Source organism: Nicotiana sylvestris, chromosome 6 (assembly GCF_000393655.2).
Source record: "Nicotiana sylvestris chromosome 6, ASM39365v2, whole genome shotgun sequence".
NCBI lineage: Eukaryota > Viridiplantae > Streptophyta > Magnoliopsida > Solanales > Solanaceae > Nicotiana > Nicotiana sylvestris.
Window position 1 is genome coordinate 126483592 of NC_091062.1, and position 72089 is coordinate 126555680.

The 72089-nt window shown below is 37.5% G+C and overlaps 4 protein-coding genes across 4 annotated transcripts; 2 read left to right on the top strand and 2 right to left on the bottom strand.

Moving 5' to 3' along the window:
* The first annotated feature begins 19467 nt into the window (after window positions 1-19467).
* On the top strand, window positions 19468-20007 carry LOC138871235 (secreted RxLR effector protein 161-like). The gene has a single exon (XM_070149107.1). It carries the CDS (start codon window positions 19468-19470, stop codon window positions 20005-20007), a length of 540 nt encoding a protein of 179 aa, XP_070005208.1.
* Window positions 20008-21789: 1782 nt separating this feature from the next.
* Window positions 21790-24446, bottom strand: LOC104226905 (CEN-like protein 2). Its single transcript, XM_009779001.2, has 4 exons — window positions 24186-24446; window positions 23698-23759; window positions 22532-22572; window positions 21790-22229 (listed from the first exon to the last, which is right to left on the bottom strand). Exons 1-4 carry the CDS (start codon window positions 24387-24389, stop codon window positions 22009-22011), a joined length of 528 nt encoding a protein of 175 aa, XP_009777303.1. The 5' UTR covers window positions 24390-24446; the 3' UTR covers window positions 21790-22008.
* Window positions 24447-29524: 5078 nt separating this feature from the next.
* On the bottom strand, window positions 29525-30320 carry LOC104226906 (uncharacterized). The gene is made up of 2 exons (XM_070149108.1): window positions 30304-30320; window positions 29525-29939 (listed from the first exon to the last, which is right to left on the bottom strand). The coding sequence occupies exons 1-2, from the start codon at window positions 30318-30320 to the stop codon at window positions 29525-29527; spliced, it is 432 nt and encodes a 143-aa protein (XP_070005209.1).
* Window positions 30321-35672: 5352 nt separating this feature from the next.
* Window positions 35673-37416, top strand: LOC138871237 (uncharacterized). Its single transcript, XM_070149109.1, has 5 exons — window positions 35673-35855; window positions 35898-36028; window positions 36149-36317; window positions 36481-36606; window positions 36727-37416. The coding sequence occupies exons 1-5, from the start codon at window positions 35673-35675 to the stop codon at window positions 37414-37416; spliced, it is 1299 nt and encodes a 432-aa protein (XP_070005210.1).
* The last annotated feature ends 34673 nt before the right edge of the window (window positions 37417-72089 follow it).

The following is a 72089-nucleotide window of genomic DNA, read 5'->3' on the forward strand; positions in this document are numbered from 1 at the left end:
GGTTCATCTAAAAAGACACCTATAAATAGCAAGGCCAGAGCTCTATTGCATGAGAGTGGGGCAAATGATGCTGAGATAGCAAGGCTGAAGACTCGTTTGGCAGAAGTAGAATTTGAGAGAGATGCTCTCAGAACTGAGCTCATAAAGGAAAAGGAGAAGAATGATGGAATTCTTCAAGACATGTTGCACCTTCTCAAAGCCAAAACTCAACCCTCCAGTTCTTCCAAGCCTTAATTTCCTAAGTCTTCATTTTTGAACCTTGCCTAGACCTCTCAGTGACCTAGATTAGGGATTTTTTTCTTTTTGTTGCTCTTGTTTAAGCTTTATTTGTTTCTTTTTGTTAATTGTGGCAGAATCATATTCTCTATCAATGAAGTTGCTGCTTTTTCTCTTGTTAACTATTTCTCTTTCCTTGATAGTTTGAATATGTAGTTGATTACTGATGATTAATCCATGAATGCATTTGCAGTTGCTCCAGGGGTCATGAGTAATTTTTAAAATCTGGGAATCACACTGTGTTCATGCAACTTTTCGATGATGCCAAAAGGGAAAAAAGATATTGTGCTTTATATTCTGAATAGTGATGTTTATAACCTAATGAACGTGGTCTTTGATGATAACTGAGAAAATTTTTAACATTGCATTGATGTTGAGTTGAGTTCTGGCAGGACCTAAGTGTATGAAAAACACAGAGTTTGTCATCATCAAAAAGGGGGAATTTGTTAGCCCAAGTAAAGGTTAGTTTTGAAGACTGACAAAGAAACTCAAACATGAACCAGGTCCATCCTAAAAGAGCATAGATACGGATAGACTTAAGCATGTGAGATGCACGTGAAAGAGATAAAGTTAACTTGAAAGAAGTAATATCTCCTAATCCTGATCGAAAAGGTTGCATATTGGATAAGGAGAAGGAATCCTGACTCAAAGAGACCACGGTTTGAGAAAGAGAAGGAGTTAGAGGTTGAGATCAACTAGAACTCTTCCACCAAGGAAGAGTAGCATCAGAATTCCAGTCAATCTCTATTTACTAACTCTATAAATATCAGTGTTGTCCTCTTTTACTGGTAACACACATGAGCAGAAGTTAAACGTGAATTAAGATCAAAATAGCAAGGCAATTTTGCAAGCAATTTGTGTGTGATTCAAGCATGCAAACCTGAAGCTACTTGAACCAGATAGAAGAACCAGTTCCAAGTGTCTGTCTTTTATTCTAGTTCAATTCTAGTATGTGGTTTCATATTGTACTTTTTAGCTTTATCTAGAAGTAATTGTATTAGGTACTTAGAGTTTTCAAGTTAGAGTTAACTTGAAGTTGTCGCAACAGTTGAGGTTGTGTGCTACAACGGAATTAGAGTTAGTCCTAGGTTTACAAAAAGAATTTTTGTAAACGTAGTTTTTGGCTCAGTGATTTTAGTGGAGAGTTTAGGAAAATCCTACTAGAAAGTAGGTCGTGGTTTTTTTACACCTTTTGAGCCATGTGTTTTCCACGTAAAATACTTATGTTCTTTACTTTCCGCATTTACTATTTCTGCAATAGTAGGTTAAGGAACACTTAGAAGAAACAGGTCCTTCCATAAACAGCTTAAGCGAAAAATTGGTCACCACACAAATCACTCCCCCCCCACTTGTGTGGTATTGAAGTATAAAACATCAGAATTACCGCTACACCAGTGTGTAATTTGTTTTATCCTTGGAGGAAATAATCCACAACCTTGGGTACTAGGAGGGGATTAAGTTTCTTAAGAAAACACTGTGAATTTAGTGAGCTCAGATTAAATTCTTTTTCTGTTTTTCATTTTTGTTTATATATTATTTTATATTCTCCAAAATTATTTTACAAATACAGTATAATAATAAGCTTAAGGAACTTAAATTTTCTGTATTTGTGTTATACTCATTGTTCTGGAGACTAAAACCTTTGTGGTTTTCTACTCCATTGAAATTAAAATCTACGTGATTTTAACGTTTGCTTGTGTCATTCTTTTACAGAAATGACGAATGACAACGGGAACCAGACTGTTCCTATGGTGACTGCCAATGCATCGACAAGCCAAACAACACCGGCATTGGCACCGACAGAAAAACCCAAAAAAAAATCGAGATTGATTTCAAACGGTGGCAGCAAAAGATATTCTTCTACTTGATGACTTTAAGTGTACAGAAGTTCATTAAGGAAGAATTTCATATTCTGCCCAACGAAACTCTAGAGAATGAATGTTTTCTCGTGATTGAGCCATGGAAGCACTCTGATTTTCTATGCAAGAATTACATTCTTAGTGGACTGGAGGACGATCTGTATAATGTCTACAGTAATGTGGAGACGTCAAAAGAACTATGGATTGCGCTTGAACGGAAATACAAAACTGAAGACACTGGGTTGAAGAAATTCGTTGTCGCTAAATTTTTGGACTACAAGATGGTAGATAGAAAGTCTGTTATTACCCAAGTCCAGGAATGCAAGTAATTATTCACGATCTACTTGTTGAAGGTATAAGTCGAATTAATACTAATGTTGAAAGTATTAATTATACTATTTTTACTAACAGAATTTTTATTGAAGGTCTTGTCATCAATGAAGCATTCCAAGTAGCAGCGATGATTGAGAAGTTGTCTCCTTTGTGGAAAGACTTCAAAAACTACTTGAAACACAAACGCAAGGAGATGTCGCTTGAAGATCTCATTGTTCGGTTGAGAATCGAAGAGGACAACAAAGCTGCTGAAAAGAGAGGCCGTGGAAACTCAACAATAATGGGAGAAAAAATTATTGAGGATACTCCTCAAAATAATGGAAAAAGGAAGAAGGTTTCTGGATTGAAAAGCGACCTGAGCAAGAAGCATTTCAATAGAAATTGCTACAACTGTGGGAAAGTTGGACAAAAATCTACAGATTATCGAGCTCCGAAGAAAGACAAGAAGAAGGGTCAAGCAAACATGGTTGAAAAGCACGAAGATGTTGATGACTTGTGTGTTATGCTTTCTGAATGCAACCTGATGGGAAATCCTAAGGAGTGGTGGATTGATTCTGGAGCCACTCGCCATGTTTGTGCCGTTAGAGAAACGTTTGCTACATATGCTCCCATTGACCCGAAGAGACGCTTTCTATGGGAAATTCTACAACGGCCAAAAATTGAATGATGTGGAAAGATATTTCTGAAAATGACTTCTGGAAAGGTGGTGACTATGAACAACATCGTTCATATTCCCGAGATTAAGAAGAACTTAGTCTCTGATGGACTTCTCCTTAAGAACGGGTTTAAATGTATTTTTGTATCTGGTAAGGTTGTAATAAGTAAGAATGAAATATTTGTAGGAAAATGTTACTTTACTGATAGCCTTTTCAAGCTGAATGTAATGGTCGTTGAGAATAATAAAATTTCAGCTTCTTCTTACTTGCTTGAGTCAAATAATTTATGGCATATACGTTTGGGTCATGTCAATTGTAAAACCTTGCGGAAAATTATTAACTTGAAAGTATTGGATAAGTTTGAATGCGACAAATTAAAATGTCAAATATGTGTGGAATCTAAGTATGTTAAACATCCTTATAAGTCAATTGGAAGGAATTCAAATCCTTTAGACTTAATTCACACAGATATTTGCGACATGAAGTCAATATCATCTTGCGGTGGAGAAGTATTTCATAACTTTTATTGAATACAGCACTCGGTATTGCTATGTTTGCTTACTTAATAGTAAAGATGAAGCAATAGATGCATTCAGGCAATGCAAAAATGAAGTTAAAACGCAACTTAACAAAAAATCAAAATGATAAGATGTGATAGGGGTGGTGAATATGAATCTCCTTTTGAAGAAATATATTTAAAATATGGAATTATTCGTCAAACAACGGCCTCTTACATGCCCCAATCCAATGGGATTACGGAAAAAAAGAATCATTCATTAAAGGAGATGATGAACACTTTGTTGATAAGTTCTAGTTTTCCACGGAACTTGTGAGGGGAAGCCGTTCTTACGGCTAACCGAATACTAAATCGAGTACCCCATAGCAAAACACAATCCATTCCATATAAAAAATGGAAAGGAAGGAAGCCCAACTTGAATTATTTTAAAGTGTGGGGGTGTTTTGCAAAAGTCCAAGTTCCTAGACCCAAAAGAGTAAAAATAGGATCGAAAACCGTTAATTGTGTTTTTATAGGATATGCGACCAATAGTAAAGCATATCGATTTCTGGTTCATAAATCAGAAAATACCATTATTCATAATAATACGGTTATAGAATTAGATAATACTGAGTTCTTTGAAAATATATATCCGTATAAAAAGGAATGTGAGTCGATTGGTGAAGGACCTAAACGACCTCGGGAAGAAACAAAAGAAAGTACATTTAATCAGGAGGATCCAAGATGTAGTAAACGTCAAAGAACGTCTACTTCATTTGGACCAGAATTAGACCAACCAAAGTGTACCATGAAATACAAATAAACCAAATTAAACCAACAATGTAATATAATGAAACTACGGAACAATTAATACCTTCAATAGAGAAAACAACATTTAACAAGAAGCAATTAGACATGGAAACATCAATAAGCATGTAGTAGTTAAGACGGGAAGTCTCTGCCGGCCCAACTTTCTAATCGCAATTGCGATGAAAGGCTCTCAAATGCGGACCCTACATGGATTGTGAGATCAGGTGCCTGCAACAAGCTGAAGCATACCAGCAATATCCTCTAAGTTCCAAATCACTCTGTGGCCTATCTAAAACTCACCCGAGCCCCGGGGATCCAAACCAAACATGCACACTGATCGAAACTTACCCTGCACTACTATTGAGTAGCAAGAGAGGGTCAAAGCAGCTTTTACCCGATTTAGGGTCGGGATCGATTTTCACAGAGAGCTAGATGTTGGAGTCGGGTATCTATCTAATTTAGAGTTAGGTATGTGTTCCAAATTACACTTCTAAACATTTTTGGGTTTTTGTTTTACTTCTACTTTTATCAAACTACAATGGTAAATTAAACTAGAATAAGCTAAGAGTAAAATGTTGCAGGTTGTTCAAATGGTTTAAAAGGCACTAGGGTAGTGACTTTCGCCTAGGTGGTCAATTGACGAATACTTAAGTCTAAGGCATGATTGACATATTTGGGGAGTATGATATAACCGTTGCACTATTTTACCCACTCTGCACCTCTCGGTAGTTGAAGTGATTTTGCCCGAATTGACTTTCTCAAGACCAATTGGGTATGAAAATTTGCACAAGCAATCAAGGTTCAAGTCGGGTATTACTCTCTCGAGGTTTAACCCTTTAATTGGGGCTATCAATCTCTTGAGTACGCCCCAATTCCTTGTTGGACCAATTTTAGAGACTCAAGCTCTCTTTCTCAAGAAGAGCTCAAGTCAACTAACATAAACTAGTGTTTGCAACCACTAATTCAGCAATTAAACATGAAATTAGCCCAAATATCAAACACCCATAGTCAATCTAGCCCTAAAACACAAGACCCATCAATTACCCACACTAGGGTTGAGCCACAACCCTAGCTTATGGGTTTAGCTACTCATAATTAAAGAAAAAAAAGCAAGAAATAGATGAAGAACAACTCATATTAATTAATTACTAAGATAAACAAGAAGATTCAATGTTGAAATATAGATAAAATTGCCCAAAATAGCTAAAATATTTGAACCCACGAGCACAACTCTTAGCTAAAACTATCTAATGACCTAAAAATGGGAAAAGAAGTTATTTATACTAAGTTGTAAAATCTGGACAAAAATACCCCTCGGGGGCTAGTGCGGACCGCACAAAATCACATGCGGCCGCACTAAGGCTCTAGACTTGAAAATTGAACTCTCTGAACTGGGGTAATGCAGACTGCACAGGATGGACTGCGGCCACGATGGCTTCTAGTGCGGTCCGCATGAAATGGAGTGCGGACCGCATTGGCTTCAATCTCCAAAAATAGCAACTCTCTGATCCTTGGTTGTGCGGACCGCACTAAATCGAGTGCGGCCGCAGTAACTTCAGTGCGGACCGCATTAAATCCCATACAGCCGCATTGCCTGAGTTGCATACTCTTTGAACCCCACTTGTGTGGACCGCACAGAATGGTGTGCGGATGCACCGGCCTTGTTTTGCCTGAGCTTTGTCTTGCCTTGATACTTGTGCACGTTTCACTCCTTTTTGAGTTGATCTTTGACATCTTGTCACTTTGTTGATCAAATCTGCAATCAAGCACAACTTGTGAGCCTTTGGGACTATTTTATACACATTTCTAATCAAAACTTAAGCAATAAGGAGTATAAAATGTAGCAAAATCCCTAGTTATCAACTCCCCCAAACTTAAGCTTTTGCTTGTCCTCAAGCAAACAAAATAAGACCCACCCCTCAAGTGAAAATCCCAGAAAATTCAGCTGTCCTAAAGTAACCTCATCTAGCATCAATTGGGACTAACAATTGCCCTCAATACAAATGAATCATTAACAACATTTACTCCTGGAAACATCATGGATTAAGTGCGTCACAACAGCATCAAGAGTTGACTCAACACATCAAAGAATTCTTTCTATTACTTTGGTCATTGTGGAACCCAAACTCATACATCCTCAACTCTCCCTAAGCAAACCTCACCTTTAGAATAGTGACACTCAAAATGAGGTTAATGGAAAATCACTCATCTCTCTCAAGGAAAAGTCACGAGTCCGGCTCTAAGTACCATATGCTTGCCCCTTATGTGAGTCACCATTAATGTAAGTTTCATTCAACTCAAGATCATATAGGGCTTTTGTGGAGACATAGTGAAGGCTTTTGGTTTAGGGTAGGTAATGTTTGGTCTAAGTAGGTTCCGTCTTCCCTTAAGCAATTCTTTTGTTTCATTTTGGCTCAAATTTATTTGACCTTTTGAGTCTTTTCACTTCTTTCTAAGGGGTTAGAGAGACACACCGTCACTCTTTCTTATACATTTCAAATCGTTTCTCCTTTCTCAACTTTCCACACCTTGCATTCTTTACTTTTCTTGAATCCCTTTTTATTCAATTCTACTTTGAGCATTCTTTTTGTCTTTTTGCTTTTCTTTCTTTTTCATTGCCTTTCCTTTTCTTCATTTTGTACCTTTTTACCACTTTGTTGTCATCCTCGTATCTCCCTCCAAACTTATACTTTTGCCATGTGCTAAAGGAAAGATCAGGTGCCAAGATAGGGTATCTTTTACAACGGGTAAAGGCTTGTATCATGGTTCGTTGAAGGAAAAAGGTCTAAGGCTCAAAAGGGTTGACTAGGGATCTTATCATTGGTAGGTTATGGAAGTGTTCAAGCTATCATTTGGACCAAGGAGAGGCTATAATCATGTCTCAAGTCAAAATTCACTTAGGATTTCGCCTCAACAAACATTCAGGGCAAGTTCTAGACCAATGGCTCGGGACTTGGACTTGCAACGTAATTTCTCACCACACAAGCTATGGGATTGCTAAAGACACAGATTCGGGGGCCCACAATGACCTTAAATAAGATTTGAGCACACAATGATCCCGAAAAACCACTTGATGATTATCGGTCAACACAAGAGTCTCAAAGTCACGACTCTCACCATCCTAAACACAACAATTTATTTTTGACCATAAGATCAAAGGCAAATGTGCTAGGCCCAAGTGAAGCTTTGCTTGAGGCACCCTTAACCACTAACTACTAAAAATAAAAAGAAGAACAGACACAAATCCTTAGGATGGTTGTCACACCATCCATCATTGGGAAGAGCCACCCGGTTCACACAAACCCCACCTTTGAAAAGAACCTTGGCATTAAAAAAACCAAAGGCTTATTGCAAACTTTCAAAACAAGAAGTTACGAACCTAAATAAGAAGCTAAGAATGAAAAACTGCGGAAAGTAAAATGAATATATACAAGAGGGGATTTGTCGAATATACAATAGATGGGATGAATATGTACAATGTAACATAACTTTATATACAGACCCAAAATAAATTAAAAGTACGAAAAATGTAACGAAATGTTAAAATTATATACAAACCAAAGATGAAAAATAAAGAAAGCCTAAAAATTGTCAAATATATACAGTAATCCAAATCCATAAAAGTAGGGCCTACCCCCTCAAATGAAAGCTGACATTGTCCTCAATGCCAACTAAACAAAATAAGCACCAAAAAGAAAAGGGGAAAAGGATATAGAGACTCCCTATGGCCCATTCTCCTGCATGGGCTCCTGAGTGGTCCCTGAGTCCTTACTATGCTCGGGAACCTCAAAATGGTTCCCTTTGGCCTGCTGCTCTGCTTCTGGGACCTGGGCCTGGACTTGGACAGACTCCTGAGGTGCATCCTGTGGCTAACTGGAGGAGGCCTCCGGTGGGTCTGCCAACTGGATGACTGCATCGTCCTCTCTAGGAATCATCCTCTTCCTCTTGGGAGGCCTCTGGGACTGCTCGGGCTGGGGATGAGCTGATGGTACTGGGTCCTATAGCAATAAGTCCAAAGGCATATGATCTGCCTTCATCCTGTCAACATCAACCCTCAGCGCCTTTACGGACTCCTTGGAAGCCCGCGTCTTCCTCAACTTCTTGTGCTCCCGAGCAAGCTCCTTGAGAGACTTGCTGTGTGAATCAATTGCATCTGTGAGCACCTTCTGAGTGTCGAGGATTTTTTTTTGGTTGGCTAGAATCTCCTTGAGGGCATCCTCTATGGACTGTGGGACCTGTGGAGGCAGAGGAGCCGACTGAGCCTCTACGGTGGTAGTGAAGATAGACAACTTGGATGACATTGACTGCATCCAGTTGTTGATACTGAGAAGAGCTTGGCTCAGTCGGTGGGCAGTCACTGGGTAAGCTCGAGAAGAGGGTATCTCCGGATCTGCTGAGGTGGATGGGCCAGGAGGAATGTCTGTGGAGGTGGAGGCAGGCTGAGAAGGAGCCACTACCACAACTGGCTCTTCAGACTAGCCAGTTAGAGCAGTAGTTGTTCCCTTAAAGTTCTTGCTCTTTGGGTTGTCATCCCCCTACATGTTGTACCAAGAGAATAGGCCCCTCGCTTTGACCTTGATATCAAATGGCCTCTTTTCAACTTTGAGGTCCCTGAAGTACATAGTCAAGAAGCTGGGGAAAGGGTAGTTTCTGTCATGCTCATTGCCTACAAGTGTGATTACCCGAATATTACCTTCCCGACAATAATCGGGTACCCCGCCACGATCGATGCCACCAAAACTACTCGATGAAGAGGGAGGGAGTTGTCATGAGTAGTGGGGTCCAATCTGCTGCACACAAAATGTTTCCACCCCTTTGCTTCAAAATTCAGACTTCTTCTCAAAATTTTCTCTCCCGCATTTAGCCAATCGGGGGTGGTACCTGGGATTGCTAGATACTGTGCCAACCAGGGATGAACTTCCTTTCCCAATTTCATCTTTGCCATATATATTTCCTCATCCTCCTCATCAAAGCCGAGGTAATCATTTATTGTTTTCCCGTCAAAAAGCACCTTCAGTTTTCGCACCTTGGTCACTTTGTGTCCTTTTTGATGTGGGCAACATTGGTATAGAATTCCTTGACCAGGTGCTCATTTGCAACCTCACAGTTGTTCAATAAATACTCCCAGCCAACTCTCTCCCTAAACTGCCTCCTCACATTGGGGTTGTGAGGCAGTAAGTCCCTATCAACAAAGCTCCTCACCGGGATTAATTTCCTCACTGGCCACCATTCCCTAAACTTGTGATAAGCTACCTCATTGACAAATCGGACTTGCCACACCTCTGGTTTCCTAGTTCTCGCAACCCCGCCAACCTGAGGTTTACCCCCTTCTCCTACTTCTCCTTCTCCTCCTACTTCCTCATCGTCTCCTACTACACCCTCTCCGGATAATGAAGCTGTGGGAGAGGTGGAGTATTCATCCTCACCGCCTTCAGTTGAGCCCTCTAACGACCCAGAAGATACATCTACTGACGCTTGGGCAGCGGGGGTAGTGGGAGGAGTGTCTCTTAGTCTGTTTCTCTCCGGCCAGTCAGGGATGTACTCTGGGATTGAGTCTGAAGATATCTCCCTGGAGGGTTCGTACTCACTCCCAGATATGTCAATGGCCATATCAGCAGCTTTAATCATCTTCCTCATATTTTTAATGTTTTGCCGGGCTTGAACAGTCAATCTTACCATTTTCTGTTTCCCTCCGCGGAAGGATTCTCCTCTGCCTAGTTTTTTAGAGCCCTTGCCTCTTTGTTTCACCATTGTCTGCAAACAAGTTCAGGTATGCTTTGTTAGTATCAGTGGATTCAATTAAGTTCACAGTTGCAGAAGAATAAAGGTTGCATACAGTTGCAGAAATCACACAGTGCGGACCACACAAAATGGAGTGCGGCCGCACAGAGGCCAATGTGGTCCGCACAAAATGTCAATGCGGTCCGCACAGATGTGGGGTTCAGACTACCCACTCTCTGAACAATTTCTCTATGAACCGTACAAAAAGGCAATGTGGTCCGCATTGAGGCACTGCGGACCGCACAAAATCGACCGCAGTCCGCACTGGGTGCCCAACTACAGCACTAACTTAGGGTTTAAAATCATTTGCTTTTAAGTCTAATATTTCACCTTAGTAAGGTTCCTAAGTGATTGCCCATTATTTTTAACCACCTAATTCTACTTTAATCAAAGAATTAATTACCCTAACCTAACCAATTAAAGAAAATATGGGAATACTAGAATAAGAGACAAGAAAAACAAAAAGTAAAGGAGAATAACAAAACTAAAGCAATTAAAAAAGAAGTTAAGTTACCAGTTGTGAGATGAAATGAATATTAATGAATCCAAGCAATTAATTACGAGCAGCAGGGGTGGCGAATAGTGCTTTAAGAGTTCTGAGAGTTCAAAGATCAAAAAGTGTAAAAGGAGGGCCTCAGGCCCTATTTATAGAAATGGACCTGGGGCCCAGCTTACCAACCAATGCGGACCGCACAGAATCGACTACGGTCCGCACCACACAGCTTGATTTAAGTTTGAGAAGGCAACCCACTGCGGTCCGTACAAAATGTCATGCGGTCGCAGTGGTCCACCGCGGAGCGCACAAAATGTAGTGCGGCCGTAGTGGCAAACTTCAGAGAGCTGGACATTTCACTCTTCATCAGTGCGGTCCGCACTAAGTGTAGTGCGTCCGCATTGAAAACTTCAGAGACTTGACACTTTTTTCCACTATGTCCTGCACTGCATCAACACAATCCTGTAGCATCTCACAACTAGTTAGTCCAAAAATAAATCCTATACTACCATGAAAATCAAAGAAAAACACATGGTTTGCCTCCCAAAAAGCGCCTGATTTAACATCGCGGCACGACACAGTTACCATCATATCATTTGAGATGAAGAAGTGCCACAACGTGGCTGTTATCAATTTTTCCCAAGTAGTGCTTGACCCTATGCCCATTCACTCTAAAAATTTCACCATTTCTGTTCTTTAAATCAAGAGCACCAAACGGGGTCACACACACCACTTCAAAAAGTCCACTCTATTTTGATTTGAGCTTTCCCGAAAACAAACGTAACTGGGAGTTGAACAAGAGAACCAAATCGCCCACTTTGAACTCCTTGCTACGAGCATATTTATCATGAAGGTACTTCATCCTGTCCCTGTACAAGGGCGAACTAGAGTAGGCATGGAATCGGAATTCATCAAGTTCATTAAGCTGCTTCACACGAAGATTAGCTACAACATCCCATTCAAGATTTAGCTTCCTCAAAGCCCACATGGCCTTGTGATCTAACTCAACCGGTAGATGGCAAGCTTTCCCAAACACCAACCGATATGGAGACATACCAATTGGAGTCTTGTAAGCAATCCTATAAGCCCATAGAGCACAATCCAACTTCTTTGACCAATTAGTCCTATTTGCATTGACCGTCTTTGACAATATGCTTTTGATTTCCCTGTTGGAGACTTCAACTTGACCACTTGTTTGAGGATGATAGGGAGTAGAAACTTTGTGATTGACACCATACTTTGAAAGCAAAGTGTCAAAAGATCTATAGCAAAAATGAGACCCCCCATCACTTATGATTGCATGAGGAGTGCCAAACCTTGTAAAAATGCTCTTCTTGAGAAATGCAACAACACTCTGGACCTCATTGTTGGGCAATGCCACGGCTTCAACCCACTTTGAAACATAGTCTACTGCCACAAGAATGTATGTGTTCCCACACGAGCTAACAAAAGGGCCCATAAAATCAATGCCACATACATCAAAAATATCAACCTCAAGTATGGTATTGAGAGGCATCTCATCTTTCTTCGAAATTCCCCCCGCTCTTTGGCATTCGTCGCATCTCTTCACAAAATCACCCGCATCTTGAACAAAGTTGGCCAATAAAACTCACAACTAAGAACTTTAGAAGCCGTCTTCGCCCCGCCATGATGGCCACCATAGGGAGAGGAATGACAAGCCTCTAAGATACTCAATTGCTCTTCCTCCGGAACACACCTTCGGATCATACCATCCGTGTAGATCTTGAACAAGTACGGCTCATCCCAATAGAAATACAAACTATCCCGCTTGAGCTTCTTCATTTGGTTAGAAGAGAGCTCACACGAGATTATACTAATCACAAGGAAATTAGCAACATCGGCAAACCATGGCATATCATTCATCGACACCGAAAGGAACTATTCGTCGGGAAATGAATCATTGATATCTAGGCCATCACGAGGCCTCCCCTCCTCCTCCAAGCGGGACAAGTGGTCCGCCACTTGGTTCTCACTACCCTTCCGGTCCACAATCTACAAATCAAACTCTTAAAGTAACAAGACCCATCGCATCAGTCTAGCTTTGCAATCCTTCTTCGTCATCAAGTGCCGGAGTGCGGCATTGTCGGTATGAATAATAACCTTAGCACCCATAATATACGGCCGGAATTTTCCATTGCGAACACAATAGCCAAAAGTTCTTTCTCGGTCACCGTGTAGTTCACTTGAGCATCATTCATTATCTTGCTCGCATAGTACACCGGATAAAATATTTTGTTCACTCTTTGATCCAAAACCGCCCCAACCGCAACATCGCTCACATCACACATGAGCTCAAAGGGCAAGCTCCAATTAGGCGCGATAATGATAGGAGTGGTGGTCAACTTATGCTTGAGAATTTCAAAGGCTTACATATATTTTTCATCAAACACGAACTTAGCATCTTATTTCAACAACTTGCAAAAGGGATTCACTACCTTCGAAAAGTCTTTGATAAATCTCCGGTAGAACCCCGCATGCCCAAGAAAACTTCGAACTCCCTTGACGGATGTAGGGGAGGGAGCCTTGAAATTACATTGATCTTTGCTTTATCTACCTCAATACCATGCTTCGAAATTTTATGCCCAAGAACCATTCCTTCTTCCACCATAAAGTGGCATTTCTCCCAATTGAGGACAAGATTGGTTTCTTCACAACGGGCCAAAACTCTATCAAGATTCTTCAAGCACTCATCAAATGAACCCCCCACAACACTAAAGTCATCCATGAACACCTCCAAAATGTCTTCCACTATATCGGTGAAAATGGCCATCATACACCGCTGAAATGTAGCTGGTGCATTACATAACCCAAAAGGCATCCTAGAAATGGCAAAAGTGCCATATGGATAAGTGAATGTGGTCTTCTCCTGATCTTCTGGAGCAATCAAAATTTGGTTGTACCTAGAATACCCATCCAAGAAACAGTAGAAGGCATGCCCAGCAAGTCGATCCAACATCTGATCAAGAAAAGGCAAAGGAAAGTGATCTTTGCGGGTCACTTTATTCAACTTGCGATAGTCCATGCATACCCTCCAACCAGTAACAGTTCTTGTAGGAATCAACTCATTTTGTGAATTTGTAACCACGGTCATGCCACCCTTCTTCGGTACACATTGCACCGGTGAAGTCCAAGAGCTATCAGAGATGGGGTACACAACCCCGACATCCAACCACTTGATCACCTCATTTTTCACAACTTCTTGCATTGCCTCGTTCAACCTCCTTTTATGCTCCAAGGAGGGCTTTGCATCATCTTCCAGAATAATCTTGTGCATACAGAATGCAGGGCTTATTCCTTGACTATCAGCTAAAGTCCATCCAATTGCCTTTTTCCATTTTTGAAGCACCGCCAATATGGCATCAACCTTCATGTTAGTAAGACAAGAAGAAAGAATAACTGGCAAAGTAGAATTTGAGCCTAAGAACTCATACCTGAGGTGTAGAGGTAGCGGTTTCAACTCCAACACCGGAGGCTCCTCAATTGAAGGTTTTGTTGGTGGAGTCTTTCTATTCTCGAGATCCAAAGATAATTTCCTAGGCTCATAAGAGTAAGAGCCATTCTATGTAAAGCACTCACGCACTCCACTCGGCTTGCATCCTCATTGACATCAAGATTCAACAATACGACCTCCAATGGGTCCTCCACATTGATCATTGCACTGGTGTCATCAACTATCACTGCTGTGACGAGGTCTACAAAAGAGCACACCTCGGTACTGTTGGGCTGCTTCATTGATTTGCACACATGAAAGACCACCTTTTCATCACCCACCCAGAAGGTGAGTTCCCCTACTTCCACATCAACTAAGGCCTTCCCCGTAGCTAGGAAAGGTCTTCTCAATATGATAGGAATTTCATAGTCCACCTCGCAGTCCAAGATCACAAAGTCAGATGGAAAGACAAATTTGTCCACCCGGACAAGCACATCATCAATAATACCCAATGGTCTCTTCATCGTTCTATCTGCCATTTGTAATCTCATGGAAGTCGGCCTCGGCTGCCCAATACCCAAAGTCTTGAAAATGGAATAGGGCATCAAATTGATACTAGCCTCCAAATCACATAGAGCTTTAGCAAAATCCGCACTCCCAATGGTTCAAGGAATGGTGAAAGCACCGGGATCTTCAAACTTCGCAGCCATTGAATGCACTATTGCACTAACTTGGTGAGTCATCTTTATAGTTTCACAGTCCATAGACCGCTTCTTTGTTACCAAGTCCTTCATGAATTTAGCATAGCCCGACATTTGTTCAAAAGCCTCCACCAAAGGCACATTGATGGATAAGCTCTTCATCATGTCAATAAACTTTTTAAACTGATTTTTATTTTTCTACTTCGCGAGCCTTTGAGGATAAGGCAGAGGTGGCCTTGGAAAAGGAGCCTTAGCTTTAGGCACAACCGGCTCCGGCATGTTATTATGTGATCCCTAGACGGGTTCACATCATTTTGAGTTTCCACCTCGACATCTTGAATATCAATCCTCACTTCTTCATTCACATTTTCATCAATTACATTTTCAACCACCAAAGGAACTTCATCTTCTTGCAACTCAACATCATCATCCACAATTTGCTTTTGTTTGGAAGCATTCACATCACCGCCTCTCCCACTTCTTTTTGTTACCACCATAACATGATTATTCCCAGCCTTCGGGTTCACTACCGTATCACTTGGTAGCGCACCCTTAGGGCGAGTATTTAAAGACTGTGAGATTTGGCCTAACTGCACCTCCAAGTTTCTGATAGAGGTATTGTGGGAAGTCAACTGAGCATCCGAGTCCGCATTCTTCTTCATCATATGTTCGAACATCATTTCAATTCTACCCATATCATTGCTAGAAGAACTAGGACCTTGATATGGAAAAGGGTGCGAATTGTTTGGTTGTTGGTACATTGGGGGCCTTTGAAAGCCTTGCCCCCGGTTTCCTTGGTTTCCATTGTTTCATCCACCTTTATTTTTATTACCACCCCAATTAATGTTATTACCATTCCAATTTCCTTGGTTGCTTTGATTGTTGTTCTGATTTCCCCAGTTGTTGTTTTGGTTGTTGTTCCCCTAATTACCATTGCCTTGTTGTTGATTGCCCAATTGCCTTGGGGTCTCCATTGTTGTTGGTTGGAAGAATTGCCTCTTTGGCCTTGATAATTATTCACGTATTGCACCTCTTCACTTTGTTCATCATAACCATCATTTTGAAATCCACCACAATCATTATCAAATTGCTCTGAATTTCCTTGATTTTGTTGCCCTCTTTGTCTTCTTTTGTTGACAATCATGTTAACACCCTCCATGGCATTCACTTGGCACGAATTTTGAACTTGTTGCAACTGTGCCTTTGCTAGTTGGTTCATTGTAGTTGTCAAATCAGCTATAGCCTACCCATGATCATGTAATTCCTTGTGCAAATGGATAACCGTGGGGTCACCCTACGACACATTGGCTCTACTTTGCCAAGCGGAAGAAGTGTCAGCCATCTCGTCAAGAATGTCACAAGCCTCATCATACGACAGCTTCATGAAGTTTCCCCTAACAAGTTGGTCCACTATGCATTGGTTTGTTGTATTAATGCCCCGGTAGAAGGTTTGTTGGATCATCACCTCAGTCATATCATTGTTGGGGCATTCCTTCACCATTGTTCTATAACGCTCCCAAATCTCATGTAAAGGTTCAGTGGGTTCTTGCTTGAACGCCAAGATCTCATCTCTCAATGCAGCCATATGCCCCGGTAAGAAAAATTTTGCAATGAACTTGTCCGTCAACTCATCCCACGTAGTGATGGAATGGTTGGGAAGTCGCTCGAGCCAATGCAATGCCTTCCCTCTAAGTGAGAATGGGAAGAGTCTCAACCCAAGATCATCCTCGGACATATTAGTTTGCTTGCTCCCCCAATATGTATCCACAAACCCCTTGCATGTTTGTAAGCATTTTGATTTGCAGCGCCCGTGAAGTACCCGCGTTGCTCTAGTAAGGTCAACATCACATTGGTTATGTGAAAATTGCATGCCCGGATTCGGGGTGGGACAATAGCACTTGCATAGCCTTGGTTCGGAAGCACTCTAGGAGCCACTCTTGGAGGTGGTGGAGGAGGGTCTGGAATATTGTCATTAACATTACCATTAGCCTGGCAGCCTCTATATTGTCCTTGAGGTACAAGAGACACCTCATCATCTCCGACATCATTTACCTCCTCCCCCGCAATCATATTTTCAAGAGGGTCATTTGCATTGTTCGCTGCCATTTGGCACCTGAGTTGTGACACAAACAAATTAGTAACAAATAAGGAAAGAAGAACAATACACAAAACTATTTAAATAGATAGCCAAAACCGTTAGCTCCCCGGCAATGGCGCCAAAAGTTGATTGAAACCTACCCTGCACTACTATTGAGTAGCGAGAGAGGGTCGAAGCAGCTTTTACCTGATGTAGGGTCGGGATCGATTTCCACAGAGAGCTAGATGTTGGAGTGGGGTATCTATCTAATTTAGAGTTGGGTATGTGTTCCAATTACACTTCTAAATATTTTTGGGTTTTTGTTTTACTTCTACTTTTATCAAATTACAATGGTAAATTAAACTAGAATTAGCTAAAAGAAAAATGTTACGGGTTGTTCAAATGGTTTAAAAGGCATTAGGGTAGTGACTTTCGCCTAGGTGGTCAATTGACAGATACTTAAGTCTAAGGCATGATTGACATATTTGGGGAGTATGATATAACCGTTACACGATTTTACCCACTCTGCACCTCTCGGTGGTTGAAGTGATTTTGCCCGAATTGACTTTCTCAAGACCAATTAGGTATGCAAATTTGTACAAGAAATCAAGGTTCAAGTCGGGTATTACTCTCTCGAGGTTTAACCCTTTAATTGGGGCTATCAATCTCTTGAGTACTCCCCAATTCCTTGTTGGACCAATTTCAGAGACTCAAGCTCTCTTTCTTAAGAAGAGCTCAAGTCAACTAAACACAAACTAGTGTTTGCAACCACTAATTCAGCAATTAAACATGAAATTAGCCCAAATATCAAACACACATAGTCAATCTAGCCCTAAAATACAAGACCCATCAATTACCCACACTAGGGTTGAGCCACAACCCTAGCTTATGGGTTTAGCTACTCATAATTAAAGAAGAAAAACAAGAAATAGATGAAGAACAACTCGTATTAATTAATTACTAAGATAAACAAGAAGATTCAATGTTGAAATGTAGATAAAATTGCCCAAAATAGCTAAAATATTCGAACCCACGAGCGCAACTCTTAGCTAAAACTATCTGATGACCTAAAAAATGGGAAAAGAAGCTATTTATACTAAGCTGAAAAATCTGGACAAAAATACCCCTCCGGGGCTAGTGCGGACCACACAAAATCACGTGCGGCCGCACTAAGACTCTAGACTTGAAAATCTAACTCTCCGAACTGGGGCAATGCGGACCGCACAAGATGGACTGCGACCGCGATGGCCCTCTAGTACGGTCCGCATGAAATGGAGCGTGGACCGCATTAGCTTCAATCTCCAAAAATAGCAACTCTCTAATCCTTGGTTGTGCGGACCGCACTAAATCGAGTGCGGCCGCAGTAACTTCAGTGCGGACCGCATTAAATCCCATGCGGTCGCATTGCCTGATTTGCCTGAGTTGCATACTCTCTGAACCTCACTTGTGCGGACCGCACAGAATGGTCTGCGGTCGCACTGGCCTTGTTTTGCCTGAGCTTTGTCTTGCCTTGATAGTTGTGCAAGTTTCACTCCTTTTTGAGTTGATCTTTGACATCTTGTCACTTTGTTGATCAAACCTGCAATCAAGCACAACTTGTGAGCCTTTGGGACTATTTTGTACACATTTCTAATCAAAACTTAAGCAAGAAGGAGTATAAAATGTAGCAAAATCCCTAGTTATCACACACAAGTCTTAAAACATCATACGAACTTGCTTGTGCGATCAAATCGCCAAAATGACATCTAAAATTACAGATTTAACACCAAAACACATGAAATTTTTCAAGGTAGTTTCAAAAGTTCTATTTTCTCAACCGAAGGTCTGAATCACGTCAAATAAACTTCGTTTTTCACCAAATTTCACAGACATGACTTAAATATCATATTAAATCTGTACTGGGCTCTGGAACCAAAATACGGGCCCCATACCGACGAGATTACACATTAATCAATTTCTGTAAATCCTTGTTATTCCAGTTTAATAATTTTCATCAAAAATTCATTTCTCGGGTTTGGGACCACGGAATTCGATTCCGGGCATACTCCCAGGTCCTATATTTTACTACGGATCCTCCGACACCGTCAAAATATGGGTCCGTGTTTATTTACTCAAAATGTTGACCGAAGTCAACTAAAATCAACTTTAAAGGCAACAATTATTATTTTCTCAAATTTCCACATAAAAGGCTTTCCGAAATCATGCCTGGACTGCACACGCAAATCAAGGAGAGATAAAATGAGATTTTTAAGGCCTCGAAATACGTATTCGAGTTCAAAATCAGAAGATGACCTTTTGGGTCATCACATGGAACAACCTGAAGGGTTTGTGGTTCCAGGTAAAGAAAAGAAGGTATGTAGACTTGTTAAGTCCCTTTACGGACTAAAACAAGCGCCCAAACAATGGCATGCGAAATTTGACCAAATAATATTGTCAAATAATTTTAAGATAAATGAATGTGATAAATGTGTGTATATTAAAATGTTCCAAATCACATAGTCATTGTTTGCTTAGATGTGGATGATATACTGATAATGAGTAATAACATTGCCAACATAAATGCGACTAAGAGTATGCTAACTAGCAAGTTTGATATAAAAGACTTAGGGGTTGCTGATTTAATTCTGGGGATTAAGATCCATAAGACTCCTCAAAGTCTAGCATTGTCACAATCTCATTATACAAAGACAATACTTGAAAAGTTCAAGCACTTAAATTTTAAAGTTGCAAAGACTCCAATTGACGTGAATCTTGCACTAGCAAAGAACAAAGGCCAAAGCATATCACAATTGGATTATGATCGTGTGCAGGGATGCTTAATGTATATTATGAATTGTGCACGACCAGATATAGCTTGTGCTATAAGTAAATTGAGTCGATACACGAGCAATTCAGGTCAATCTCATTGGATGGCAATGAAACGAGTATTGGGATATTTAGAACACACCCAGGACTTTGCTTTGCATTACAGTAATTATCATGCGGTGATTGAGGGGTACTATGATGCAAATTGGATCACCGGTTCAACTAATTCTAAGTCTACAAGTGGATATGTATTCACTATTGGTGGATGAGTGGTATCTTGAAAGTCGTCCAAACAAACTTGTATTGCCCGCTCTATAATGGAGGTTGAGTTCATAGCCTTAGATAAAGCCGGTGAAATAGTTGAATGGCTCCGGAATATTTTGAAAGACATTCCATTTTGGCTCAAACCGTTGACACCAATATGCGTACATTGTGATAGTCAAGCGACAATTGGAAAGGCTGGGAGCATTATGTATAACGGTAAATCTCATCATATACGACGAAGACATAAAACCGTTAGGCAATTACTCTCTAGAGGAATTATCACGATTGACTACGTAAAGTCAAGCAATAATGTGTCGGGTCCACTTACAAAAGGCCTAACTAGAGAGGTAGTTGAGAAATCATCGAGGGAAATGGGACTATGGCCGAGAACAAGTAATTGTGGCGGTAACTCTACCTAGAAGACTGGAAATCCCAAGATCTAGGTTCAAGGAGATCAAACAAAGTCATTAATGAAGGTTCAATATTGTCAACTAAAATTTTGGTCCATTCTCGTGATGAGACAATGTTCAGTACCAAGGATAAAGCATTAAGACTTTTAAATGATTTCTAAATTTGATATGGAGTATATCAAATAGTGTATCTACAGGATGCCACGTTTAGGAATCACCTATGTAAGTGTGAAGTGTTAGCCACTTCAAGGAGAATTTTATAAGGTCAGTTCTCTACGCACTTATGAAACCAGGCAGTGTTCATAGCTAAAACGAACACAACAATGAGAACCAAAGACAGTTAAGGGTTGATTGTGTGACTTATGGTTGTCTAGGTATATACCAAAGTTTGACGGTTCAAAGATATCAAATCTACCGATTGACCGAGTATATCTGTCATAAGTTCACTACGAAAGTTCAAAGGGAACCTACTTATCCATATGCGATTAATCCTTGCTTGCGAATCACATAGTTTTTCATGCATATTTCCGTGATATAGCTATTCCCCATTCATGTGGGGGATTGTTGAATTTTTTAAGCTAAAATATGCTTAAAAGAGGGTGAATGGGAAATGGAGGGAAAATGAAATATTTGAGTTTTCCTCCTTGACAAAGGGACATTGTCCCATATTGGAACAGGAAAAGATTTTTGATGGGTATATGTACAATTGCTCTTCTTCTAGCTCTTAAAGAGTTAAGAAGAAGGCAAGCTTTGCGTCGTCGCCGTCGTCGTCGCTCGGCTGGATTCGGATTTGGTCAAACGATTGATTGAATAATTTTTTGGACCAAATTTATTTAACGTAAAATTAATATTAAATCCAAATTATCCATTTTATTGACTCTGCCCGTCCGTTTTTGTAACGGAAAAAATGAAAGTTTCCTTCCCGTCCAGTTTCCGTTTTTGTAACGAAAAAATAAGGTTTTGAATTCCCGTTTTATTGTTGCGTAAATAGACATTTACGTTATGGCCGTTCCAGTTTATGTGAACCTATTTCCTTTTTGGTCCGTTCAAAAAAGAATGACCTCGTTCCAAATTTAGCTTAAACTTCCAATTCTACCCTTAATGAGAAGTTTTTATAACCACACAAATACTCTGGCCATCTTTTTGACTTATTTAGGACCACAAATTCCAAAAGTCTTTATTTTTTCTTAAACTCCGTGTTCAATTAAACAGGTTCATGAAACGGATGGAGTAATAAATACCCCATTTTGGTATAATAGTAAAGATGTGTGCAAGATGACCACAACACAACCGTTACATAAAAAAAAAAAAAAGGAAAGATAAAATGATAAGAAACAAGTACAAAACACACATACATACTATTAATTAGGTCAAACATTAATTTACAATGATGATATTACATGCTGCCTTGATCATGAAGTACATTCTTACCCACGGGTCTTATTCAAGCATGGCACTCCAACATTACATATATCTCTGAGATTCTTGTAAGATCAGTAATACATGCACTGCATACCTTGGTTCAGTGTTTTACTTTAGAGTAACGAGAACAGCAATAACCAATAAACAGTAATGATATAACGCACATCATCTTCTTCAACGCCTTCTGGCAGCAGTTTCCCTCTGGCAATTGAAGAAAACTGCTGCAACAGGAGACCCAAGCTCATTTTCTTCTGCGAATTTACGCGTATTAAATCGATCCCTGGAGAGAGGTGCAGTCAATACTGTTTGCCTCTTCTTCTGCTTGAACAGCAGAAATACAAACCTGTGAATTCCAATATTTGGCCTTGGCATTTCATAGCCAACTATTTCTTTCCCTGATCAAAATTTTTGGATCAGTATTTTGGATTTGATTGTGAGATATACACATCAATGAATTTGTAAACTCATTAATTTCTAGACATTGCATATATATAAATCTAAGTGTAGAAAAACAATTCTTTCTTTTGTACTCTTTTTTTGTTGATCAATAAAAAATAAATACGAATCAATACCTGATCCCGTTACCACTAGGCGAAGAAATTTATAATAAGGAAAATATGTATTTAAGACAAATAAAATATTAAAAACAAAAGCTGTTACTATTTCGAAGCTTGAAATTTGGGTTAAAGATACATACCAAACGAGCAATCTGTAGTGCCTGGAATGTCTGTGACAATCCTGTAAAGATGGTCAAATTCTTTTTTCAGGTATTTGTCAACTATCAAAGCGTACAAATATGTCACTTTGATTTTATCATAAAACTGAGTACGTTTTTATTCCGTTACTACATGATATGACCATTTTGCAGTTTTTTTTTTTTTTTTTGGGTTCTGTTTAGTGAATGAAGCACTATATATAATGATAAGGGAAACAAGTAATTATTAGAACAATGTGACCAATTATTGGACATATTTATAATTTGCTAAGTCTAATCAAATGCTACAAGATTGTCGAAATATTATTATTCATGCTTAATATGTGTCATGACAAAAAAACAAGGTGTGACTGGACATTATGTCTGTACAAATTAGAGTTGTCTCCTATTGGACTATTACTATCCGATAGGGTGGGATATCCCATGGGATTAGCTATCCTACTTTTTATATGGGATAGCTAATCCCACTATTTTAGTTTGAAAAATATCTCGCGGTTAGCTAATACTCCAAACCAAATATAAGATAAAGTTAATCCTAAACTTTATCCCAGAATTATTATCCTTATCCCATGTACCAAACGACCTCTAACTTATTTGCTTTAAGTACATCGTCATAACAAACATTATCAAAAGATTTCTTCTTTGCTCCTTTTGCAAGCAAATCACAATATATCGACCATATTTTTCCTGAGCTGCTGGTGGCATTGACATAAGATTAATAACACATGTTTTCTTTGCTTTTGCGTTCCCAAATACAATTTTTTTTAGATATGTGTCTCAGTGGTGTCTTTAATATGTAAAGGTCAACAAACCAAAAAAAAAAAAAAAAAAAAAAGAAGGAAGAAATTGTTTTCCCGAGAAGCACAAACTCAAGAGTCAAGGCAGATTTTCTTTTTTTAAAAGTATGCGGACCTTTTCACAAAATATTTCTTGTCCGAACACCATATGATCGATCATATTTAGTCAAATACCTAATAACAAACTCATATGTCTTTTCATTACGGTATTTTTTAACAAGTTTTTAGATAACAAGCCTGAAGAATTTTTATCTTTTCGATGAGATCGTATTATTTTCCCTCCAAGTAAACAAGGAAAAGAAGGGACGATAAAATTGAATGAGTTAGTAATTAAAAAACTTATTTCTTTACCAGTGTAGGTGTTCCCTGAGATATGGATCACTAGGACCAGGAACATCTGGGTCTATCATGATCTGTCAATTAAGGTAAAAAAGAAAAATAAGGGGTCAATATAAACGATTTACTATATAATAGAAATGTATAAAAATAAATTTAAGGGCAGAGCCATAATTTTGAATTTATGAATTCTAAATTCTAGAAAAGACAGTATAAGTGGACTTCTTAACACAATACAACGAACCGTAACTAGAACTCTAGCTCCGCCAGTGGCGGAGCCACTCATTGGCAAGGAGAGTCAATTGACACCCCTTCGCCGGAAAATTACACGGTATAAATATGTTAAATTCTTAATTTTATGTGTATATACTATACGTTGACCCCCTTGATTTTTTTGTGTGCTTACTTATTTATATTTTGACTCCCCTTAGTTAAAATCTTGGCTCCGCCGCTAAGCTCCACCCCTAATAAAAGTATTGAAAATCGAAGGAAGCAGTATGTACCATTGTAAAGAAAGATCTCAAATCACCTCCATGAACTTCAACCCTAGGTTTAGAGGTGACTGAGGAAGGAAAGAGTTCATGCCCATTATAAACATGCTTGCTGCTGTTATAAGTAACAGACATCTTAACACTTGGAGTGAAATAATCAACAACTTCCCCAATCACTCTCCCAATCACAAGGGGATCAGACATTTTTGAACCCATATATAAGAAATCTATTTAAAGTTAAGAGTAATAGTAGTGGGAATATTATATATGAAGAGTTCGACCGATTTGTATTTTGGTGAGAAGAGAGTTGCAAAAAGCCAATATTTATAGTGGCCATCAGATCACTGTAGAGTCAGGTGTGTTTGGACTAAAATATTGATAGTTCAAAAAAAGGGGACCAAAGAAAAGAAAAGAAAAGCCCAAAAAGGTTATTCTCCTACTCGTCGTGGTGCCAATGAGTTAAAGTTATAGCTTAGCAGCTAGAGAATATGTGTTTTAATTTTTATTAGGGCCAAAAAAAGAAAAAAGAAAATAAAAAGTACTCCTTGTAAGGTTTAGAAAGAGGGATAAAGATGATTTGACATGTTAATGCACTGTTGTCTATTTCTCTTCAGCCCAACCTGCCCACCCATCTCCCCATTTCCCCCTTTTTTATCCTAAGCTTCCGTTTGGCTGTAAAATTTGAGAGCTTTTTTTAAAAAAAAATTATTTTCAAATATCTTTTGCTTATAGATTTAAGCCATTTTATGGAAAATTTTGAAAATAAAATCCTCAAATCTCAAAAAAAAGTTTTAGAGTAATTTTTTAAGTTTTCTGCTCACAAAATTTCAAATTCTTTTCAAGTAAAATACGTGTTCAAATACAATTTTAACTTTCAAAAATTATTTTTCATCTCATCTTCAAAAATTTATTTTTCATGTTTCAACCATATATATATATTCAAACGTTAGATAAATTTGAAGCCAGATTGTTTGAGCAATTTTGGTGGTTAACTAATATACAATCAGATACAAAACAATTAGAAAAGATGATAAACAAAAGATTAAGAAGATTTGATCAAATCTACATTTTCTAATGTTAATGTTCATCATTCTCGTAGATTCAACGAAGAAGAATTTAGGGTTAAAGAGAGATAGAGAGAAAGTTCGAGATATTTCTTATTGATTAAGAACCGAAAAATGAATCATCTAACTATTACAAAATCGGGTCTCTATGTATGTATACATGGCCCAATATATGTAAAGAAATAAAAGGCTAACTAAAGACTAACTAATGGGCCTAATCTGATGTACATAAATAAATAATAATTGGGTCTGAGCCACACTGATTTCAGCCTATCTCAACAGCCCCCCCTCAAGTAGGAGGGTGAGAGAACTCCCAACTTTCGAATATGAAGATGGTGAGAAGGCCCACACAGGGGTTTGATGAAGACATTCGCGAGCTGAGAAGCACTGGAAATGTGAGATAAACTAATGAGACCTTCAGCAAGCTTGGTACGTTCAAAATGGCAATCCAACTCAATGTCTTTGGTCCGCTCATAGAAGACAGGATTGCAGGCAATGTGAATGGCAGAGATACTGTCACAATGGAGAGGAACAGGAGAAGCAGAAGAGACCCCAAGATCAGATAGAAGCCTACACACCCAAGTAATTTCAGCCACAGCCTTGCTCATAGATCTATACTCAACTTCAGCCGAAGATAAAGAGACCACTGCATGTTTCTTAGATTTCCACCCAATGAGACTGCCACTAAAGAATAAACAGAAATCAGAAACTAATCTCCAGTTATCAGGGCAGGATCCCCAATCACTATCACAATAAGCCTGCAAAGAGAGATCAGTAGAATTCGAGTATAAGAGGCCAAAATTAGAAGTGTCTCTGAGATACCTCAACAGGTGCAAAGCTGCCTTCATGTGAGGAAAGCAGGGCTGTTGCATGAACTGACTAAGATGTTGCACAACAAAACTTATGTCAGGCCTAGTGTGAGTGAGGAAATTTAGCTTACCAACGAGGCCTCTATAATTTTCAGGATTAGGGAGAGGATCCCCTTCTTTAGCCTTTAACTTTACATTTAACTCAAGGGGACAAGTTACAGCAGAACAATCAGAAGAGTTAAGAGTAGCTAAAAGGTCATGTATAAACTTTTTCTGATACAGAAGAATCCCAGAAGGTGTATGAAGAACTTCAATCCCAAGAGAGTAATTAAGAGAGCCAAGATCTTTAATTTTAAATTAAAGACCCAAAAAAGGCTTGAGAGAAGAAATTTCAGAGCCATCAGTTCCAGTTAATATAATATCATCCACATAGACAACCAGAATAACCATAGAGTTGCCAGAACCCCTAGTGAACAAAGAGTAACCATTGAGTGAGTGTACAAAACCCCTAGAGTGTAAGGCTTGAGATAACTTGGCATACCACTGCCTGGAAGCCTGCTTCAGCCCATATAAAGACTTTTGAAGCTTGCAAACTAAAGGAACATAGGAAGAAGAAGACCCAGGAGGAAGTTTCATAGGCTAACCTTTTTTGACAGCCACAACAATTAGGGTCTTAATAGTAGACATTTTGACAACAAGGGAGAAAATCTCATGGAAGTCAACACCCTCCACTTGAGTGTCACCCCTTACAACTAATCTAGTATTATACCTCTATATATTCCCATCAACTTTATACTTTACTTTGTAAACCCATTTGCAGCCAATAGGCTTTTTGCCATGGGGAAGCTGAACAATTTTCCAAGTTTTGTTAGCCTTCAAGGCCTCAAATTCCCTCCTCATAGCATTTTGCCACTCAGGGACAGTTGCTGCCCGGGAGTAGGAGTGAGGCTTAGGAATATGAAGTTGAGTAATATAGTGAGCATCATTACTGGATAGACGTATTAGAGAAGAGGAATGGCAGACAAAATTTTTAAGATAAGTAGGAGGATTATGAGGTCTAGAAGATCTTCTCAAAGGAAGATCAGAAGTAGGAGAGGAAGAAGTAGGAGGATTGGAGGAAGATGAAAGAGGACCAGAATAAGAAGGAGAAAAAAGAAACAGGGAGGGGGGGAGAAGGAGCAAGGGAAGGAGAATAAGAAGAGGAGGAGGAAGATGAAAAAGAAGAAGAAGATGAGGAAGGATAAGGATCAAAAGTTTCTGGAGAGAGATGAGAGGAGAAGAGAAAGTGGGTAAGCCAACAAATGAACTACGGAAAGGGAAAATGTGTTCTTTGAAAGTAACATCCCTTGAGATGAATACTGCTTTGCTAGAGAGATTATATAGTTTGTATCCCTTCTTAGAAAAATGATATCCTATAAAGACATATGGAATAGACCTAGGGTGAAATTTGTTCTTATGGGGTTCGGTATCGGTAAAATAACATAGACACCTAAAAACTCTAAGATGGGAATATACAGGTACGTTCCCAAATAACATTTCATAACGAGTTTTCCCAAGAAGTAAAGTACAAGGAAACCTATTGATTAAGTATGTGGCAGTAAGAATGCAATCTCTCCAGAATTAAATAAGGAGGTGAGATTGAAAAAGAAGAGCTCTAGCTGTTTTAAGTAAATGTCTATGCTTTCTCTCCACCACTCCATTTTTTTGTGAAGTGTGTGGACATGAAGTTTGATGAATAATTCCTTTACTCGATAAATAGGCAGATCCTGCAATACTGGAGCCCAATTCAAGGGCATTATCACTTCTAACATTTTGGACTACAGACAGAAATTGAGTCTCAACCATGGCAACAAAAGCTTTGAGAAGGTCAAAAGCATTGCTCTTGGCACCCATCAAATTATTCCAAGTAGCTCTAGTATAGTCATCAACAATAGTTAGAAAGTACCTAGAGTAAGTATAGGTAGGTGTAGAATATGGACCCCATGTATCTATGTGAATCAATTAAAATGCTTTAGTAGTTTGTGTAGAACTGTCATGGAAAGACAATCTTGTTTGTCTTGATAAAGGACATATATGACAACTAAAATACTGCTTAGAAGAAAAAATACATCCAATATTATTCATATGTTTCATTTTAGAGAAAGGAACATGTCCAAGTCTATAGTGCCGAGCAACATCAGCATTGTTGACTTTATTAGGTACATCAATGGTATTTACCGAGGATGTATCACTAGTTGCAGGAAAAGAACAAGAAATAAAACTAGAAGTATTAACAGTAGGAGAGATTGGAACAGAACAATATTGGCCAGCATAAGTAGCTTGCTGAAAGAGTTTGTAGAGACCATTGTCTAGCCTACAAAGCACCACTGGCTTCTTCAGTGAAGGGCCCTGTAGAGTGCAAACAGCCTTGGTAAACTGTGTAATATCAATATCATGGCAGAACATCTTATGAACACTAATGAAATTATATTGGTAACTAGGAATGTAAAGTACATTGTGAAGAATAAGATCAGGAAATAAGACTAGAGAATCAATATTAGTAACTTTGACTTTATAGCCATTGGGAAGAGAGACTAGGTAAGGATCAGGTAAGGTTTGTATGTTGAAAAGCAAACTTTTAATGGAGGTCATATGATCAGATGCTCCTGAATCTATTATCCAAACTATTCCATCTACTCTACTCATCATACAGGCTCCATAAGACACTTCTTTCTAGGGGCAACATACCAGCAAAGTTGGCAGACCCTATGAGGTTAGAACTAGGAGGGGAAGCAGTAATTTGGGCTTGCTGCTGAAGTAACATCATCAGTTGGGAATACTAGTCCTTGGTAAGGCCAGGCACTGCAGAGGAACTCTGACACTGAGACCGAGACACATCAGTACCACACTTCATAGTAGGAATACTAGGCATTGTGTTGGATTCAAGCTCAACATGAGCAGCTGATCCTTTAGGGCCCAAATTCTTTGTAGGTATGAAATTGGGAGGAAATCCATGCAGCTTATAGCACTTGTCAATGTTGTGACCTGGTTTTTTGCAATATTTGCATACCCTAGAAGACCTAGTAGACTCAAAAGAGACCTTAGAAGGAAAATTAGGCTTTGACACAGCAGCATTGTGAGTTGATGTGGGGTTCAGTACACCAGCAGTAAAAGAAGCATAAAAAAGAGGGAAAGTGAGTCCCAGCAGATACCTGCCTCTGCTTCTCATTAGTTAAAAGAATACTGTAGACTGTACCAACAAAAGAAAGAGGCTTCATCATTAAAATGTTACTCCTGGTCTGAATATAAGTTTTATTTAGACCCATAAGGAATTGATAAACTCTTTGTTCCTCATCCTCAGCTGATTTGGCCTATAGGTACAAACCCTTGCCCTACCAGCTGAGATGGAGGCAATTTCATCCCACAACTATTTTATCTTATTAAATAAGATGATATATCAAGTGACACTTGAGAAATATGGGCCAGTTCCTTTTTTAACTCAAAACAGTGGCACAATCAGCCTTACCATATATTCATTCCATATATCCTTAGCAAATTCAGAATACTCTACACTTCGAGTAATATCTTTAGACAAGGAGTTTACTAGCCAAGATATTACAAGATCATTGCACCTTTTCCATTGTCTAGCTAAGGGTGACCCATCAGGAGGTCTCTCAGTAGCACCAGTTATAAAACCAGTTTTATTTCTAATAGACAAAGCAACTAATACAGTGCGTCTCCAGCTACCATAACATGTTCCATCAAAAGGAGTGGAGACCAGAGAAGTCCCAAGTACATCAGAAGGGTGAACATATAAGGGGTGACATGGGTGGGTATAATCATCCTCATGAAACACAGTACGCATATCAGTAGAAGATGCAGGGGTTTGAGTGGGATCAGAATTACCATTTGTCCTATTGGCAACAGATTAAAAAAAATCAACTAAGATAATGAGAATACCAACAAGTATATCACTAAAATAGGGGAAAATAGAATAGGTATACCAGCCTCTTTCGCAACCGGAAAGAGAACGACCTTTAATGATAAGGAAAACGAAGCAGAAAACCCTAGCTCGAAAAATGGTCAAATCCTAAAGAATATCGACCAAACCTTCAGATTTAATATCGAAAAACTCCATCGTGTAGGAAAACCCCACCGAAAACAAAAAAATCAATCGAAAAGATCACTGAATCGACGAGCACTATTGAACGTTAAAAATTCGATGAAAATCGATGAGGGTAGAATCGATCGGAAGCGTAACACTAGATTAGCATGGACCTGTGCTCTGATACCATGTTAATGTTCATCATTCTCATAGATTCAACGAAGAATAATTTAGGGTTAAAGAGAGATAGAGAGAATGTTCAAGATATTTCTTATTGATTAAGAACCGAAAAATGAATCATCTAACTATTACAAAACCGTGTCTCTATGTATGTATGCATGGCCCAATATATGTAAAGAAATAAAATGCTAATTAATGACTAACTAATGGGCCTAATCTAATATATAATAATTGGGCCTGGGCCACACGGATTTCAGTCTATCTCAACAGAAAGACAAAGAGTTTCCACTGTCACAGAAAAGAAATAATATAAAAGATCTCTAATTACAATTAGGGACGTATCTAGATCTTAGGATATGGGTTCACCTGAACCCATATTTCTCTTGCTAAACCACATATAATAATATTATATTTCTTCAAAATTACTTAAATTTATGTGTGTGCACCCATGCTCAACTCCTATGGTGCAATAATTATTGAGTGCATTTCTACGAATGAAATTGACGGTTAAAATCCCACTTCGAACAGTCTTGTTTTCTGCATGGAGTATACATATATACGTGAAAATCATCAAAATTTTAAAAAGAATATAATTTTGAACCTATAATTTCAAAAGTATAGTGATTAATAGTAAGAGACTAAAGTTAAACATATCAAATATAAATTGTAAGTCCACCTTTTCAAAATAGTGTACCCATTATCTTAAAATCATTTAATCCCTATAAAATATAAATACCCCGAGTGTTTTACAAAACCTACAGGATCATATAAGTTAAACTTTCAGATAGTAGGTACACTATCTATATTATATTAAAAGAAGAATAGTGAAGCATGTGATTAAGCCAAGTGACAAGCTAAAATAAAGCCATTTGGCAATTTAAAGACAACATAAAAAATTTGAATTATAAATGGAAACATATTTAATGGAAATAGTAGTCCCAGATTTTCTGTAAATTGAATTTCATTCTTTAATTAATCAAAGCCAATTATTTTAAGATTTAAACTAAAAATAAAAATGTTCTCTTTTTAATGACCAAAGACGTACACCAAAAAAAGGATGCAATTTTCATTAAGCAAACCAATATACTATAACTATAGGTATCTTTAATTAAATTTGTGTATAATATAGATTTTGTGTATAATTCAGTAATGGTATGAATCCTTTTTTGAGAAAGAATCATTGTATCTTATACATTAATTTTAAGTTAAAATAATAATTCTTTATTTAGTACAAGCTTTGTATTTGACCTTATTTGTGAACAATATACATTACTATAGGTATCTTTAATTAAATTTTGTGTATAATTCAGTTATGATAAGTATCTTTTTTTGAGAAAGAATTAATTAAAATTTCGTTAATTTTGTTTTGTATCTTACACATTTATTTTAAGTTGAAAAAATAATTATTTATTTAGTACAAGCTTTGTATCTGACCTTATTTGTGAACATATATATCTATATTATATTAAAAGGAGAGTAGTATGCATTGTGGTTAAGCCAAATGACAAGCTAAAATGAAGCCACTTGACAATTTTAGGACAACATTAATAATTAAAATTATATATAGAAACATAATTAATGGAGGTAGTTTAATTAATCTTATACATAATCTAAATAGATCTAGACAAATCTAATATATATATTTATATTTAAATTTATATGTATATTTGTATCAATATCTATATCTATATCTATATATTGATCCACTCATAAATTTTCTTCTATGTTAGCTAAAACTATGGAGGTGAAAAATTAATTAAAAACTATAATAGAAAAAATATATATATAAAGACGTAAATTGAGATAACCTATGACTATTTATACTTTGGAGTAAGTTAAAATATAAAATAAAACTAAAAATTACTCAAGATATTAAAGATTTATTGAGTTTAAAAACTAAATAAATTCAAAAAGCAAAATAAGATCTTACATAAAGTATACAAATTAATTATAAGGTAAGAGAAAAATTAAATAATCAGCAAAAGATATTTTAATAACAAGAAAAATAAATTCATATTAATATTGATAAATCGTGCAAACGAATATTTTATACGTAAATATTACTACAACATTTAGATATAATGTGTTCAAACAATTAAGAAAATATTTTTCTATGATTAATATTTGAATTGAGTTTAGTTAGTTTAAGTTTGAAAGCATACCATAATTTTTTGAAAATATGGTCCAATTAAGAAAATAGAATGATAAAAATTATTTGAAAAACAATAAATAACATTCTCTCTCACTAACATTCTCTCTCGGCGCACGTTAACGTGGCTTTGCTAACATGCGCTTGGAAGCCATGGGAGGGAGAGGCAGACCCAAGCGGAACCAGACGAAGATACCAGTGAATGATCAGCGATCAACGGAAATAAGGAGTGTTGTGCTGGAGCTGTTTGTGTCACCAAAAGGGTTACGAATCGAGGAGCCGAGTGAAAACTGTACTCCTAGAAGCATGCAAAGTGAGCTAAACAGAGTAGATGCAGATCTATCACTGGGCAAAGGCAAATCGAAGGAAATTATAGCTACTCCCGCAGCTGAGCGAGCTATAATTGACGGATCTGGGCAAAAGGAAGTACAAACACAAGGAGTGAAACAGAATAAGAATGTAACAGTACCATGCAGCTCAGGTACTGTTAAAGACGGCGAGCAAGGAGAAGCAAGGAAGATGACCATGGACCAATCCTGGGCAACCGTGGTTGCAGGGAACAAATTGGCTATGAAAGGGATGAATTTACAGTACATAGCTCCAACAGTTCAAAATGGGGGAAAATCGCGAAGCTAGAAATTGAAGATGTTGAACTAGAAACTGAGAAATGGAGTTCTGCTATTGTTCTATATGTGATTGGGGATACACCTACAATTGGAGCTATGGATCGATTTCTGACCTCAGTGGGTAAGTTTTCAGTGAAACCACAAATCTTCTACCACAATGAAGGATATTTTGTAATAAGGTTCACTAATTTAGAGGAGAGGGATCAGGTGTTGTACTCTGGGCCACATACGATTAATAACAAGCCTATGATAATGAAGGTTTGGTCGGATGATTTTAATGTACATGATGAGGTCCTGAAAACCATTCCCCTATGGGTGAGGTTTCCAAACTTACCCATAAATTGCTGGGGCATGAAAGCTTTAAGTAAGATAGGCAGCACATTGGGAAATCCAATATATGCAGATGAATGTACTACTGGTTCAGTTAGGATTTCTTATGCACGTATGCTGATAGAAATGGACATCACAAAGCCTCTACCTAGATATGTGAAGCTACAGGATCATAAGGGGAGGTTAATCCAGCAGGAAGTCACCTATGATTGGGAGCCAAAATACTGCACAAAATGTCTGAAAATTGGACATGATTGTGCAGAGATTAAAATAGTACAACTCCAAAGAGTGGTGCAGCAGAGAAAGATCATAAAAAATAAGCAAGTATGGCTCAGAACTGACAGACAACATGATAATGTGAAGAAGGCTGAAGTACAGCAGGAAGCAGCAGTGATTAATCAACAGAGTGAACCAGATCCAATAAACAATGATGCTCAGAGAAAGGAAGAGGGGTGGATAACTGTCCTAGGAAAATTAGCAGCAAGGGCAGCTAAAGCTAAACAAGCTGAGGATCAGGAGATATTGGGAAGCAATGGATTCCAAAGCCTAGCAATAAATCAAGCATATGATGAGCCAGGTACAAGTACAATGCAAGAGAGGAGTTTAGAGGTGCAGGGGCTGTATCACCACCCATACTTTATACCTGAATGAGTGTGATAACTTGGAATGTGAGGGGACTGAATAAGACTTATAAGCAAAAGGAGATAAAAGAATTTATAAAAGGGAATAATAAAGCAATAATAACATTAGTAGAGCATAGAGTAAAAGATCAAAAAGAGAATGCAGTGATAAAAAAACTAGCACCTGGTTGGGAATGGATTTCCAACTCAAGTATAAACCATAAAAGCAGAATCTGGCTCATGTGGGATCCTAGGATATACACTTTTGAGCCAGTAGAAATAGAGGAGCAACTGATACATGGTCAAGTCAGAGTTATTGCAAAAGCTGTTATGTTTGGTTTTTCAGCAATATATGGATTACATACTGTTAAAGACAGGTTGAAGCTATGGGACAAGATGAGGCAAATCCACAGCATACAACAAGGACCTTGGCTAGCTATGGGAGACTATAATGTTGTTGTACATCCACAAGATAGACTATGTGGTACAGAGGTCCAAGATATGGAAACAAAAGATTTTAAGGAGTATATAAGGGATACAAGAATGAATGAGCTGCAGTATGTGGGGAGGAACTACACCTGGACTAATAATCATACCTATAGCAGAATTGACAGGGGACTTGTAAATACTATTTGGATGATGACAATGTCAAATGTGAAAGTTCGGGTGCTGGAACCAATGGTATCTGATCACTCACCACTAAAGCTAGAAATCTATCAGGCACAAGGAAAGAAGAATAGGCCTTTCAAGTTCTTTAACTTTATTGCTGACCACCCTCAGTTCATGCAACACATTGAAGAAGCTTGGAAGGATAGGAGCACAAATGGTAGAATGCAGATAGTATGGAACAATCTTAAAGGGGTAAAAGAAGCTATCAAGAGCCTAAATACTCAGCATTACAAAGGGGTCGATGGAAAGATCAAAGAGATAAGGAGGGAGCTGCAGGGAATACAAGAGGAAATGAGCTCAAAGCTGCAGAATAAGGAGCTAATTGACAAAGAAAAAGAACTGAAGGGTGAATTAGAAAAATGGGGAAAGATAGAAGAAAGCATATACAGGCAAAAGTCAAGAATGCAATGGTTGAAGTTGGGAGATTCTAATTCAGCCTACTTCTATGCACAAATGAAGAACATGAATCACTTGAATGGAATCCAAAGCTTAACAAATGAGGTGGGAACTCATCTCATGATGGAGGAAGATATAGAAGCAGAGATACTAGGATACTATAAAAAATTGCTTGGATCAAGAGCTGACAGCATGCCAGCCATCAATCCAAATACCATGAAGCAGGGAACAACATTAAATAGAGACCAACATGTTCAGCTAATAAAGCCAGTCTCCAAGGAGGAAGTGTGGGAAGCCATGAATGGTATCAGTGACCTTAAAGCACCTGGTTATGATGGGTTTAATTCCTTATTTTTCAAGAAGACTTGGCATATTGTAGGTGAGGATATAACAATGGCAGTGTTGGAATTCTTTGAAACAGCACATATGCATAAACCTATCAACAGCACAGCAATAACTTAGTGCCTAAAGTCAGAAACCCTGTGAGTATTAAAGAATATAGGCCTATCTCATGTTGCACAGTTCTATACAAAGTGATCTCCAAGGTTATAACCAGGAGATTGCAGGAAGTTATGGAGGACTTAGTAGACAACACACAATCAGCTTTTGTGCCTGGAAGAGTGATAGCTGATAACATAATTCTAAGCCATGAATTAGTGAAAGGCTATGGAAGAAGAGGAGTATCACCCAGATGTATGATGAAACTGGATATGCAGAAAGCTTATGACTCAATTGAATGGCCATTCATGGAGCAAGTTCTAAATGCATTGGCTTTTCCTGACAAATTTGTGAAATAGGTTATGACATGCATGAAGACTGTGACTTATACTGTGATGATAAATGGAAACCTGACAAAACCATTTGAGGCCAAGAAGGGGTTAAGGCAAGGAGACCCTGTGTCTCCATTTTTGTTTGTGCTGGCAATGGAGTACTTAACAAGAAGCCTCAAAACACTGAACCAGATACCAGATTTCAACTACCATCCTAAGTGTGCAAAGATGAAAATCTTGCAGCTTGGATTTGCTGATGACCTTTTATTGTTTTGCAGGGGTGATATAGGCTCAATAAAGCTCTTGTTCAAATGCTTCATGGTGTTCTCAAATGCTTCTGGCCTGATGATCAATAAACACAAGAGTTTCATCTTCTTTGGTGGAGTATCACAAGCTGATCAGGAGGAAATCCTAGAATTTCTAGGAATTCAAAAGGGTAAGCTGCCAGTAAGGTGCCTAGGTGCCCCCACTAAGTTCAAAAAGAGTATCCATAGCCCAGTGCCAATCTCTAATCGACAAGATAATGGGAAGAATAGAGTCATGGACTGCCAAATTTCTATCTTATGCTGGCAGAGTCCAACTGATAAAAAATGTGTTGTTCTCTATACAGACATACTGGGCACAAGTTTTTGTGTTGCCTAAAAAGATTACAAAGTTAATTGAAGCAATGTGTAGAAGTTTTTTGTGGACTGGCGAAGGAAGTATATCGAAGAAGGCTCTACTGGCATGGGAGAAAGTCTGTTTGCCTAAATCTGCATGAGGCTTCAACATTATGAATATAGCTGTGTGGAACAAGGCTGCCATCTGTAAGCAATTTTGGAATTTGTGCAAGGAGAAAAAGAAACTGTGGATCTAGTGGATACATAGCTACTACATCAAAGGAAGACACATATGGGATGTTCAACTAAAACAAGCATCGTGGATAGTGAATAAGATCTTAAAAGGAAAGGAGACATTCATGGATGCAGGACTCAGCTATGAAGACATCATGAATATGCAAAGCTGCTCAATCAAAAACATATATCACAGGTTGCGTGGAAGATTTGAAAAAGTTAGTTGGAGAAGGATAGTCTGCCATAATACAGGATGCCCACGATGGACATTTATTCTAACTGTGGCAGCTCATGGGAAGCTATACACAAAGGATAGATTGCAGAAGTGGGGATTGCAGGTGGATCAGAAGTGTGTATTGTGCAACCAAGCCAATGAAACTATACAACACTTGTTTTTTGAATGCACATATGCGAAAGTATTGTGGAGCGCGATGTTAACATGGCAAGGAATTAGAAGACCTGTAGCTGGTTGGGATGAGGAATTACGATGGGCTGAAAAGAAAACTAAAAGAAATACAGCTGCTACAGAGTTGTATAAAATGGCAGTAGCAGCAACAGTATACCATGTATGGAAAGAAAGGAATACTAGAATTTTTCAAGCAAAGGTGATAGGTTGGGAAGCAATGAGTAAGAAGATCATTCAAGAGATACATTGTCGAAGTACCAAACATACATCAGGGATACTACATAGACTAGATTGGTACCCAGTGTAATAGTTAGATATAAGTGTATATAACAGCATATGGGGAGGGGGTGAAGTATAGGAAAGAAGGTTATCTTGTAAGGATTTTTTGACTTACTTGTAAATATTTTCCCTGGTAATACAAAGTTTAATTACCAAAAAAAAAATATTATTTGAATTTGAGATGAGAAATTATTTTAATTTTTATTTATATTATATTAGAATGAGTGTGGTAAAAATAGATATTAAATTCATACAGGCTAATAAAAATTCACATGATAATGTAATAATATTAGGTATTGAATAATATAAAATCAATAATAAAGAATAAATAGAAAAAAAACTAAGATTTTTTATCATAGGAAAAAGTGTAAAACTTATTTAAATTTGAGATGAGAAAGTTTTTTATATTATGATAAGAAAAGTCATAATATATATCCACATAACTCAAGTCTAATAGTAAAATAAAAAACTAAAAATATTGAAAAATAAAAATAAATTAGAGATAATGGAAGGACATTTATAAATCATAAGTTTAGAAAATAAAATAAAATAAATATACAATACTTAAAAATATTATTAAATTTTAAATAATTTAAAATTTTTGAGCAATATTTTTGAAACAAATAAATATTTATTTTATAATTAAAAAATTATATATTTATCTTATATTATTAAAGAAAAGTAGTTGAGAATGATATTAAATAAAGTTACGAGTTAATGAAAAACCACATAAAACGTAATAAGACTATATATTAGATTAAAAAAATAGGAAAATTATGTTAACTTATTAGAAATTTACTATTAGAAATGAAAAGAAAAGACTATTTGAATTTAAGATTAGAAAGTTCTTAAAACTACGATGCGAATGCTCAAATTATGAATAATACCACGAAATTGAAGTCTTATTTATGAAAAATAAAATAATAATAAAAAATAAAATTTTAAATTATAAAATAAATTTCTAATATAAGTAATTTTAGAAAAATTAAATTTGTATCTGAAAACTAAAAAAGAAAAAAATTTTATGTAAAGAAGTAAAATGACAGTGAAAATATTACTACAACATTTAGATATAATATATTCAAACAATTAAGAAAATATTTTTCTATGATTAATATCTGAATCGAGTGCAGTTAGTTTGAATTTGAATGCATAGCATAATTATTTGAAAATGCGTTCTAATTTAGAAAATAAAATGATAAAAATATTCGAGTTTGAGATGAGATTTTTTTTTTTGAAAATATTACGTAAAGAATTAAAATGACAATAAAAATATTATTACAATATTTAGAAATAATGTGATCAAAAAATTAAGAATTTTTTTTCTATGATTAAATAAATTTTTAAAATACAAAATAAATTTCTAATATTGGTAATCTTAATAATGAAAATTAAAAATTAAATTTTATCTTATAGCTAAAAAAGAACAAAAATTTAACTGTATCTAATACAAAATTAATTATAAGAGAACTCAATACATTTTGAACATGATAATCAAATAACTTATGTATTAATATCTTAATCGAGTGCAGTTAGTTTGAGTTTGAATGCATAGCATAATTTTTTAAAAATGTAGTCCAGTTTAGAAAATAAAATGATAAGAATTATTTGAGTTTGAGATGAAACTTATTTTAAAAAAAATATTATGTAAAGAATTAAAATGATAGTAAAAATATTATTACAATATTTAGAAATAATGTGTTCATAAAATTAAGAATTTTTTTCTATGATTAAATAAATTTTTAAAAATACAAAATAAATTTCTAATATTGGTAATCTTAATAATGAAAATTAAAATTAAAATTAAATTTTATCTTAGACTAATTAAAAGATACAATTTAATACAAAATATGACATTATTTTGGTTATAGGTAAAATATTAATAGAAAATTAATTAATATTTATAGTAGGAAAGAGAATATATATTAAAAAGAAAATAAAGGTAGTGTGAGGATACTTATACTTTAAATTAATTTTAATATAGATAAAATATAATAATTAATTATATTTAAAAATATTACTGACAAATTTAAATGATTAAAATATTATGAATAAGAGGATAAAAGCATAAAAATATATCAAATTTCGAGAATAAAACATTTTTTTGTCACATACTATTAAAAGGATAATAAGCAAGACATTAATTTAATTCTAAGCTAACAAAAAATTATATGATGGTATAATAATATTAAATATTAAATAATACAATAACTATAAGAAAAGAACAAAAAAAAAGAATTTACGTAAAAATGATGTGATGAATAAGACATATTTGACTTCCTGATAAAAATAAAGTGATTATAAGAATTTTGCTAAAATAATATGATCTAATGTGCTCAAACAAGACAGATCACAATATGACATGTAGTATTATTTAATATCGACAACGGAATGAAATGCAAGTACTAAAATCAAGGGGTTATGTTGCTACAAATATATGTTAAAAAGATTGGTTGTCTACTACGAGATTTGATGTATAATTTCATATCCCGCTTCATAATTAAATTCTCATGTTATATAATTTTTATCTGAGAGATATATATTTTAAGATTATTTGTACATGATTCAAACAACATACATCGCAATTTGAAATGATTTGTCCGCGCATCGCGCGGGTAATAATACTAGTTATATTAAAAGGAGAATAGTGAAGCATGTGGTTAAGCCAAGTGACAAGCTAAAATGAAGTCATTTGGCAACTTAAAGACAACATAAAAAATTTGAATTATAAATGGAAACATATTTAATATGTCACGACCCAACCCCCGAACCCGGTCGTGATGATCCCTCTCGTGAAGACAAAGCCAGCCAGACCAAAACGGAACACCTCTTTTAAATAGTTAATCATCATAAACAGTAATAACATATAATATAATACTCATAAATTGCATAATTTAACGATAATAACCGCAAGAACCATCCCGACACAGCCCAAACCGGGGTGTCACACGTCATGAGCTACTACAGAATCTGCTATAGGTCTACAAAGTACGGAATCCGATACAACAGTCTGAAGAAAACATAAATGATAGAGGATAAGAGAGCAAGGGGCTGCGGACGTCAACAACTACCTAGTAACTCCAAATCACTGCCTAGCCTAGACGGAATCAGCGCTCAGGTGCAGACTCTACTATACCTGAATCTGCACACACGGTGCAGGGAGTAATGTGAGTACTCTGACTCAGTGAGTAATAATTATAAATAATGGCTGAAAGTTTGAAAACACGTAAAGGCACAAAGCAATTCCATATCAAGCAGTAAAAATCACTTAAAGCAGTAAATCACTGAAAAATCAAATGATATTCCTTTTGAAACAAGTAAAACCGGTAAATTAACAGGTAAATAACAAGTAGAAATCCGCCCCTCGGGCACAGTATCAATCGCTCAGCATAGTATCAGTCTCTCGGGCTCACTCTCAGTACAGTATCAGCCCCTCGGGCTCAGTATCAATCACTCAGAACAGTATCAGCCCCTCGAGCTCACTATCAGAATAGTATCAGCCCCTCGGGCTACCTCACAATCACTCATATCAGCCCCTCGGGCATAGCATCAATCACTCAGAACAATGGGTACTCGCGCTCACTGTGGGTGTGCAGACTCCGGAGGGGCCCCTTACGGCCCATGCGCTATATCAAGCCACCTCGTGGCATCATCACTCTACACTCGGCCTCACATCACTCAAGCCACCTCGTGGCATATAAAGTATCTTAGGCCCTCGGCCTCATATCACTCAGCATATCCTCACAAGCCCCTTGGGCATTAGTAAAACAGTAGTTTTCAGCCCAAAACATGATGTAGAAATATCATTTAAGTTTCAAATCTGAGTAAAAGTGGTTGAGTTTGTAAAACAGTAGATATCAACAGGACTGAGTTCAAATAATAAGTCAAGTAGTGAGGAAACAGTGATACAAATCTCCGAAGGGTTCAAATAGTTGGCACGAAGCCCAAATATGGCAATCAGCCCAAATCATGATGAATTTCAGTCAAATATTCGGTAAAATCATCAATCGGGATGGACCAAGTCACAATCCCCAGTAGCGAAATACCCCACGCTCATCATCCAGCACGTATCTTGCCTCAATATAGCACTACGATGTGCAATCCGGGGTTTCAAACCCTTAGGACATCATTTACAACAATTACTCACCTCGAACTGGCTAATTCTCTAGCTCGCGATGCCTTTGCCCCTCGAATTGGCCTCCACGCGCGTCGAATCTATCCAAAATCAGAACGAATACGTCACAATATGCTAAGGGAACAAAGCCCAAGCGAAAACATTTGAAAAATATCAAAATCTCGAAATTAGCAAAACCCGAGCCCCGAGCCCACGTCTCGGAATCGAGTAAAATTTACATTTTCAGAATCATCATACCCTCACGAGTCTAACCATACCCAAATTATCCAATTCCGATACCATTTGGTCCTTCAAATCATCATTTTGTATTCTAGCCAAATCTGAGTTAAAATCACTTACCTCGATAAATTTCTTGAAAAACCTTCGAAAAATCGCCAAAATCCGAGCTCTCTAGGTCAAAATATTAAATAAAACCCAAAACCTCGTATTTATAGGTACCCCTCAGATTTCAGCTACCGCGGGCCGCACCAATTCGACCGCGGTCCGCGCAAGCCAGTGCAGTCCGCGCAAACACAACCGCGGCCGCACATGCCTTCCTCTGCAGTGACAGACTTTAGTATTTTGTCCATAACCTTTGCTACAGATGTCCAAATTACAATATCTTTACCGTTCTGGAAATTAGACACGAAGGGCTACAACTTTCGTTTTTGAATCACCTCAAAATTTCTTGTATATAAAAAGATATGTGCTTCCGAAGTTGGACCAGCGGGAAGGTTCTTCACCGCGGCCGCGCCCACTTTTGTGCGGTCCGCGTGATGCCTACCGCGGACGCGGACGCTTTTGTGCCGTCCGCACAGCACTCACCGCGGGCGCACTCATTTTTGTGCGGACCACGTGGGTGAGTTCTGGGGCCTGCAACCCTCCTGGACCTGCTACAGCTATGATTTTCGGCCTAAAACATACCGGAACCTACCCGGGATCCCCAAAACTTCAAACTAATTGTACCAACACATCCCATGACATTGTTTAAACTTGTTCAACACTTAGAAATGCTTACAACAACATCAAATCACCAATTTAACATAGGATTCAAGCCTAAGAACTCTAAGAACTCTTAAATTATGCTTTCGATCAAAAGGTCTATCAAATCTTGTCCGAATAACCTGAAATTTTGCACATACATCCCAAATGACACAATGAAGCTACTGCAACTCTCGGAATTCCATTCCAACCCCTATAGAAAAATCTCGCCTATCAACCGAAATTTGCCAAAATATCAATTTCACCAATTCAAGCCTAAATCTTCTCTACAACTCCAAAAGTCATTCCGATCGCGCTCCTAAGTCACAAATCACCTCCTGAAGCTAACCGAACCATCGGAACTCACTTCCGAGCCTTCTAACACATAAGTCAACATCCGGTTGACTTTTCCAACTTAAGCCTTCTTAAAAGAGACTAAGTGTCTCATTTCTTACCAAATCCTCTCTGAACTCGAACTAATCAACCCGATCACATAAAACACGGATAACGAAGCATAAAGAAGCTAAAATAGGGGAAACAGAGCGATACTCATGAGACGACTGGCCGGGTCGTCACATAATGGAAATAGTAGTCCAAGATTTTCTGTAAGTTGAATTTCATTCTTTAATTAATCAAAGCCAATTATTTTAAGATTTAAACTAAAAATAAAAATGTTCTCTTTTTAATGACCAAAGACGTACACCAAAAAAAAGGATGCAATTTTCATTAAGCAAACCAATATACTATAACTGTAGGTATCTTTAATTAAATTTGTGTATAATTCAGTAATGGTATGAATCTTTTTTTGAGAAAGAATCATTGTATCTTACACATTAATTTTAAGTTAAAATAATAATTCTTTATTTAGTACAAGCTTTGTATTTGACCTTATTTGTGAACAATATACATTACTATAGGTATCTTTAATTAAACTTTGTGTATAATTCAATTATGATAAGTATCTTTTTTTAAGAAAGAATTAATTAAAATTTCGTTAATTTTGTTTTGTATCTTACACATTTATTTTAAGTTAAAATAATAATTCTTTATTTAGTACAAGCTTTGTATCTGACCTTATTTGTGAACAATATACATTACTATAGGTATCATATACATTATTATAGGTATCTTTAATTAATTTTTGTGTATAATTCAGTTATGATAGGTATCCTTTTTTAAGAAAGAATTAATTAAATTTTGTTAATTTCGTCTTGTATCTTACACATTAATTTTATGTTGAAATAATAATTTTTATTTAGTACAAACTTTGTATTTGACCTTATTTGTGAACAATATACATTATTATAGATACCTTTAATTAAATTTTGTGTATAATTCAGTTATGATAGGTATTCCTTTTTAAGAAAGAATTAATTAAATAAATATTTTGTATCTTACATCTATATTATATTAAAGAAAATAATATTATTAACAAGAGGACAAAGGAAAAAGACAAGAAAAATTAAAGTTTGGTGGTTTATAAAAAAAATAAACAAAGGTTAAAATTTCAAAAAGCCCAAAGCTAAAAAATGAAGATCTGTGTCATTTCTTGAGCGCACTCGCTCTTACATATTGATTTACACATATATTTTTTAAAAATTAAGATTTCAGATGCCTTAAATTTGATTTACTATGATAGCCTTTCCTTACAAATCTTTATTTAAGCAACTTTTATTTAGGTTGACTTCTCTACATTACTTAGGGTTTAGCTTACGCACAAACTACTGCAAAATATAGCTCCAAACTATAACTATATCAGCAAAATATCAACGTCCAAAATGAGTTAGAATTTGAAGGTTCGTGTTGTTAGATCATGGCACATTCCAGACCGCGAGAAACCAAAAAATCCTAATACATTTGAATTAATTATTCAAGATGAAAGATGCATACTCTTTTAGCTGTTGTTATTTTTTCGGGTTGTGATGTATTTTTTTCAAGTTATGCGCCTTACTAACTTAACTTTTTTTTTCAAATTTTTTGTTTAAGGGAGATTGAATTCATGCAACTATTAGAAGAGCTGTTATTAAATGATTTATCATTTAATTATTGTGTGACGACCCAAAGGGTCATCACCTGTTTTTAATTGCATTCTGTTCTTCCGAGGCCTTGAAAACCTCATTTAGAGTCGCCTTGATTTACGTGCATAGTCCGAGCGCGTATCCGAAAAGCTTAAATATGAAATTCTGTGAAAAATGATGAAATTTAAGTTTAAAATGAATAAATTTGACTTTGGTCAATATTTTGCGTAAACGGACCCGGACCCACACCCATAGGACTTGGGCGTATGCCCGTAATCGAATTCCGAGGTCCCAAGCCCGAGAAATGAATTTTTAAGTAAAATTGTTTTCTGAAAATGTTTAAGGAATTTTGAAATAAAATCTGATTTGAAACCGATGGTATCGGGCCCGTATTTTGGTTTCGGTGCCTGGTACAGGTCTTATATATGGTTTAAGTCATTTCTGTAAAACATTTGGTTGAAAACGGAGTCCGTTTGGTGTGATTCGGACCTAAATTGCTAAAGTTGATGTTTTATGAAGTTTGAGAAAAATCCTTTGATTTTGAGGTTTGATTCATTACTTTTGAGGTTATTTTGGTGATTTGATCGCACGGATAAGTTCGTATGAAGTTTTTGAGTTAGTATGTGTGTTTGGTTAGGAGCCCCGAGGGCTCGGGTGTGATTCGGATGTGTTTCGGACTTAGAAAATGTTGCAGGTTTCTCAGCTGTTGGGTTTCTGGTACTTCCTTCTTCGCGTTCGCGGGAGTACCCACGCGAATGTGATGGGTTAATTGTTGCTGAAGGAATTTCCTTCTACGCGAACGCGTAGCTCAGGTCCCGAACGCGAGGCTTTGGGGGGGGATAACCTTTCGCGAACGCGGTCCTGGCCACGCGAACGCGAAGGCCAAATGGGCCTGGGCAGGGGGTGGGGTAGTTGTCTTACGCGAACGCGAACCCTTGGACGCGAATGCGAGGGCTCGAGGAGATTACTCTCCGCGAATGCGAGCTCGTGTACGCGAACGCAAAGGCTCACCTAGCCTAACCATCGCGAACGCGAAGGGTCAGTCGCGAACGCGAAGGGCATTTTCGCCCAGTGATTTAAAAAAGGCCAAAACAGAACACTTTCGGGATTTTATAAAAATTTCACAAACCTCTTCTTCTCCAAAGCTCTTAGGCGATTTTTGATGCTTCTCTTCACCATAATCTCTTGGGTAAGTAATCTTTAACTTGTTTTCTTCATTTCCCATCAACACCCACTAGATTTTTAGGCCTAAAATATGTAATTAAGGGTAGAAATTAGGGATTTGGATAGAGTTAGGGCTTTTTGATTATTTGTGATTTAGACCTCGTTTTGGGGTCGAATTCTAAAACAAATTATATATTCGGGCTCGTGGGCGAATGGGTGATCGGGTTTTGGTCCGAACCTCGTATTTTGACCAAGCGAGCTCGGGCTCGATTTTTAGGATTTTGGGAAGAATGATTGGAAAGTTATAATTGAACATTGGAATTGGATTGTTTAGCACTTATTGATGATATTGAGTCAATTATGTATAGATTCGATTGGGTTGGAGCCGAATTTGAGAGGAAAAGCGGTGTTTGAGGCTTGAGTTGGCCGTGAAAATTTGAGGTAAGTGTTCGGTCTAACCTCAACTTGAGGGATTAGGAGTTGAGTCCTATTTGCTACTTGTTTCTTGTTGAGTGCGACGTATAGGCATGGTGACGAGTATCTATACGTTGCTATCGCGCATGACCGTGAGTCTTAAATTTGAACGTTGTTGTGCTCTTAGATGGCACTTCGGATGCTTTAATTAATGATCTCCTATATTGAGTAAAGATTGATTTTATCCTCGTAGATCTTAGTTATGATTGAGTATTGTCATTAATTGAGCTGAGTACAAAATGAGTTAGGATTTGGTTATAGCTGATTCTCCCTTGCCGGGATGACTGTTTCGATATTGTTGTTCCCTTGCTAGGAAGTTATTATATTATTTTTGTTCCCTTGCCGGGATTTCTTGTAATTTTGTGATGACTTGTAAATGGGAGCGGGTGGTACGCCTACCATAAGATATGATAAAATGGGAGCGGGTGGTACGCCTACCACAAGATCGATGAAATGGGAGCGGGTGGTATGCCTACCACGAGATATAATGAAATGGGAGTGGGTGGTACGCCTACCACAAGATATAATAAAATGGGAGCCGGTGGTACGCCTACCACAAGCTATGATGAAATGGGAGCAGGTGGTACGCCTACCGCAAGATCGATGAAATGGGAGTGGGTGGTATGCCTACCACGAGATATAATGAAATAGGAGCGGGAGGTACGCCTACCACAAGATATAATAAAATGGGAGCGGGTGGTATGCCTACCATAAGATATGAGAAATGGGATCGGGTTGCACGCCTGCAACAAGATGAAACTGAAACTGAAAGTTGCCTTATTTCTTTTTATCCGTGTTAGAAGTTAAATTGTAGTTTCCTTATTATTTTTTTAATATTATGTTTTATCTGCTACCCCCGAAGCATGTTCCCCTTCCCCAGCTTTGATTGCTTGTTACTTGTTTACACTTTCCGCCATATATTATATAACTGCACAGGTTTATCTGGAGTCTGGTCCTAGCCTGGTCACTACCTCGCCGGGGTTAGGCCAGACACTTACCAGCACATGGGGTCGGTTGTGCTGATGCTACACTCTGCACTTATGTGCAGATACCGGAGCAGCATATGAGCAGCAACATTAGCTCGGGAGCCAGCCTTCAATCCACCTAGATACCGAGGTAGCCTTGCAGGCGTCCGTAGGCCTGACGTCTACTCTATCCTATTTTATATTCTGTTATCTCATGTATTCGAGACAGACAGTGTTATCTTTCTTTCAAACTGATGTATGTAATATTCTTAGTAGTCCGTGGATGATGTGACACCAGGTTCTGGGTAGAGACATGTATTAGTTTCTAGATATTTGGGTTTCATATTTATTTAAGACTTCCGCTAAATTTTATTTTCCGCTGTCATTTAAATGCTTAATGATTGATAATTTAACTGGCGAAACATGTATAAAAACGAATGAGTTAGTGGTTTCTAAGTTCATGGTTTGCCTAACTTCTACGAGTAAGTGCCATCACGACTCCTGAGGGTGGGAATTTCGGGTCGTGACAAGTTGATATCAGATCTCTAGGTTACATACATCTCACAATTCACGGACAAGCTTAGTAGAGTCTGAGGGATCGGTACGGAGATGTTTGTATTTATCCCCTAGAGGCTACAGAGTTAGGAAAATTTCACATTTGTTCTTTCCTATTGTGGGGGTTTGTTTCTCAATACTGATTGCCTTCCTACTCTGTTCTTTCGTAGATTGCAAGAACACGCGCTTCCTCATTTACCGCTCAGCAGCCCGAGCCCCCAGCAGCAGCCCAGTGGCGGAGCCTCAGGTTGATTTTGACGAGGAGGTTCAGGCCCCAGCGGTTCCGGTGGGCTCAGCTCAGGTCCCGAAAGGATTTATTTCTACCCCAGTTCTTCAGGATGCTCTGGTCCGATTAGTAGACCTCATGGAGAGTGTCACTCGAGCAAGTTTGCTTCCTGTAGCACCAGCCGTCCCTTAGGCTGGAGGAGGGGCTCAAACTCCTGCTACTCGCACTCCGGAGCAGGTGGCTCTTCTGATTCAAACTCCAAAGGTTCATCCAGCTGGGGAAGTCCAGCCGGGAGTAGTAGCTCAGACCGGCAATGGAGCAGCCATGTCTGCCGATGCTTTGTGAAGGCTGGATAGGTTCACCAAGCTCTTCACTACTACTTTCAGCGGTGCTTCTTCTGAGGATCCCAGGATTTTCTATACAGTTGCCACGAGGTTCTCAGGAACATGGGTATTGTTGAGACCAATGGGGTCGATTTTGCTACATTTCGCTTGTATGGATCCTCCAAGACTTGGTGGAGGGATTATTGCTTAGCTAGACCAGCCGGTTTGCCAACCTTGACTTGGGAGCAGTTTTCAGTGTTGTTTTTGGAGAAGTTTCTCCCCATTACTCAGAGAGAGGCCTATCAGAGGCAGTTTGAGTGCCTCCAACAGGATTCCATGACTGTTACCCAGTATGAGACCAAGTTCATTGACTTAGCTCGCCATGCTCTTGTCAAACTTCCTACCGAGAGAGAGAGGGTGAGGAGGTTTATTGATGGTCTAATTCAGCCGATTCGTCTTCAGATGGCTAGGGAGACTAGGAGTGAGATCACCTTTCAGGAGGTAACCAATGTAGCCCGCAGAGTTGAGATGGTTCTGTCGTAGGGAGGTGGTCATGGGTCAGATAAGAGGCCCCATCATTTAGGCAGATTCAGTGGTACCTCGTCTGGAGGTAGAGATTCATATGGTAGAGGCCATCCTCTTAGGCCCTTTCAGTCAGCTCTTCAGGTTTCTCACGGTGCTTCAGGTAGCCGTGGTCCTCTGATGTAGTATTCTGATCAACAGTCCTTCAGTGCACCACCAGCACCTATCAGTGCACCACCGCTTCAGAGTTTCCACGATCATCAGCCCCAACAGGTGAGGGCTTGTTTTACTTGTGGTGATACGAGGCACATTGCTAGGTATTGCCCTCGAGCTTCGAGCAGTTCTCCGCATCAGGGTTCTTGTGCTATGGTTCAGGCCCCAGGTGTTCCACAGGCCACCCAGCCAGCTAGGGGTGGGGGTAGAGGTGCTAGAGGTGGAGGTAGAGGTCCTAGAGGTAGAGCTCAGGCCGCCAGAGGTGGAGGCCAGCCAGCTGCAGGCCATCCCAAAGATGTAGTTTAGGGTGGTGGGGCCCAACCCCGATGTTACACCCTTCCAGCCATGCCCGAGGCTAAGGCTTCAGATGCAGTCATTACAGGTATTATTCTAGTTTGTGATAGAGATGCTTCGGTACTATTTGATCTAGGGTCTACGTACTCATATGTGTCGTCTTATTTTGCACCGTATCTAATCATACCTAGTGATTCATTGAGTGATCCTGTTTATGTGTTTACACTGGTGGGTGATTCTATTGTGGTTGATCGAGTCCATCGTTCTTGTATTGTGGTGATCGGGGGTCTTGAGACTCGTGTAGATTTATTGCTTTTAGACATGGTTAATTTCGATGTTATATTAGGGATGGACTGATTATCACCTTACCACGCTATCTTGGATTTCCACGCTAAGACTGTGACCTTAGCTTTACCGGGTATACCTCGTTTAGAGTGGAGAGGGGCTCCTGGTCATTCTACCCGCAATGTTATCTCGTATGTGAAGGCTCGGCGTAAGGTCGAGAAGGGGTGTTTGGCCTATTTGGCGTATGTTCGCGATTCTAGTGCTGAGGTTCCCTCTATTGATTCTATGCCTGTTGTTCGTGAGTTTCTTGAGGTATTCCCTTTTAGACCTAGTGGGGATGCCACCCGACAGGGATATTGACTTCTGCATTGATTTGGCTTAGGGCACTTAGCCCATTTCTATCCCGCCATATCGCATGGCCCCGCCAGAGTTGAAAGAGTTGAAGGAGCAGTTGCAAGACTTGCTTGAGAAGGGTTTTATTAGACATAGTGTTTTGTTGTGGGGTGCACCAGTGTTGTTTGTTAAGAAAAAGGATGGGTCAATGAGAATGTGTATCGATTACCGACAGTTGAACAAGGTTACAATCAAGAATAAGTATCCATTGCCGAGGATTGATGATTTATTCGATCAGCTTCAGGGTGCCAAGGTATTTTCAAAGATAGACTTGAGATCTGGCTACCATCAGTTGAGGATTAGGGCTTCCAATGTCCCTAAGACAGCTTTTCGCACTCGGTACGGGCATTATGAGTTCTTGGTTATGTAGTTCGGGTTGACAAATGCCCCAACAGCCTTTATGGATTTGGTGAACCGAGTGTTCAGGCCTTATTTGGACTCGTTCGTGATTGTCTTCATTGATGATATTTTGATATATTCCCGTAGCCAAGAGGAGCATGAGCAACATCTCAGAGTGATTCTTCAGACTCTGAAGGATAGTCAGTTATATGCTAAGTTCTCAAAGTGTGAGTTCTGGTTGAGTTCAGTTGCATTCCTGGGTCATGTTGTGTCAGCAAAGGGTATTCAGGCGAAGAAGATTGAGGCAGTCAAGAACTGTCCTAGACCAACATCAGCTATAGAGATTCAGAGTTTCTTGGGATTGACAAGCTACTATCGTCGGTTCGTGGAGGGGTTTTCATCTATTGCAGCCCCGATGACCAGGTTGACCCGGAAGGGTGCCCAGTTCAGATGGTCGAACGAGTGTGAGGCGAGCTTTCAGAAGCTCAAGACAACTCTGACTACGGCACCGGTGTTGGTTTTGCCCACAGGTTCAGGGCATTATACAGTTTATTGTGATGCATCTCGTATTGGGCTTGGTGCAATATTGATGCAGGATGGAAAAGTCATTGCCTATGCTTCGAGGCAGTTGAAGATTCATGAGAAGAACTATCCGGTTCATGATTTAGAGTTGGCAGCCATTGTTCACGCATTGAAGATTTGGAGGCACTATCTGTATGGCATGGCGTGTGAGGTGTTCACGGATCATAAGAGTCTTCAATATTTGTTCAAACAAAAGGAGTTGAATTTGAGGCAGAGGAGGTGGTTGGAGTTGTTGAAAGATTATGACATCACTATCTTATATCACCTGGGAAAGGTCAATGTGGTGGCCGATGCCTTGGATGTTCCAGTCGGTGAGAGACCGCTTGCCTTGGATGTTCCGGCTTTGGCCAATCGGTTTGTGAGGTTGGATATTTCTGAGCCTAGTCGTGTATTAGCTTGCGCGGTCGCTCATTCTTTTTTTATTATAGCGTATCCGTGATTGGTAGTATGATGATCCTCATTTGTGTGTCCTTAGAGACACGGTGCAGCGTGGAAGTGCCAAGCAGGTTACCTTAGGTGATGATGGAGTTTTGAGATTGCAGGGTCGAGTTTGTGTGCCTAATGTGGATAGGCTTCGAGAGTTGATTTTAGAGGAGGCCCATAGCTCCAGGTACTCTATTCATCCGGGCGCAGCGAAGATGTATCAAGATTTGCGGCAGCATTATTGGTGGCGTAGAATGAAGAAGGATATTGTTGCATATGTGGCTCGGTGTTTGAATTGCCAGCAAGTTAAGTATGAGCATCAGAGGCCTGGTGGATTGTTTCAGAGGATTGAGATTCCCGAGTAGAAGTGGGAGCGGATCACTATGGATTTCGTTGTTGGGCTCCCGCAGACTCGGAGGAAGTTCAACGCAGTATGGGTCATTGTTGATAGGCTGATTAAGTCAGCGCATTTCATTCCTATGGCAGTCTCCTATTCATCCGAGAGGTTAGCTGAGATCTATATCTAGGAGATTGTTCGTCTTCATGGTATGCCTGTGTCTATCATTTCGGACCGAGGTACGTAGTTTACCTCGCGTTTCTGGAGAGTAGTTCAGTGAGAGTTGGGCACTCAGGTGGAGTTGAGTACAGCATTTCATCCCCAGACGGATGGCCAGTCTGAGCAGACTATTCAGATTCTGGAGGATATGCTCCAAGCTTGTGTCATTGATTTTGGAGGCTCATGGGATCAGTTTTTGCCTTTAGCAGAGTTTGCCTACAACAACAGCTACCAGTCGAGCATCCAGATGGCTCCTTATGAGGCTTTGTATGGTAGGAATTGTCGATCTCCGATTGGATGGTTTGAGTCGGGGGAGGCTCGGTTGTTGGGTACGGATCTGGTTCAGGAGGCCTTGGACAAGGTCAGGATCATTCAGGATAGGCTTCGTACAGCTCAGTCCAGGCAAAAGAGTTATGCAGACCGCAAGATTCGAGATGTGGCTTTCATGGTTGGTAAGCAAGTATTGCTCCGAGTGTCGCCTATGAAGGGCGTGATGAGATTTGGGAAGAAGGGCAAGCTTAGCACTAGGTTCATTGTCCCGTTTGAGATTTTTGATCGAGTAAGAGAGGTAACTTATAGACTGGCATTGCCGCCGAGATTATCAGCCGTGCATCTAGTGTTTCATGTGTCCATGCTTCGGAAGTATCACGGCGATCCATCCCACATGTTAGATTTCAGCACTGTCCAGTTGGACAAGGACTTGTCTTATGAGGAGGAGCCGGTGGCTATTCTAGACCGGCAGGTTCGTCAATTGAGGTCGAAGATTTTTCCTTCTGTTCATGTTCAGTGGAGAGGTCAGCCTCCTGAGGCAACGACCTGGGAGTCCGAGTCTGATATGCGGAGCCATTATCCTCATCTTTTCCCCGACTCAGGTACTTCTTTCTTCTATCCGTTCGAGGACGAACAGTTGTTTTAGAGGTGGAGAATGTGCTTCCGAGGCCTTGTTTTAATCACGGGGATCCATCACCTGTTTTAATTGTATTTTGTGCTTCCGAGGCCTTGAAAACCTCATTTAGAGTCGCATCGATTTACGTGCGCAGTCCGGGCGCGTAGTCGGAAAGCTTAAATATGAAATTCTGTGAAAAATGATGAAATTTGAGTTTAAAATGAATAAATTTGACTTCGGTCAATATTTTGGGTAAACGGACTCGGACCCGTGATTTGACGGTCCCGAAGGGTCTGTAGGAAAATATGGGACTTGGGCGTATGCCCGGAATCAAATTCCGAGGTCCCAAGCCGAGAAATGAATTTTTAAGTAAAATTGTTTTCTGAAAATGTTTAAGGAATTTTGAAATGAAATCTGATTAGAAAGTGATGGTATCGGGCTTGTATTTTGGTTCCGACGTCTGGTACATGTCTTATATATGGTTTAAGTCATTTCTGTAAAATTTGGTTGAAAACGGAGTCCGTTTGACTTGATTCGGACCTAAATTGCTAAAGTTGATGTTTTATGAAGTTTGAGAAAAATCTTTTGATTTTGAGGTTTGATTCATTGTTTTTGAGGTTATTTGGGCGATTTGTTGAGTTAGTACGTGTGTTTGGTTAGGAGACCCGAGGGCTCGGGTGTGATTCGGATGTGTTTCAGATGGTTTCAGACTTAGAAAATGTTGCAGGTTTCTCAGCTGTTGGGTTTCTGGTACTTCCTTCTTCGCGTTCGTGGGAGTACCCACGCGAACGTGATGGGTTAATTGTTGCTAAAGGAATTTCCTTCTACGCGACCGCGTAGCTCAGGTCGCGAACGCGAGGCTTTGAGGGGGATAACCTTTCACGAACGCGGTCCTGGCCACGCGAACGCGAAGGCCAAATGGGCCTGGGTAGGGGGTGGGGTAGTTGTCTTACGCGAACCCTTGGACGCGAACGTGAGGGCTCGAGGAGATTACTCTCCGCGAACGCGAGCCCGTGTACGCGAACGCGAAGGCTCACCCAGCCTAACCATCGCGAACGTGAAGGGTCAGTCGCGAACGCGAAGGGTATTTTCGCCCAGTGATTTTAAAAAGGCCAAAAACAGAACACTTTCGGGATTTTATAAAAATTTCACAAACCTCTTCTTCTACAAAGCTCTTAGGTAATTTTTGATGTTTCTCTTCACCATAATCTCTTGGGTAAGTAATCTTTAACTTATTTTCTTCATTTTCCATCAACACCCACTAAATATTTAGGCCTAAAACATGTAATTAAGGGTAAAAATTAGGGATTTGGGTAGAGTTAGAGCTTTTGATTATTTGTGATTTAGACCTCGTTTTGAGGTCGGATTTGAAAACAAATTATATATTCGGGCTCATGGGCGAATGAGTGATCGGGTTTTGGTCCGAACTTCGTGTTTTGACCAAACGGCCCCGGGGTCGATTTTTGAGATTTTGGGAAGAATGATTGGAAAGTTATAATTGAACATTGGAATTGGATTGTTTAGCACTTATTGATGATATTGAGTCAATTATATATAGATTTGATTGGATTGGAGCCGAATTTGAGAGGAAAAGCAGTGTTTGCGGCTTGAGTTGGCCGTGAAAGTTCGAGGTAAGTGTTTGGTCTAACCTCAGCTTGGGGGATTAAAAGTTGAGTCCTATTTGCTATTTGCTTCTTGTTGAGTGTGACGTATAAGCATGGTGACAAGTATCTATATGTTGCAGCCGCGCATGACCGTGAGTCTTAAATTTGAACGTTGTTGTGCTCTTAGATGGCACTTTGGATGCTTTATTAATGATCTCCTTTATTGAGTAAAGATTGATTTTATCGTCATAGATCTTAGTTATGATTGAGTATTGTCATTAATTGAGCGGAGTACAAAATGAGTTAGGATTTGGTTATAGCTGATTCTCCCTTGCCGGGATGACTGTTTCGATATTGTTGTTCCCTTGCCGGGAAGTTATTATATTATTTTTGTTCCCTTGCCGGGATTTCTTGTAATTTTGTGATGACTTGTAAATGGGAGCGGGTGGTACGCCTACCACAAGATATTATGAAATGGGAGCGGGTGGTACGCTTACCACAAGATCGATGAAATGGGAGCGGGTGGTACGCCTACCACGAGATATAATAAAATGGGAGCGGGTGGTACGCCTACCACGAGATATAATGAAATGGGAGCGGGTGGTACGCCTACCACGAGCTATGATGAAATGGGAGCGGGCGGTACGCCTACCATAAGATCGATAAAATGGGAGCGGGTGATACGCCTACCATGAGATATAATGAAATGGGAGCGGGTGGTACGCCTACCACAAGATATAATAAAATGGAAGCGGGTGGTACGCCTACCACAAGATATGAGAAATGGGATCGGGTTGCACGCCTGCAACAAGATGAACTGAAAGTGAAAGTTGCCTTATTTCTTTTTATCCGTGTTAGAAGTTAAATTGTAGTTTCCTTATTATTCTTTGATATTCTGTTTTATTTGCTACCCCCGAAGCATGTTCCCCTTCCCCATCTTTGATTGCTTATTACCTGTTTACTCTTTCCGCCATATATTATATAACTGCACAGGTTTATCTGGAGTCTGGTCCTATCCTCGTCACTACTTCACCGGGGTTAGGCTAGACACTTACATGCACATGGGGTCGGTTGTGCTGATGCTACACTCTGCACTTATGTGCAGATACCGGAGCAGCGTTTGAGCAGCAACATTAGCTCGGGAGCCCGCCTTCAGTCCACCTAGATACCGAGGTAGCCTTGCAGGCGTCCGCAGGCCCGGCGTCTACTCTATCCTATTTTATATTCTATTATCTCATGTATTCGAGATAGACAATGTTATCTTTCTTTCAAATTGATGTATATAGTATTCTTAGTAGTCCGTAGATGATGTGACACCAGGTTCTGGGTAGAGACATTTATTGGTTTCTAGATATTTGGGTTTCATATTTATTTAAGACTTTCGCTAAATTTTATTGTCCGCTGTCATTTAAATGCTTAATGATTGATAATTTAACTGGCGAAACATGTATAAAAACGAATGAGTTAGTGGTTTCTAAGTTCATGGCTTGTCTAACTTCTATGAGTAGGTGCCATCACGACTCTCGAGGGTGGGAATTCCGGGTCGTGACATATTGAGTATTGTTATTGTCTTATGATCCTTTGGTCTTATGTATCATTTTCTTTAGTTATTATTTTTAATTTGGCATAACTATGTTATGTGACAGTTCATCAAAGGCGACATTTTAGCTTTTTTTCCAGCGCCTCACTCCTAGAATCTTGAAGTCAATTAAGTATTTCTCTGTTTTCTTTATATATGATTATTCTGTGTCATTATTGGTTACTGCATTTGTGTATTTTATTAACGTGTTGTTGTGATTAATCTGCCACAAGTTTTTATCATATTTGAGTGATACTGTCGTGTTAACTTGCAGATTAGTGAGAAATGGAGAATACTAATGGATTATACTAGCAATCCTCATCTGCTGCTGGGTGGACAGCAACAGTGGCCAAAGAAACAGAAACTGGAGAATTCTATATTGAGGTAGTATGCAACTTTTTACTTTAATGCAAAGTTGGATAATTTATTGCAGAGAGCATAATATAAGCTAGATGCATTAAGAAAGTCTAAAAAGATGTCACCTATAGTGACATGGAACAGTGACATGTGATTATGTTATCTGCAGTCCAAGTGCATGAAGCTCATTTAGATTCTGATGTTGGCGTGATGAGATCTATCAGCTTCCTAGAATCCAAGCTATTGATATATTTGAATATATTTTATTCTACACTTAATCAAAACATCTGAAATTGTGCAATAATTTTAGATGCCAACTAAGTTTCCTTCTAAAGGATCATTCTGGCATGTCTTCTTCATTATCTCATCAGTAATACAATATATGTTGTCTCTCATTTCCGTCAAAATTGTCACCCAAGGACCAGAAATTCTTGAATTTTTACCCATGCCTTTTTGTAGTGATGAACCTCAATACAGAAGACAACTTCTGGAAAATGCACTGCAATATATCCATGAGCATTTGCTACAATAATGTTCCATTAGGCACATGCTTCATATCAAGCAAATTATATAGCATCATTATTTTTCGTGGAACATTCATATCAAGCAAATTGTATAGTATCATTATTTTTTATGGAATATTTATTATGAGATGGAATGAAAGTTTTACCGAAGTCCTAATATGTTTTTAATGTTTGGTTGTAAAGATGGTATTAACACTAACATATTAAATTTTACGGTGTACATCGCTCTTTTTAATTATCCGCGCATCGCGCGGGTACTAATACTAGTTTTATTTAAAAGGAAAAGCAGGTGGAATTTGCAGCTACCGTCATGGACATTCTTAAGCTACTTAAAGCATCAAGGTCTTTTTTATTTAAGGTAATAAAAAGTTGAACTTCCTTCGTAAATTTTCTTTTTTTTGTTTAAAATAAAACCTTGAATCACCTAAACCTATGGTTCTTAGGTAGGAGAGATGAGGGTATAAAGGGACTCCACCAGCAGCCTGCAAACAATGGTGGAAGCTAAGGTCAGGTCATATCATGAAAAAGAAACTCAATTTCTGCAGCTTTAACTGGTAATAGAAAGAAGAGGATTACCGCTTATAGAAATCTGAATTTAATTTATTATTTTTCTCCATATTCCATTCTAGAACAGTGGCTGATTGCTTCCTCTTCCTTCCTCTTCTTTGGCCTACTTCTAATGTTTTCCTCTTTTCCTTTCTTTTGCATAACTTGCTTGCTCCTACTAATTTCCATTTGTAGAATGCATCTAAATTAATTGCTTTCTTATGTTAGGTTGATCATCAGCTGATCATCAGAAGTTGTTTGGATTAATGCTCATAATTTACTTGTAAACTAGGTTAATCGTATATGGAATCAACTACCACTCAGCGATGTAGTGATATAATCAGATCCCTCAGAGGTCTAAGCTATTGTTTGATCATATATTCCCAAATTTGTTTTGAAAAATTTAATTTGGATGAAGTTTGGTTTGTAGATAAAAATATGTTTGGGCATTAGTTTTCAAAACATATTTTACTTTTTCTTTTGAAAAAACATGAAACATTTACGTGTCGTACTGTTGTTCTTATTACTTGCCAATATAGATGAGTATCAACATTGACCTTTCATTTTGAATAAATTTCAAATTTCTAGTATTAGAACTAAATATGACAAAGCAAACATCTTTGTCATTAAGGAATGCTTTGTGGTTCACACAGAGGTTTGATTTTATAATCACCTGTCTGTGTTTTTTGGTTAGGATAGCTTCCCTGTGTTGTAACCCCCCCGCCCCCCCCCTCCCCCTTCTTTCTTTGAAGATAAATACAACACCCCCAGATATACTGGGGAATTCAATAATTAAAAAAAGCGCAGCGTAGAAACTGCAATTGAGACAAAGAGTTCTTTTGATGCATATAAAGGCACCTCGATGCAAAAATGTGGCTGTGGGAACTTAGATATAAATTGTATTCACAGACAATGTAATTTTTTTCTTATACTATAATACTATGTAATAAGTGGATGTTAATTCGTGATACCATATTAGTTAGTACTGTTTTTACCCCTTCACTAAGTAATATTTATTACTGTAATTAACCTATAATTACACACAAAAAATTAATCACCCTAACAGAACTTAATTAGGGGGGCGTTTGGCCATGAGAAATTTTTCACTTTTTCCCGACAAATGTTCACTTTTTTCGGAATATTTATCTCAAAAAACTTTTTAAATTTTTTACTTCAAATCACTCACAAAAATTTAATAACTGCGTATTCATGCCAAACACAAATCTAATTATCAAATAGCATTTTCACTTTTTTTTTTTTTTTTTTTTTTTTGCTTTTTTCCTGAGTTTTACAATTCTTATGTCCCAACGCCCTCTAAGTTCAGGAATCTGTTGCATCTATTTTATGCATACATGAATAAGGATAGTTGAAATTAAATTTACACGGCCGTTTGATATATGTGCATTTTGCATTCTTTTCTTTATTTTTTAGAAGTCACTTCTTATGTAAGGATACGTTATTCTTTACTTCATTTTGTGCTTTTTGTTTTGGGCAAGGGTTGAAACTTAGAAAAATTGATCAAGAAGACTTGCTAGAGCTTTTTACAAGTAATTAATACTCGTAATGGTGTCCAATCTTCCACCACATAAGCAAGTAGCTAAGGTTCTCGCCTAGAAATGATAATAGGCATATTTTATATTCTACGAATCACTATCCCATTAAAAAGTATTTGATTTTTTATATGTTCATTTCTACCATTAATTGTTGCACTAGACTAGAAATTTAGTGACAAGATAGATAGAGTAATATTCAATAGGGTTAGACCTAAAGAAACCCATGAAGTAGACTCAATCAAGAATCTTTCCTAAATGAAGGAACGAAATCATGTAAGTTACAGTAACTGAATTCTTCCCAAGATATATAATAACTCCTCCTCCTTCCAAACCACACAATGAAAAATTTATGCTCCACCATTTGACCCAAGATAATAAAAACAACGTCATTGTGATTCCTCGTACCAAGTCCATTTTTTCCATTGTTAGATTCTACCATTTTCTTGGACATCCTTGTAGGAAATGACTTAACGCATTTTGAAATATTCCCGCCCATTGTACGTTTAAAATGGTGAGATGCTCCCAATAGCGGGTGTCAAACGGGCGTGAAGGGTTAAATTTTTGAGCGAATAGAAATGGATTAAGTTAATTAGCGAGTTAGGTCACACTTTATCAAAATTTGCTTGGGTTAAGATGAGCAAGTCAATGAACTAAACAATGAGCTAATCATAGCCCAAATCGCCTAGTCCAACATCATTTTCATCTGTTTGTTCTTTTATAATTTGTTTAATAAGCAAACCAAGCTAACTAACAAATTTGTTATAAATTTATCATCACTATATCTAACAAACCAAACAAAAAGATCTTTTATGTTTTGTGATAAGTTTGTTGCGAGTCAATTCAGGCTACAATATATAGATTTGCGAAATGGGCCCATGATTGTAAATTGGCGAATTTGGGTTGTGCACAAGTCAACCCACCTTCATAAGTAAAAATTGCATGGGCGTCCTATTTGATCGCCCCATTTAATATATATCTATTTTTTAAAAAAGTTTTAATTTGTACCCACTTTTTAAACAACTTCAGCCCCTTTTTCCTCCTCCTCCTCCTCCTCAGTTCATGGGATGAATGCCATAAATATGTTTATTAGATTATTTAAAAATAAATTATAAATAATTACGTAAGTTAGTAGACAATAATTTGTGAATATTTTCATGTACGTAAGTTAGTAGACAATAATAATTCTATTCTTTTCACGTTTTTATGATTTAGATACTGTTGACAATCTGATTATTTATTAGAAAACTTTTTCAAAAATTTCAGCTTATATGGTGCTGAAGTTTTTACAAATGAACTAAATAACTTAAGCATCTTCTGCTGAAGTTTTTGAAAAAGCTTTATGACAAAACTAATGAATCCAAGACAAAAAAACTTCAGCTTTTAGTGCTGAAGTTTTTACTAATAAACTAAATAACTTCAGCATTTTCTGCTGAAGTTTTTGAAAAAACTTTATGACAAAACTAATGAATCCAGGACAAAAAAAACTGCAACTTTTAGTGCTGAAGTTTTTACAAATGAACTAAATAACTTCAACATCTTCTGCTGAAGTTTTTGAAAAAGCTCATCCAATACAAAAAAACTTCAACTTATTTAGTGTTGAAGTTTTTATAAATGAACTAAATAACTTAAGCAACTTCTGCTAAAGTTTTTGAAAAGCTTAATGACAAAACAAATGAATCCAGGACAAAAAAAATTCAGCTTATTTAGTGCAATTACAAACAAAATCTTCAGCAAATAGAGAACAAAACTTCAGCTACTATGCTTAAGTTCAGCAATTACAAACAAAAACTTCAGCAAATAGAGAATAAAACTTCAGCTACTATGCTTAAGTTCAGCAATTACAAACAAAAACTTCAACAAATAGAGAACAAAACTTCAGCTACTATGCTTAAGTTCATCAATTACAAACAAAAACTTCAGCACACTTGCTAGTTCAGGCCCGTCTACTAGAATACTTAAGTTTTGCATGATTGTCTTTGCTACTTCAGCCCTGTATGCTGAAGTTACGCGAAAAAGTGGTTACGCTTGCAATTTTTTTTATAAAGCGGACACAAGTTAAAACGTGATCCAAAAAGCGGATATAGATACAAATGCCCGCATTCATAAACTTTGTGTTATTAGGCTGTGTTGGGTAGTTCATGGGCTCTGGCCCAACCCCAAGAAATTGGGCTTTGTTGAATGCATCAACATTCAGGTCCAAACTATTTCTTTGCTGATTTCGTGAAATTGGTCCTAAGTTGATAATGACATCATTTGTAATATTAATTTATACGAAAGGGAAATCGGAGAACTAGGTTAAATTACTATAAAATCCATAGCTCAAGGTCAATTATTAATTTATAACGCTTTTTACGTCCGGAACACAAGGTATTTCAGTTCAACTTTAAGGATTGAAATCAATCGGTGTTTCGCATTTAAAGCAATGTTTGCAAACTTTGGTTCTAACACACTTTTTACAATTACACATTAATTTTTTTAATTTCTATATATATCTATCTATCTATATTATATTAAAAACACGAAGGCCCTTAGCGAAATGTCGTTCGCCTTTTTTATCCTTTAGAGATAGATTTCATATTAGACAAAATTGTAATTAAAGTATTTCCTAATATTTAGGAATAATTATTTAATTATTTTCCTAATATGTAGGAATGCTCATTTAATTATTTCCTTATTTGAGCTAAGTAGAAAATATGATATTTAGGACTTTATGCATAATTCTTTTCCTTTTTAACGATGCAAGATAATTATAATTCCTTATATATTGAATTTTCATAATGTTAGGACTTTAAAAGCAGCTTCTGCAATTTTATTTATGAAATTCTTTTGCAAATTGATTATGCACTTCACAATTGTTTATTTGAACTTCACGATTGGCTACTTGCATAACTCACGTTTGTTCTGCGGCAAATTTTAGGACTTTAAGTCTTCCTTATTTGCTTCTTTATATTTTTATTTAAATAAAATACGACTTTTATTAGCTATTTGCATGGTTTAGTTGCAAATTGATTGTTTATATTATTTATGCATTTTTGAGTAGAACGGAAGAGTTTTCCCTAATATGTATTTAGTATTTTAAATCAATTAAAATTTGTGCATTAAATTCTTTCTTATTTGAAATATAAAAATTTCTAATACCTCATATAATTTTTTTTCATTATTTGTATTATGTAGATAATAATTTTGCAAAAAATAAGAAAACCAAAAAAAGCAAAGTCCACAAAACTAAATGTTACTTAAGTCAATAGTTATATGTCGATGCTCCTTTGATATTAAAAAATATTTAGGTTCTCAAATTATATGTTTTTTCCTTTGTAAATATATATTATGTTTAAACCTTTTTAAAATATTACTATTATTAATGCTAACATTTGAAAATTTGTTGCAATATACTTAACCAAAAATACAAAAGTGAATCTGCATATTTTGAAAGGGAAAAAAAAACACTTTTTGGAACTTTGATAGGTGAAGGAAAAATTTAATAGTAAGAAAAAAAGATAGTATAAAAAGATAATTTTGGATAAAGGCCAAAATTTAGTTGAGAGATAGGCAACATATTCAAATACTACAAATTAAAGTTAGAGTCCTTTTATGAATGCCTATAATAGTTCTTTGTAGATCCAGCTAAACATGATAAACATTAATTATTTTTAAGAACTTACATTTTTTTAGTTTTTATTTTATAACTCAATTATATTATTTATTAATATTTATCTAATTTTTTAAACTTTATTCTCATTAATATAGACATACGCGCAAAGCACGTACCCTAAAGCTAGTACTATATTAAAAGCACGAAAACCCTTAGTAAAATGTCGTTCGCCTTTTTTATCTTTTAAAAATAGAGCTCACATTGAATAAAATAATCATTTTATTAATTTTCTATTTAATCAACTAAAACTTTCTAATTAATTTCTAATTTCTAATTAATTTTCTAATTATCTAGGAGCTTGAAATCAACTAAAACTTTATTTATTATAGTAGGAAATCCCAATATTTAGGACATTTAAATCAACTACAATTTTCCTTTTATAATTCAAAATCCTAATATTTAGGAATCAAATATAAGAGCTATTTTTACGTTAAAATACATTTTAGGAATTCAAATTTCAAAGTTTAAATATCTCACCACTAAGCGTTAGATTTGGGTTCAAGACATACTACCTTTTAATTTAAAGTATTGATTCGTCCATTTTTTTTTTGTCCAGTACTATTAATTATTCTAAAAGTAAAGCTAGACGAGGAATTACAGTTAAAATAAGTCAATATACGAATAATATTAGGGAATTAATTTCTGCTTCCTATTTATCATAATTTTTAAAAATAGATAATTCAAACTATTTATCAGGTTAAGAAGTTCAAGACAAAATTAATTAATTTTCTCCCATTTTATCCTTAGTAGTAATTGTTCTTGAAGATGGAGATGACATATAAAATAAATGCTATTTATACATCATGCCCCTTTACAATTTTGAATTTAAGAAAATGGCCTTTTTAGATCTCTTATGTATAAAAGACAAATCTCTTACGTGTAAAAATAAATCTCCCATGTGTAAAAAAAGAACTAGGGTTATAAAACTAAAAACAAGTTTGTAAAGAGCCAAAACACCAATTGACCCCATAAATAAAGTAAATGTTCAATGAAGATAGATTATATTAAAGACATAAATAAGGGTAAAATAATCAAATTTCTTCTAACTATTCTTTTAAGGGCATATCAAATAGAAATACGACAAATAATTTGAGACGGATGAAATATTTATTAGTAATTAAGAGCCTTTAAATAGTTAGAAAGATGGTGAGTTTGTTAATGTTATGAAACATTTATTTTAACAACAAAAACGTAACTCTGACCAAACAAATAATTGGTCAATGGCAGAAATCACATCAATTGATAAATGATGATGAACGATTACAATTACAGATTTATTAGTACATAAGTTGCACTCATCTACAATGTCATTCGTCTTTTTACCCTTTAAAATAAATTTTGCATTGGACAAATATATAATTTAAGTTACTTTCCCAATATTTTTCGGACTTTAAAATCAAGTAATTTTTTTATTATTGCCTAATATTTAGGAGTTAGAGATCAACTAAATAAGGATAAAATATATTAAGAAAAATAAAGAGAATATAAAGAGTAAAAAGTAAGTTTCCTTTCAATGAAGGACAAAAAATATTATATATTCGTGTAAATTTTTGTGCCTATATCGTACAAGGAAAATTTTATCGTGCAAGATCAATTTTGATCCTTTATTTTCCTTTCCATACAAAAATATTTTCTTGGTTTTTTAAATTGTTTCACACCTATAATTATTTCATGTGTTAATTTTCCTAATATTTACCTATTTAGGATTTTCAAATCAGTTTTATTTATCGAATATGTATTATTTGAACCATGCTAGAAGTCTTAATATGTAAAAATTTAAAATCAATTAAAATTTTAATCATCTTTTACAATTATTTCCTCAAGCAACTATTTAATTTATTTTGATATAAATTTCTATTTTTTTAATATTTTGTTCTTCTTACATATAAATATTTTTATTAATTGACGCGGCATACACGTGCAACGCACGTACACTAAGACTAGTACTATATTAAAAGCACGAAGACTCTTAACGAATTGTTGTTCGCCTTTTTTACCCTTTAAAAATATATATCATATTGGACAAAATTGTAATTTGAGTTATTTTCTAATATTTAGGATTTCAAAACCAGTTAAATCATTCCTTATTTTGAATTAAGTACAAAGTCCAAATATTTAGGATATAAAATCATTTAATTTTTTTATATAAGTCGTTAAAAAAGGAAAAGGGAAATCGACAATCTAAAAATATGAACTAAAACACAAAACCATACAAAAGCTTATACGTAAAAATAATATATATATCTACCTTTTCCAACAACGAAACTCTACAATAATTTTTGTGTTTTTGTCCTTTTATTTCAGTCATACAAGGTCAAGTTTGCATCTATATTTCCTTTCATATCAACCATTAGTCAATTTTATAGTTCAATCGATAAATATTTTATATAAAAGCTTGGTAATAATAATAATAATAATAATAATAATAATAATAACTCATTAAATATTATTCTAAAACACAGACGCCTCGGTGAGGAGGTATGAGAGGTTGGCATTGGAGGGCCAACGCAAATGTAGAGGTAGGCTTAAGAAGAGGTGGGGAGAGGTGATTAAGCAAGACATGGCGCAACTTCAGTTGACCGAGCACATGACCCTTGATAGGAAGTTATGGTAGCCGAGGATTAGGGTAGTAGAGTAGGTAGTCTAGAGTGTTCTTAACAGTAGTGTTGACGCACAATCTTGATTTCTACTGGTAGTAGGGTTGTATGACTAATCACCTTACTGCTTTGTTATTTTTATTCTATGGTTGTTTGGTACTCTCCCTTCTTCTCTATATTTTCTTTATTGTGATGCTTATGCTTTCCTGAGCCGAGGGTCTATTCGAAATAGCCTCTCTATCCTCACAAGGTGGAGGTAAAGTCTGTGTACATATATACTACCATCCCCAGACCCCACGGTGTGGGATAATATTAAGTATGCTTCTTGTTGTTGTTATTGTTATTGTTGTTGTTGTAGTATTCTAAAACACCGATCAGTATTGAACAAATCACTAACAAAATATTTAAACGGTTGACAAGAGTCAACTACATTAAAGATTTTACAAACACAAAAATCCAAAAAGTGAAATATTAAATTATTATTTTTACTCATGATAATATAAATAATATAACACTATAATTATAATTAATTGTTTAAAATTGGATGAGCTAATATGAAGAATTTGAATTAACAAAAAATAATTATTGCCTTCAATTTTGCGAATATATAATTAAGCCTTTAAATTAACTAATTAACAAGAATCAATTTAATTATTTTTCATATAAATAAACTTATTTTCAAATTGACAAATCGAGTGTGACACATAAATTTGTTTTTACAAGAATAGCACTATTTCGTTATAATAGTATTAAGAGTCAAATTCGTAAATAAACAAACTTAAAGCAATTAGGAGGAATCAATAGAATACAAACTATATTCTAAAGGAATTTTCATTTATTATTATTATTATTATTATTATTATTATTATTATTATTATTATTATTATTTTACAATTGACAACTCCCCTTATGTCACGTTTCCCCTTATCAAATTTTTCTATGAGCATAACACCAACCTCTTCATTCCAAAATGACAAAGAAATTCATTTTTTTAAAATTTATTTTATTTGACAAATCTTTGTGGCAATAGTATTTATATTTTTTTGGTTTATTTTTGTATTAGATCATAGAAATAACAATATTTTTTATAAGATATTTCTATAGAAGTCCTAAGAAACTACAATAACGAATCTAAGAACTTGAAAAGAATTTTTTTTTTCATTGAGCCATCTAATAAAATATTTAGTAGTCATCATTTCAAGAACATACACATTTTTTGTTAATTTTATTTTTAAAGTCCAACACATTAATTGTTTCTTAATTTTTTTTAGTAATATTTTTAGAAAGTATATTTTATTGATATAGGATACACGCGCAAAGCGCATATCGTAAGACTAGTACTATATTAAAAGCACGAAGGCGCCTAGCAAAATATCGTGCGCCTTTTTTTTTTTTTTTTCCTTTTTATAATAGAATTCATACAAGACAAAATAGTCATTTGATTATTCTCCTAGTTAATATTTTGGAGTTTTAACTAAATTAAATTTTACTTATTTAATTTTTCCTTGTTTGAATTAAGTAAGAAGCCCTTATATTTAGGACCTTAAAACAATTAAAGTTTTACCTTATATAAATGTCAGAATTAAAGTGTGACTAAATAAAACTCGAATCTTTATGCATATGAATTGTCTCTAATCCAACGTTTTTTAGGTCAAAAGAGATTGTTTGATTGTGCAAAAATTTAGGTGAATTTTTTTTGGTGTAAACATAATACATAAAGAAAAAGATTAAAGAAAGAGGACTAATTTTGCCTGATCCTTTATTCCAATTCGGTAATTAACTTGTGAATGCTAGAGTAATCTATGTGAAATTGCTCCACTGGGTTAATTTTATTCTTCGATCAATAATTTGCCTAGATATAAATATTACTATACATTTAAAATATAATTAAAATAAATAATTACGAAAATATTTAATAATAGCAAAAAGAAGAAAAATAATTGATAAAAGTCAGTTACATTAATGCTTCGACAAGTATAAAGTGCAAAAGTTCGAATATTTATCATTTGAAAATAAATTGTTTTTTTCTGGATAAAAATATAGTCATTATTAAAGATTTTAAATAGCATGAGCTAATATTAAATTTTGAATCCACAAAAAGTAAATTATTTTTCTATATTTTGGAAAAAATTAAGTATTTAAATTAACTAATTAAAAAAAATCTAATTTCTTTCTTTTTCAAATTTTCATATGTGTAAAATTATTTTTCAAGTTTATACAATCTTAGAATACATAAATTATTTTCCATAAAAAATAACGGCGACGGACGAATCACAAAATAAAACAAAATCAGTTAGAGTATTAGAATTAAATTGGTTAAATGCAAACTTGAAGGAATAAAGATGAAATAATAGAAGACAAAATATATTCACACATATTTTGTATATATATAAAATCACAAATTGTCATATGTGTGATGACCCAAAAGGGACATTTTACAATTTAGAACTCGATTCCGTATTCCGAGGCCTTCAAAACCTCATTTGTATTCTCTTCGATTTACGTGTGTATTTCGAGCACGTTTCCGGAAAGCCATTATGTGGAAATTTGAGAAAAACTATAATTTTTCCTTTAAAAGTTAATTTAGTTGACTTCAGTTAAAATTTTGAGTAAACGGACCCAGACTCGTATTTTAACAGTTCCCATGAGTCCGTAGTAAAATATGGGACCTGGGCGTATGCCCGGAATCGGATTCGGAGGTCCCTAGCCCAAGTAATGAATTTTTGATGAAAATTGTAAGACTGAAAATCTAATGATTTAAAGAAATTGATTAATATTTGATCTCATTGGTACCGGACCCGTATTTTGGTACCGGATCCCGGTACAAGTTTGACATAATATTTAAGTCATGTATGTGAAATTTTGTGAGAAACAGAGTTTATTTGACGTGATTCGGGCGTCCGGTTGTGACAATAGAAATTTCAAAGTGTTCTTGAGAATTTCATATGATTTGATGCTAAATTTGTAGTTCTAGGTATTAAATTGGCGATTTGATCACACGAGCAAGTTCATATGATATTTTAAAACTTGTGTGTATGTTTGATTTGGAGCCCCGAGGGCTCGGGTGAGTTTCGGATAGGCTATGGGGTGTTTCGAATTGCGAACCCTATATGTTCCGTATTTGCGATGCCTTCATCGCAAATGAGAAGAAAGGTTGAGCCAGTAGTTCTCGCGAGGTTACCTTCGCAATTGCGAAGGGAGTCTGGGAAGGGGCAGGATCGCAAATGCGATCTTTTACTCGCATTTGCGAGGTTCAGTGATCGCAATTGCGACACTTTCCTCGCATTTGCGAAGGCAGCAGGACTGTGAAGGGCTATGCAATTGCGATAGCTCCTTCGCATTTGTGAGCTTCAAAGAGTGTAAAGCACGGAGGGTGATGCCATCCCATTGCATGTTCATTATCATGTGAGGAAGAGTGTAAAGCACGAAGGGTGATGTTGTGCCATTTTATATGCATTATCATGTGAGGAAGAGTGTAAAACACGAATGGTGATACCGTGCCATGTCATATTCAATATCATGTGAGGATGAGCGTAACGCACGAAGGGCGATGCCGTGCTATTTCATATTCATTATCATCGTTCCTTTCATTTGTTATGGTGAGGATGAGAGTAAAAGCACGAAGGGTGATGCCGTGCACTTGTTTTGTTGTGTTTTCTTTACTGTTCTATTCTCATTATTTCATACTTCTCTCAACATGTTTTCCCCTCCCGCTAGTATGTGTTTAGTTTTTATATTCGTTATTATGCCCGTATATTGCTTAACTGCACAGGTTTATGTACGTGTCTTGTCCTAGCCTCGTCACTACTTTGCCGAGGTTAGGCTCGGCACTTACCAGTACATGGGGTCGGTTATACTGATACTGCACTTTGCACTTTCTGTGCATATTTCTGTACCGGACCGTATTGATCCGAGTGGAGTTGCTGCCTTCAGTCCAATAGGAGCCCAAGGTAGATCTGCCGGCGTTCGCAGACCCTAGAGTACCCTTCAAGTTAACCTAGTTTTCTGTTTTCTTTAGATTCGAGAACTGTTGTATTTTTCTTTCAGCCAGTATTTGTAGTGACTCTTAGAAGTTCGTGGATTGTGACACCGGATATTGGGTAGTCGTGTATGAGTACTTGGGTTGTTATAAAATTCCGCACTCCTTTAATCTGTTTTTGTTTAATTGCTATTATTTACTGAATTGATTAGTGGTTAGCGTATTAAATCTCTATCCGTTGGCTTGCCTAGCATTCTAAAAAGTTAGGTGCCATCACGATCCCGATGGTGGAAAATCCGGGTCGTGAAAAGTTGGTATTAGAGAACTATGTTACCTAGGTCTCACGATTCACGAACATTTTTAGTAGAGTCTGAGGGATCGGGACAGAGACGTTTGTGCTTATCCCTAGAGGTTACAGAGTTTTAGGAAACAAATTCACTTCTATTCTTCTCTGTCGTGCGATTTGATCTCTCAATGCTAATTGAACACTCTACTCTTGTTCTTTCGCAGTGGCGAGAACACATATCGCTTCTTCAGCTGAGTAGTAGCCAGATCCCTCAGTGGCAGCTCTTACGGGGGGCAGAGATCGAGGCCGAGGCCGTACTAGAGGCCGATGCAGGGCCAAGGCTCAGCCCAGAGCTCGAGCAGCAGCACCAGTAGCGGAGCCTCAGATAGAGTTTGATGATGAGGTTCCGGCCCAAACTGTTCCTGACGGACCACTTCAGGTTACAGAGGGGTTCATAGCCACCCCAGTGCTTCAGGATGTGTTGGTCCGTCTAGTGGGCCTTATGGAGAGTGTTGCTCAGATCGGCACATTCCCTATAGTACCAGCCGTCTCTCAGGCTAGGGGAGGAGCCCAGACTCCCGCTACTCACACTCCGGAGCAGCTGGCTCCCCAGTTTCAGACTCCAGCAGCTCAGCTAGCTGGGGTAGTTTCGCTGGGTGTTGCAGCATAGACCGGTGAGGATTAGCTATGTCTTCTGAGACCTTGTGGAGATTGAATAGGTTTACCAAGCTTTTCACCACTCACTATGGTTGTACATCTTCAGAGGATCCCCAGGACTATCTGGACAGTTGTCATGAGGTGTTCCGTAACATGGGGATAGTGGAGACCAATGGGGTCGACTTTGCTACCTTTCATTTGTCAGGTTCCGCCAAGAAATGGTGGAGGGATTTAAGTTTGGCCAAACCAGCTGGGTCGCCTGCTTTGACTTGGGACCAGTTCTCTCAGATATTTCTCGAGAAGTTCCTTCCTGTTATACTGAGAGAGGACTATCGCAGGCAGTTCAAGCGCCTCCAGCAGGGCAACATGTTTGTTACTCAGTACGAGACTCGCTTTATTGATTTGGCCCGTCATGTTCTTCTTATACTCCCCACCGAGAGAGAGAGGGTGATGAGGTTTATTGAGGGACTTGCTCAGCTTATCAGATTGCAGATGGCTTAGGAGATAGGGAGCAAGATTTTTTTCTAGGATGAAGCCAACATGGCTAGACGAGTTAAGATGGTTTTTCTCGGGGGAGTGGTCAGGGGCCTAACACGAGACATCGTCACTCTGGTTGATTCAGCGGGGCCTCATCTGGAGGTCGGGGTACTTTTGGTAGAGGCCATCCTCCCAGGCCATTTCATTCAGCACTTCAGACTTCTCACGGTGCTTCAGGTGGCCGTGGTTGTCGTATGCCGTATTCCGATCAGCTAGCCCACAGTGCACCACCAACTTCTATCAATGCACCTCTACTTCAGAGTTTTCAGGGTGGTTACTTAGGCCTCCAGGGTTAGTTTCAGGTTCATCAGCCACAACAGCCAATGTCTTGTTATACTTGTGGCGATCTGGGGCACATTGCTAGGTATTGCCCTCGAGCATCGAGCAGTTCTCAGCATCAGGGTTCTTGTTCTATGGTCCCGGCACCGGGTGTTCCACCGCCTACTTATCCAGGTAGAGGTAGGGGCCAGACAGCTAGAGTGGAGGCCATCCAGACAGGGCCCATCCTCAAGATGCAGTACAGAGTGGTGGGAGCCAACCCCATTGCTATTCTTTTCCAGCCAGGCCTGAGGCTAAGTCATCGAACAGGGTTATCACAGGTACGGTTTCAGTTTGCAGTAGGGATGCCTCAGTATTATTTAATCCGAGATCTACTTATTCGTACGTATCATCTTATTTTGCTTCATATTTGGTTGTGCCTCGTGATTCTTTGAGTGTTCCCGTATTTTTTGTCCACACCGGTGGGGGATTCTACTGTTGTCGATCGCGTCTATCGTTCGTGTGTGGTCACTATTGGGGGTCTTGAGACTAGTGCAGATCTCCTACTCCTCGATATGGTTGATTTCGATGTTATTTTGGGATTGGATTGGCTGTCACCTTATCATGCTGCATTGGACTGTCACGCCAAGACCGCGACCTTAGCATTGCGGGGTTGCCCCGATTAGAGTGGAGTGGGACTCCAGGTCATTCTACCAGCAAGGTTATCTCTTATATGAAGGCTCGGCGTATGGTCGAGAAGGAGTGTTTGGCTTATTTGGCTTATGTTCGTGATTCCAGTGCGGAGGTTCCTTCCATGGATTTTGTACCAGTTGTTCGGGAGTTCCTAGAGGCATTTCCTGCAGACCTGCTGGGGTTGCCACCCGACAGAGATATTGACTTTTGCATTGATTTTGGCTCCGGGCACTCAGCCCATTTCCATTCTGCCATACCGCATGGCCCCAGTAGAGTTGAAAGAATTGAAGGAGCAGTTGCAAGATTTTCTTGATAAGGGCTTTATTATACCTAGTGTGTCGCCTTGGGGTGCGCCGATATTGTTTATAAAGATGAAGGGTGGATCGATGAGGATATGCATAGATTATCGACAGTTGAACAAAGTCACCATCAAGAACATGTATCCATTGCCAAGGATTGATGACTTATTTGGTCAGCTTTAGGGTGACCAAGTGTTTTCAAAGATCGATTTGAGGTCTGGCTACCATCAGTTGAGGATTATAGCATCCGATGTCCCTAAGACAACT

Bases quoted from the DNA above. Each gene is read 5' to 3' on its own strand.
- LOC138871235 (XM_070149107.1), top strand. From the start codon at position 19,468: ATGAGTAATAACATTGCCAACATAAATGCGACTAAGAGTATGCTAACT.
- LOC104226905 (XM_009779001.2), bottom strand. From the start codon at position 24,389: ATGGGTTCAAAAATGTCTGATCCCCTTGTGATTGGGAGAGTGATTGGG. The intron at 22,573-23,697 runs GTAAAGAAATAA...CCATCTTTACAG, and splicing joins CTCAGGGAACACCTACACTG to GATTGTCACAGACATTCCAG. The intron at 22,230-22,531 runs GTATGTATCTTT...AATTTTGATCAG, and splicing joins CACTACAGATTGCTCGTTTG to GGAAAGAAATAGTTGGCTAT.
- LOC138871237 (XM_070149109.1), top strand. From the start codon at position 35,673: ATGGAGGACTTAGTAGACAACACACAATCAGCTTTTGTGCCTGGAAGA. The intron at 36,318-36,480 runs GTAAGGTGCCTA...TTCTCTATACAG, and splicing joins TTCAAAAGGGTAAGCTGCCA to ACATACTGGGCACAAGTTTT. The intron at 36,607-36,726 runs GTCTGTTTGCCT...CTGTGGATCTAG, and splicing joins CTCTACTGGCATGGGAGAAA to TGGATACATAGCTACTACAT.